The 72089-nt window shown below is 40.6% G+C and overlaps 2 protein-coding genes and 1 pseudogene across 2 annotated transcripts; 1 reads left to right on the top strand and 2 right to left on the bottom strand.

Annotated features, from left to right (window-relative positions):
• Positions 1-9531: 9531 nt before the first annotated feature.
• LOC121805891 lies at positions 9532-13103 on the bottom strand (annotated as a pseudogene).
• A 14519-nt stretch (positions 13104-27622) lies between these two features.
• On the top strand, positions 27623-28195 carry LOC121804113 (basic salivary proline-rich protein 4-like). Its single transcript, XM_042203653.1, has one exon. The coding sequence runs from the start codon at positions 27623-27625 to the stop codon at positions 28193-28195; it is 573 nt and encodes a 190-aa protein (XP_042059587.1).
• Positions 28196-43398: 15203 nt separating this feature from the next.
• On the bottom strand, positions 43399-46861 carry LOC121805393 (probable inactive receptor kinase At5g67200). The gene is made up of 2 exons (XM_042205226.1): positions 45114-46861; positions 43399-44247 (listed from the first exon to the last, which is right to left on the bottom strand). The coding sequence occupies exons 1-2, from the start codon at positions 46474-46476 to the stop codon at positions 43685-43687; spliced, it is 1926 nt and encodes a 641-aa protein (XP_042061160.1). The 5' UTR covers positions 46477-46861; the 3' UTR covers positions 43399-43684.
• Positions 46862-72089: the final 25228 nt, after the last annotated feature.

Raw genomic sequence — 72089 nt, forward strand, 5'->3', positions numbered from 1 at the left:
TAAAACCTTAAATAATACTACCTCCGTCCCAAGGTACGTAGTCGAGTCATTTTTTTAGCAAAAATTTTATCAATCTCTCATATTTTACTCTCTCTTCATCTTTCTTACATTATTCTCTCTCTTACTTTACTCTATCCACTTTAATCTTTAACATAACATTTTTTTAAAATCTCGTGCGCAAAAAAATGTCACAACTACCTTGAGATGATTGGAGTATATGTACTGTTATACTAATAGATACTCACAGTGCAAAGTCAAATAAATTAGGTATTGCATTTTTGGGATTGTTTAGATTAGTTTTGTGTATATATTTTTTTCTTTAATTTTTTGTTTTCTTATTTCTATTAAGGTTAACATTTAAATACTTACGTGAAAATGGATATTTCAGGATATTGAGTTGTTGGGTGGGTCGGGTTTGAGTGAGAGAGAAAATGGATAGTATCGAGGTTGCTTTGACCCGATGAGCTGAAGGTCGGCGTCAAAATTGTCTGTATCCATCAGTTTTCATAACCAACCGTTTGTATAATTAAGTTTTCAAAAAAAATACAATTATTTTGCTTAGATTTTTCTTTCTAACCTATAATCATTTCGTATTTATTTTTCGATCAACTTCAATTATGAATAATAAATATATGGTGACGCCAAATTTGAACGAGTGGTCGTTTGAAATGTTATTTCTGAAACCGAACAATTAGTCGTTTGTAACGAAATAAAAATTTTATTTTATTTTATTTTCTGTGACAGATAAAATTTACAAGTTGTATTAAGATATATTTAGTGATGCAAATCGAAGTTACGAAGAAAATTGAGCTGTGTTTTAATCTAATAATAATGCATTCATTTTTAATCTATTTTCTAATTTTTCCTGGTTAAGTAACTAGCTAGTAAATTATAATACCATTATTATTGGATGGAAAATAAAAACGCACTCATACAGTGAAACCTCGATCTATAGACGAGATGGAAATGCCTTATCATTGGTTTCATTTTGTCATCGTAAAATCAACTTTTTCAAAGTTAGCCTGATTTTAAATAAAACCAACTAATACTGATACAAAATTTCATACTATTATAATACTTTGTCTATCCCAATCTAGTTCAAGCGTTAATTTTGAACATAAGATTTAAAAATAATTATATTTAGTTAGTTAAATAGTTAGACAATAACTAAATAATTGAGTATGTAATAAATTAGCAGAGGGAATAAAATGCTAGTATATTTATCCATAAAAAATAGTCTTATTTTTCTATTTTGATTCATTTACTAAAATTAGTCTCTATCTATTCAAACTAGTAAATTTATCTCTTAGAGATATGATTCTCATTTTCTACTAACAATATTTTAAACACATTTTATCTTTATTTATTGTTTACTTTATTAAATTTCTATTAAAACTCATATCGTCTATTACTAAGATTATTTTTCATGGATGGATTGGAAATATTTGTTAATTGAAAAGATAGTAAATAATAAAATAGAGAAATTAAATACATTACATTAATCTTTGCTAATGATTTAATTATAATTGAACAAACCAATATTGTATACTCCGATTTAACTAGGGTGTGCTAAAGGGCCTAATCTTTTACATAAATATCAATAAACATAAAATAAATAAAATACTTCAACCTCTTTTGTAGCAGTAGAGTTAAATGTAGTAGTTGGTTGACGGTGCTTTTTAAAGTGGAGAAGTGAAAGTGCATCATAAGGCTTTTTTTATTGAGCTGTCATTGTTGGACAAATTGCTACCTTATCATCATTATATTAATTATTCTTTAATTAACAGGTTAGTGCGTTATTAAGCAACCAATCATGGAGTTTAATTAACCTATAGTAATCAATTAGTACTTGCCATAATGGTCTCGTAGGTTAAATTAAAGCTAGTGACAATGACACTTACTTTTATATAATCAAATTAATTTTTCATTTTTAAATTTGATGATGGGATATGGAGTAACTATTTTATTGGGTTAAAACTTAAAGTATATGACTTATAAGCGAGACCTTCTAAAACTTTATTTCGATATATATAATCTTATAAAAGGCTTCCTTCAGTTTACAAATAGTACTGTAATACATAGCAATTACTACTTCTATATTTGGTGTCCTCTAAAAATAAATTAGACTTATAAACGATATCTCATAAAACTTTAATCCAATGTGTGATCTTGTAAAAGGCCCCCTTCCGTTTGCAAATAATACCTAACAATTACTCCCTCCGTCCCGGCTAAGATGACACATTTCTTAATCGGCCCGAGCTTTTAAGAGTTGTTTGTTAATGTAGTTAATTGGAGAAATAAAGAGTATGTGTAGGTATTAAATAGAGAGAGAAATAGAGTTGAATATTTAATAGGAGAGAGGAAAAGTGACTAAGTGTATTAATTAGATAGAAAAATTATCAAAAATAGAAATGTGTCATTTTGCTTGGGACAAACTAAAAAGGAAAGTGTGTCATCTTAGTTGGGACAAAGAGAGTAGTATATTTGGTGTCTCTAAGTATATACTTCCTCTATTTTACTATAAATGAGATATTTCTTTAAAAAAAACTTCTATTTGATATTAATGATAACAATAACAGTTAACGACATAATATTTTTTTGCAAGTTTGAAGCATATATTCAAACGACAGCACGTGAAACTTAGTTTGCCATAATTTAGAGTTCTTCTTCATTGTATTTTAATTTTCTATGCAAATTTCATACTCCTTATTTAACGATTTAGTTTGAATGGGGACACGCTTAATTTCTTTTGATATATAATGATTTCTCGGATGGATTTTTTTGCTGACAAATCTAGTACTTTCATCTTAGGGGATCCAATTCACAATAATTTTTATATATAAGTAAAATTTTAATTGTTTAAATAATTCATATTTTCTAAAAATATATTACATAATTAATATTAAAGAAAATAGCTAAAATATATTTTTCGCATTCTAAAGTATTACCATTCGTATTAAGTTAAAACAGATCTTAATTATGTAAGACACTAAAGTTAAGCAAATATGATCATTTATCATATTTTTAGACCAAATATGAATCATATGATCATGTCTTGATAACTTACCAATTCATTAAGGTAACGTTAACATTAGTTAATTATGACTCTCTATCTTCATGAAGTAAAACTATAAATTCGACATCTGGTCAACAAAATGTCAATGTGCATTGGGTGGCCTTTCCAAAAATCTTAACCGATAAGGTAGAGTTCTTGGGTAAATTTATTACTCCATAAAACAAAGAGAATTAGAATTTTTTCCATCTTTTCATGGAAAAATAGAAAAGAGGGATTTAAAAGGAGAAAATTTCTTATTTATTATTTTATCGAAAATATCTAACCACCAAAGAGAATGCACCATGAAGTATTACTACTACCTTTTCTTTTCTTTTTTATTTCCCAAAAAAGCAAAAAAAAAACTCTTATGTTGTTAAAATATAATACCACCTCTTTCAAGCATGTATAATAACACGAGTTTTAATAAATATTAGGTAGATCATATTGTGAGTGAAGAACAATTATACTACATTTATCAAACTATTAAAAGTATAAAATATAGGAATAAACAATGTCTAAAAATATAATGTACACATTATTATTATGTGAAAACTGGTCAATTGAATACCAAATTTCAAGGGTTAATGTTATATGTGCATTTAGCACTGCCCAAAAATAAAATGATATACTAATATAAAAATGGAAAATTAATGAGATTAACGACCGTGATATTCTTGCTATTGTTTTTTTTAATTAGACAGCGATTATTGCAAATGTGGCTGATGCCTAGCTTGTTTCCCAACAAATTGAAGTCACCCCTTAATCACATTTGATTATTGATTAGATTAGTTACCTACTAAGAAATAGAGAGCTGAGTGGGACGGTTTGTCGCCTTATATTTCTAAGTTTAAGCTTCCAATTAAAGTTAATGATCTGGTTTCCACTAAGGGACTAACTACTATTAGCGTTTTATTTTTGAAATACTTCATGGTGACAAATTATCTTTAATTTTGCTTGATTAATATAGCTACAATTATAAAGTCACCTACCACTAAAAGAGGGTAACAAAGACCAAACAAGTGGAGCAATAAAAGAATGGGGCATTGTAATATCCCACTACTGATCTTACCTTTTGTTAATTCTTCACACTACTTTCTTCGAAAATTTTAGAACTCACTACTAAAAATATTACAACTGATCTTACCTTTTGTTAATTCTTCACACTACTTTCTTAGAAAATTTTAGAACTCACTACTAAAAAAAATGAGCTGTTCTCACACTTATAATATGACACTTCATAAAAGATGTCAATATATATATATTCAATCATCACACCAACATTTTATGATATTTATAATATCCATTATTGCTGCATTTTAAATAAATGTCAAAAGAGGATTTACTTAATGACATTTCCATTGCGTGTCTTATGATTATAATGCTAAATATTAAGCCTAAATTAAGATATAAATTTAAATAGAAAATGAAAATTGATATATTGACTAATAATATCCCGTATCCAATCTTTGTATGATTCTCAATTTGCACTTTAGTAATTTTTTCCCAATTGAAAGAATGGGCCCAAATTAAAAAAACATGGAACTCCTCCCTTCCATCAGTTTCGGCCCCTCCCCCAAATCACCCCTTACGTCCACAATTCACCACAAACCCTAGATTAGAGGCTTCTCCAATTCTGAGCCGTCGTCAACCGCCCATCGATCTCTTGCCTTCTCTGCTTCAACACAGGAAGGCAGCGACGCTCCTCTTCCTTTCGCGGCGGAGTCACGGATGGGGCTGAGGCTTCACTTCGGAGGTCGTGACCTCGCCGCCTCTTCATCTATTGCCGGTGCATCAGCCGCTTCGGGGATAGCTTACGGCGCCTGGTCGAAGTCGACCCGTGTCATTCCCCTTCGGCTAGACTCGGTACTGCCCAAGCCCGCCATCGTCCTGGCTCGCCGTCGCCTTCGTCGGGCAGAAGCTAAGTCTCTATCCTTTCCCTCTCGTCTTATTTATTCAAGCACAGGGAGGTAAATTTTTGGAGGATTTAAGTGAGTCTTTGTCGATTGTTTTGCTGAGTAGTTTAATTTGGTGATGTTATGCTCTGATTGTATATGTGACTTGAAGCTTAAGTTTCGTTCATTCACACATTTGGGTATAAGGCAGATTAGCTACCTTGTCTTGGGGAAAGGTCTGAATTTGCTTAATGCTCCATTTGAAATTAGAGGCAGCATGCTTGGTGATGTTGCTATCTGTGATGTTCTACTGTTAGCATCGTCTCTTAGCTATCTAGTGCCTTATGCTATATGATGCTAGTGTGATTTTGAGGATTTACCTCTTGTGACTGATGAGTGAGGCTGCTCATTACTCCTGCTCGATCCTTCGCACTCCCCAACCTTTGTCTTGTTGAAAGTATTTGTGTGGTGTGTGGGGGTGGAACCGAGAGGTTCAGCATGTGTATATATACACATTTCTTGTAACTGAAAGCTGCAAAACTGAGTGTTGGCTGGAAAAAAGACTCCACAGGCTGTGCAGCTGGCTGCGTTACTCTGCAGCTCTGCAGAGCATGTACTCTGAGTTTCTTTGGCTTCTTTCCCAACTGTTTTTGGCTTATTGTGGAATCTAGTACCGATCTCATTTATGAATTTTCGTCCCTTGTTGCAGGTGTGCTTAGGAGCAGGTATTGGGTGGCTGATTTTTGGACCATAGCAGGTCTGAATGGAGGTGGTACGGGCTACTCATTGATGGAGTGAAAGGCTGGCTGGAATTTGCTTCTTTAGCTCAAGCAATTTCTCCATTTTTCAAAAGGTGTTGTCTACCCTTTCCCCCTTTGGTGAGAGCTGCCAACTCCCTTCCTCTTATGCACATTTTCATCTAATTGGTCTGCATTCTGAGTAGGACCGAGAGGCTGGCTCCACGTGGTTCATCCCCTAATCTCCCAGCCCGTCGGACCCCTCCTGATCTGGGCCGAGACGGCTTGCGCTGAGGGCCGAGGAAGTTCTCTAGGAACTCTCGGTTGTAGTAGTTCACTTTGAACTCTCCTTTGTTCTTTTCTCTATTCTTTGTTTCAACACATGTATTATTAACTAGTTGTCGGATCTCGTTTCATGTATTATCATCGCCGAAGATTGTAATTTATTAGTCTGAAATTCTGGAAATTGTATTTGTACTCTTTTTCAAGAAATAAAAATACTCATTCATTCTTTAATAAAATTCTAGTATTTTATTTTATGATTCTCGAGAATCTAAGTCTCGGCTATTACAATAATATAAATTCTACAAAAATGTAGGTGAAAAAAATAAATAAAATAAAATGTAGGGTAAATTGTAATAATAAAAATTTATGGGGGTATTTTATAAATTTTCGTCCAAAAGTTAGTGTAGTTTAAGAAATTATATTGTGGCATTTTAAGAAATTATATTGTGGCATTTTCAAGTGACATTACACATTGTGTTTCATGGCACCTTTGGAGTGTAATAAAGAAGGATTTATCTTCACACTTTGCTTGTTATCACACTTTTTTCCTCACATATGCAATAAGTGCCATTACACCTAAAGTGTCAAGATAATAGTTTTCTAGTTGCATTTATACGTGTCACAATATGTGAATTTTCTAGTAGTGAATTTTTTCGTAAGTTGCCCAATCATTTGATCATACCTTTTATTAATTCTTCACACTACTCTTTTCGAAAATTTTTGAACTTTCTTTGTAAGTTGTCCAATCCATGCGTTGGTTTACATGTACAAAACTCTTGCTATTATAATAGAACAAAAAATTAGAAAGATAAATATTATAAAAACAATATAACAAAAGTAATAAGAAAACAACTATTATCTTCATCAAGTCGAGTTGAGGTATCCTATTTTCGCATAAATTGGTTTGGAGATGAGAAACGTGCAACACAATACTCCTAAAATGTAAACTAAAATACTAGAGAGCTAAAAGAGAGAAGAGAGAAATGCTTTGAGTTGTTGTATTTCTCATTTCTCAAACCCACCTATTTATAAGCTAAGAAACCACATGAAAGGTCTTGACATTAAACGGCCATAAATCAAATCATTAAGGGGATGGAGGTTATAAGAGAGAGTAAGAGCCAAATATTGCCCTAAACATATGACGATTTTATGATTTTGGTCCTAGACATTACGTTTTGAATTATTGCATCCCACACATTTGAACTCGGGCCGGATTCAGACCAAAATGGACAGAGCCATAAAAAATAGACGGTAAGCTGATTTTGACCCAACTAAAGTTCTAATTTTGACTATTAGCACCTTAATTATTTCGTTAATTTTTGTGAGATAAATGGTGAAATTAAAATACATAAAATTAATTGAAATAATTAAAATGAATTAAAACAAAAGAAGCACTGAATCGTCACTCTTATACTCTCACTCTCACTCGCACTTCGACGAACCCTACTTATTCCCCAACAGCGGACAACCGACGGCTAGCCGGCGAGCGACCGGCCTTGACAGCCGCATCCCGCCCTTTCAAGCCCCCCTTCTTCTCTACAACTGTAGAGGTTTAACAAAAATGCCCCCTGCGGCCCTGCCGATCTCTTTCCCAAACGCATAACGACTTGTGAAATTCTTACGAAATCCAAAATTCTTGTCCAAACCAACAACCTCACACTCACTGCCTTCAGGAATGGTAGCCTCATTGGGCTTCATGGAAGCATGCCGCCGAGCAAGCATGGCCTTGATGTGCTAGGGATAGTGGTGGAAATGGGCGCTTAAAAAATCGTAGAGGAGTTGAACTGACACTACTGGAATTCGCCGGCGAATTCTTGAACGTGACCGGCGCTGTAGAACGGAAACTTAGGCGCTTTACCGGTTGAGTAGTTTTCATTCTGCACGTCGCTTTCGCCAGGATTTACCAGTTTGAACAATTTTCAAGGAGAACTAAGATCAATTTGAGCACGAGAATTATTAATTTTGGATAAAAACTAGTAAGACATGCTCATTTAAGTTGATCAACACAACCCGAAAGTGGAAATAAAATATTTTTGCCAAAAAATCACAGCAGATAACACTAATTTAAGTTGAAGATAATTATGGTTCATCGCTGAAAAGAGGAAGAAGGAAGAAGATAAATGAGAAATAAAAGTTTTAATTTTGTGCGAGAAAACGCCTTTCGCGTTTCTGATAAGGAAGGAAGGTATGTTTTCTTTCTTTTTTTTTAGAATAATAATTTTTATTTTCCAAAATAATTAAAAAATGTAATCAAAATGCTTAAATGGGTCCAAATCGGCGGAATAGCCGTTGATAGTTTATTTTTCACAGCGCCGTCCATTTTGGACTGATTCCGGCTCGATTCCAAATGTGTGGGATGCAATAATTCAAAACGTAATGTCTAGGAACAAAATCGTAAAATCGTCATATATTTAGGACCACATTTGACCCTTACTCTATTAGTGGTGGAGAACCAAAAAGGCTTTCCATGATCTCACTCCACTAATCTTGGCCATTATTCACGTTAATGCCAATAATCCTCCATACTGAGTACTGCAAGCTCAAACCAACACAAGACACATATGCATGTATGCAGACTCTTTGATCAGTTCTCGAGAAACGATATTGCATTTGGAAAGGTAACTTGTGATTTTGATCCTTCCATAGTTAACACTATCAAACATAGCCGCGGGCTAGTGGATGCGATACCTTAAACTATAGCATAAATACACCTCTTTGGGCCATTTCGGCCATGGAACACCTCTTTGGAATTCAAAAGTGACTCTTGCACACAAAGCGGCCCCACTTCACATTTATATATGATTCTTTCATTAGTATCCTGCAATACTATATCTTCTAGAGCATTCTCTGATAAAGAAGATAGCAGCCACACAACCACTATTCTATCTTGCCTTTGCCAAGTTCTGAAGGCAGGATTCACCACCATGGACTCTCCATCTTGATCAACAATCATCTGTGGAGGTGGTTTTGTTTCACCTGTAGCCATACACAACAACATCTACTTGTTGCTGCCACATGAGAAAATTTCCATCAGTTAGTTTAATCGAGATAGGGGCCAACTGAGAGAAGATTGGTGGCAGTGTTGCCACCGGAATAGTTTCAATGGCTTCTGCCATTTTTGAGTAGTAAAGGAAAAAGAACAAAAAAAACAAGATCAAGAGCTAGTATCAGTGAGATCCTGCTCCGATACCATGAAAGAACGCTGCGGAAGCCATGAACACACACACACTAGAGATATATTTGGAGAGAGCTCTCAAATCCGTATTTTTTATTACGTCAAATGTAACCAGATGCAATACATATATACTCCATTCAAATGATCTAGAACATTGTACTAATCTACTTTAACAAACTCTGAACATTGTACTAATCTACTTTAACAAACTCTGCAAGGCATGTTTCCTCTTTAAACCGCACAACACCACGTCGCGCCAAGTACATATGTGGTCCTCCATCTTAGCTGGCTTGTCAGCGGTTTCAACACGTGCAAGGTTGATCATTGGCTCCTTTTGTACCGCACACTCCTTACTCTTCTTTGTCTTATTCTCACCTTCAGCTCTCGTGGAGTTCGTGGTTGTTCTGGCTTGCGCACAACACACTGCAGCTTGATCAGCTTGACGGTCCAGTGACTTGAGACAATATATTGCAGTTTGATCAGCTTGGCGGTCCAGTGACTTGAGATCACGGATCGCGGCTTGTTGATCAACTCGACAGGTGGCGGCTTGATCAATTTGGTTAGCAGCGGCTTGACCAACTTGGTTAGTAGCGGCTTGATCAAGCTGCGGCATGCAATGCGAGCGTCGGCATGCAGCGGCTTGATCAATTTGATCAGCAGTAGCTTGATCCAGCCTAGGCGTCTGATCATCTCTTCTAACAGTATTGACATTTTCTGTCGACGTTATTCATCATCTGTTGACACCAAATCTTATAATCTAACGATTCAAAATTATAATTTAGAGTTTATACAATATATAGAGTTTGTATTTAATTACATCTCTATACATGCGCGCGAGCGTGCATTTTTATTTTAAAAATAAATAAAGAGAAGAAAAAGAGTAAATATAGTCCTTTGAAGGTTGAGTAGAGTTAGCTTAAGTCCCTCTCAAAATAATAGCCATGTTCTCTCATTGCTTTTGGCCATGAGAACTGATTCAAAGGACACCTTGATGCCGACTATTCATCTCATTTTCCCATTACCACTTCTCTTTTCAACATTCTTTCCCTCTCTCATCACTACTTCATTTATATCCAAAATACATGCCTCAATTTGTATTCAATCTATTTATGGCCTACAATAATTCCAAATAAAAAACTTGGACAAACCGAGTAAAAACCGCTAACTCAACAAATTTGCCTCCATCATCATCATCATCATCATCATCATCATCATCATCATCATCATCATCATCATCATCATCATCACCATCATCATCATCATCATCATCCGCCTCTAAAGAGATGGATAATTAAGCCACAATAAACCCTCTTGATGTGTCCAAAAATATAGAGATTGATCCATTGACAAAGTAAAATAAAATATACTCCATAAAACATTTCAGTTCAGGAAGGTTTGATGAGTGGATGGATCCCGTTGGCGTGGAGTCGGTTGACTGCGTCTACGGGAATCCTGATGATACTGCAACAGTGGCAAACAACGGCATTTGCCACTGCTGTTCGTTATAGGCCATCTGCCTCTGCATGCCGGATTGCACCTGTTTTGCCTCACAATTGTAATTTAATTTTTCACAACAAACATACTTATATATAGTATATAGAACTGTGATCAGTACCAAACTATTCTTAAACCTTAAATGGCGAACAACATCATTATAAGATAACCTGAAATTTATTATAATGACAAACTTATAATGAACTCCATATTTTTAAATTATGCCAGATCATGTTATTGTTTTTAAATCTCTGAATTTCCTATAATGATTATCATTGTTTTTATCTATCTGAATTCCCTATAATGAACTACAAATAAAGTTGTAATGAACTCCGCATTATTGTATAATGATATGTGTGCGCGCGCTATACCTGATCTGGGCGTCTCCAAACATCAGTTTTGGAAGCTGAATTGCCCAAACTGAGATCAAGACTTGCGTCTGATGTAGACGTGTTGTGTGAGAGCTCTAACATAGTAAGTATTTCATAATTAGATCTATAGTAATTATGAAAATGTAGTGCCAATTAATTGTGGGGTTTAATAAGTCACCTGCAGCGTTAAGTTCATCATCATAAATGCTGGGTTCAAAATTGGTCACTGCTTCCTTTCCATTGCATTTGATAGCGGCTTTATCATAAGCCCTACAATTATTATTATTATTATTATTATTATTATTATTATTATTATTATTATTATCATATTATTGTTTTGGATGTTAAATTATCAATTATTATTGTGGCCAAGAAAGAATAATGTCTGTACCTTGCAGCTTCAATCTCAGTATCGAACAGACCCAAATAAACATATATGTTTCAATAAACAATTAAAATTAAAAAAAAAATGGATAATTTTGATGGCAATTATACTAATAGGAGTATTACTTTTTGCCCAAGAATTGGCCCATTCTGGCCTCCCATCTTCCACATTTGTGCAAAGTGACGCCTCTGTACTTAGAGCTACCCCGCGGGAAACCCGTGCTTTGTCGCCTGAGCACGTGCACGAATTCCTCCTTCGGCAGATTGCTCATCTGTTACAAGTAGACGATCTTGATCACTACATTTTCTCCAACAAAACCATATACTTAATTAATTAATTAATTACTTGTTTTAAGTCGTCTTCATAATCTTCAAGGCTGAAGTTTATGTCTGCCTCCACTCCTCTAAACTTGATGGCTGCCCTATCATATGCACTAAATTCAAATTGCATAAAATTAGTCATTCATATTTACATGAAATACTATGATTAATTAGGGCTTGTGGGAAGCTAACCAAGCAGCAGCATGGGCTGTGTCAAATCCACCTGTGTTAAAAAAACATTTGAGAAAAGTGCTAATTGACTAAATTATTATCTATTCCTTTAAGAAGGTAATATGTGATACTAACAAATACTAATTTAGAGTGGAGTGAAGGATGAAAAATAAGAAAAAATTAACGGTGTTAGTGTTATTTGACGGAATGTACTAATTTGAAACACTAATCAAACTTTTTGTATGATATATGCTAACTTTAAACCTTTTGTACTAATTTGTAACGTTGATGAAACGTTTTGTATGCATGGTGTAATTACCCCGCAAAATCAATATATTTTCACACTTATTAGCAATTGAAAACCAACCTAGATACACCTGCTTCCCACAATCCCTGATACAAAAGAAACACAAAATTAATTTAACGTGAAAAGATCAGAAATTAATTAAAAAAAGTGCGTTTCGTCTTGAGCACTGATTTTATAAAATTGATACTAATATAGAGAATATTTTTACAAAACAAGTGCTCTAAACGAAACGCATCTACTATAGTTAATACCATATGTGCGACTCCCAGCTCCGGGACCTCGGCCCGCGGCGGCTCTTCTTGATCGGCTGGGCCACGTCCACACTGGGGGGGCCCGATTCGCAGAATTTGACTCCGGCCCAGTGTGCCCCGGGAATTCCGCTGCCCCTCCGCTCTCCACCGGGAAGAACTGCCGCGTCACCGGCGTCGAGCATGGATCGTCGCCGCCGCCACCGTGATCCACCGAGAATCCAAAAATTCTGCTGCTCCTCTTCCTCCCGCCATCCTCCTCCATCACCACCGCTGGAGAGCTGTGGAGAAACCACATTTCTCAACTTGTAAAATAAAGAAAGGAAGGACCAAAAGAAGATAAATTAGCAAATACCAAAGGGGTATGTTGAAGCAAATTATTATTAGTAGTATTTCTTTTCCTTCACTTCTCGTCAGCACAGTCTCATCAATAGCAAGAGAGAGAGGGGGGGATTATTGGGGGATGCAAATTAAAGGGTTTGAGCATAGATTGGGAGCAGATGATTATAGATATTCTCTATAACAGTGACCAATGCTACAAAACTGAAAAATGCTTGGGTATGAGAGAGAGAAAGTTTGGAAGGAAAGTGGTTGGTTTCTGTTTTGGTGTTTGAATCAAGTGTGGAAGGGAGCAGCTCTTTTGCAGCTAATGTTCAATCAAGTCATCAGTAAATGAGAGAGATTTGATTTTTCTTTAACTCTTTCCATTTGTGTATGTCTGCCGCTTAGTCTTCTACTCCCTCCGTCCCGGGGTTACTCGCACATTTGCTTTTCGACACGGAGATTAAGGAATGAGTGTATGGCAAAGTCAACAATTGCGGCTGTAGGTGATAATTTTTACTAAAAATGGAAAGAGTGCAAATAACTTGGGAAGCCCAGAAAGGAAAATAGTGCAAGTAACACGGGACAGAGGGAGTATTATTTACCATTTCATCATTCTCTCTTAAGGGCATCCACAGTGGGGCGCCCTAAGGCGCGCCTTATGGCGCGCCACGTCATCAGTTTTATCCTCCTACCCCCACCTGCAATGGGGCGCCCTAAGGAGCGCCCTATGACTCAACCTATGCATTTTCTTTTATTTGAATATTTAAATAACTAAAAAAATTAGGAAAAAACTTCATTTCATATATAATAATTAATACATTACAATAGGAATTAAAAAAATTCGCAAACTCAGCGACGGCGGTTACGGGCTCACACTTCTTCAATTATGTCGTTCATGAGTTGAGCATGGTCTTGTTGGTTGCGCATTGAGGCCTGTCTAGATTGAACCTCATTGAAGCCCGGCGGTAATCCTCTAGCGGGGGGCTCGGTCTCCATGCTGGATGAGCTAGATGCACCGTCATCATCGTTCCACTCGGTAATGCTCCCACCTTCATGCTCGACTATCATGTTGTGCATGATTATACACGCATACATGATATCGGCGATGACTTCCTTGAACCAGAGACGAGCCGACCCTTTCACAATTGCCCACTGTGATCGGAGCACACCAAATGCCCGCTCGACATCCTTCCGCCCCGACTCCTGCTTTTGCGCAAATAAAACCCTCTTCTCACCCATTGTGCAGCTGATCGTCTTCAGAAAAACAGGCCACCGTGGGTATATGCCTTCGGCTAAGTAGTACCCCATGTGGTATCGACGCCTGTTGGCAGTGAACTCGATGGCCAGGCCGTTGTTGTTGCATTGCTCGGCAAAGAGGGTGGATGAGTTGAGGACGTTGGATGTCGTTGTTGGACCCGACTACGCCGAAGTACGCATACCAGATCCAGAGCCGATGGTCAGCAACGGCTTCGAGGATCAAAGTCGAGTGGCTGCCCTTGTATCCACTAGTGAATTGGCCTCTCCACTCCGTCAGACAATTCTTCCACTCCCAGTGCATACAGTTGATGCTCCCTAGCATCCCAGGAAAGCCGTGCCCCGTCTCGTGCATCTTCATCAGGCCCAGACAATCAGTGGCAGTCGGCTTGCGCAAATATGTGTCGCCGTAGGCCTCCACAACTCCCCTAAAAAATCTCTTCAGGCACTCCCGGCCTATTGTAACCCCTGCGTGGAGGTACTCGTCGAAAATATCCGCCGTGGTGCCGTAGGCCAACTGACGGAGTGCAACCGTGCACTTTTGCAACGGTGTAAGGCCGGGTCCGCCGACGCCGTCTTCCCGATACGTGAAGTATTCATCACGTGATGACAACTTCCGGACAATGCTGAGAAATAGGTAACGCGACATTCTAAACCGGCGGCGGAAAACAGTCGGTCCCCACCGTGGTTGATCGGCAAAATAGTCTTCAACCAGACGTTGGTGAGCTGCCGCGTGGTCGCGTCGGACAGACGTCTGACGTCGAATAGGCATGTGGATCTGCCCCGCCGCCGCCGCCTCCTCGTGCTACATTTCGACTAAGCATTCCGCCATGGCCTCTTCAACGGCTGCATCTAAGGCTTCCGAGGTCTCCGAGGTCGAACTACCCGACTCCGAGGAACTAGAACTCGTGGTGTCATCGTCGTGGTTCATTTTGGTATGTGAGAGAGGTAGAAATGTGAGAGATGAGCGAAATGAGAGAGGCGAGATGTTCGTATGAACAAGTGAATGAGAAACGAGGTTTAAATAGACAAAAAAATCAAAAACACGTGTCATCGTCCGCCGATCCCACAATGGGGCGCCCGATGGCGCGGAAAATAGGCCATCGTCCGCCGAGTCCACAATGGGGCGGACGATGGCGCGGACGATAGGCCATCGTCCGCGCTTCTTCCGCGGATGATGCATCGGGTGTGGGCGTAGGGCGCGGACGATGGCGGACACCCACAATGAAGGCATCGTCCGTGCCCGAGGACGATGGCCGCCATCGGGCGCCCCACAACCCTAAATCCGGTTCATCGTTTGGTTTCCTCATTTTAAAAATGTTTTTCATCCCCAAATATGTTATATCCACATTATCAAATCTCAAATTATACTACTAATTGCTTATATTTACTAATTTAAGATTGATCTACTCTATAGTTCCATTATCAGTGATTGATTTACTCTTGTTCCATTCTAGTGATTGATTTCTCTTTTTTAATTATATCAATGTAAGTGATTGATTTTAATCTTAATATACAAACAACATACTTTATTTTCTACTACCTCCGTATTCAAAAAATAGAAACATTTGAAACGGCACGTGTTTTAATGCACAATTAGTAAAGTAAGTGAGAAGAATTAGTAAAGTAAAATAGAAGAAAAGAAAAATGAGTAAAGCAAGAGAGATGAAGAAAAAAAGTAATGAAAGTAGAGTTAGTGGATTGTGGGGTCCATGTTCTAAAATAGAAAAATTCTAAAATTTCTATTTTTAAGGAACGACCCAAAATAAAAATAGTTGTTATTTTAAAAAACAGAAGGAGTATTACTTAATTTTCTGTTATACTTTACCCCTCTACTTAATCATATTCACTTAACTCAATACATAATACTCTCTCTACGCTATTAGCACACTTTGACCAAACACATAATTTAATAAATGGAAAGTGAGTTAAAAAAGTAAATTGAACATGTCTTGCTTATTTTAAAATAAAATGTAGGGGTGGCAAATCGTGCGTGTCGGGTCGTTATCGTGTCGACACGATAACGACACGAACACGATAACAACAAACACGAACACGACCCGTTAAGAAAACCTCAAACACGAACACGAACACGACACGAAACCCTCAGACACGAACACGACACGAACACGACACGAACCCATTAACGACATGAACCAATTCGGGTCAACACGACACGATAACAACACGTACACGAGATGACACGATAACGACTCGATAACAACACGACCTGATAACGGTTAAACCTATTAAAAATGAAAATAATAAGAATTAATAATATTAAAATATTATTTCTTAACGGATAACACGAACACGACACGGACACGACACGGACACGTATTGTTAACAGATAACACGAACCCGACACGAACACGACACAAACACGACACGAAATTTTCGTGTCCTTAACAGGTCGACCCGATAAGGACACGAACCCAATAAGCTCTGACCCAAACCCATTATTTTCGTGCCGGTTCGTGTCGTGTTATCGTGTCGTGTCAAAAATTCCTAATAAAATGTGAGTGAGAATGAGCTAGTGGATTGTGTGGTCCATCACTAAAAGTAGTAGTAAAAGGTAAGTGTGACAAATATTGACAGACGAATTTAAAAGGAAATTTGTGACAAGACTGGAGGACGGAGGGGAGTATTTTTTTAAAATTTCGTACCTAGAAAAAATAATATTTTTTTATACTGAAACGAAAGGAATACAACCTCCGTCCCAACTAAGTTGAATCGTATTTCTTTTTGGGATGTCCAACTGAGTTGAGTCATTCCCTTTTTTGACAAAAAACCAAAACATCCAATCACTCTACTTTATTCTCTCTTTATCTTTTCTATTTTTCACCATAATTTCTTAATTCACATACCTAAAAGTTTTTGCTTAACTTAATTGGAACGGAGGGAGTACATTTTATAACAATGTTTGTATTGTTTGGATGTCAACCAAATAAATTTTAAAACAACTAAAAACGTATAGGCTAGTATAGTTTATGATATGAGCTATAATTGTTCTTTTATAAATACGACCTTCGTTTTTAGTTTCTTTTTAAAGTCGCTCAAATTTTGCGAAACTATTTATTAGCATACAAATCTCTCTATAAACTTTTTAATCATTAGAGCATGCACAACGGTGGACGCCGGCCCCGCGTCCGTCCGCGCTACTGGCAAGGACGAGGCTCGCCGCCGCTGCGCTCGCGCCGCTGGCACGGCGCTGCTCGACGATTGGGCAACGGCTTGAATTTTTTTTATTTAAAATTCGTTATTTAATTTTTAAAAATGATAAAAAATAAAAAATAAAAAATTTCCAAATCACAAAAATATGGCCGTTTTTTTGCTCGTTTTTCTGAATTTTTTTTTATTTTTTTATTTTTTTCCCCAAAAATTATCTATAAATACACACATTCATCATCCATTTATCACTTCAAATCATCTCTCATTCATAATTCTTGTACAAACTATCAACACATTCATCCCTCACTCAAAACCTCAAATGGATTTCACCCATCTTATGGCGGAAGCAGAGCGCAAAGAACAAGAATACTACGAACAATATCGGGCCGCTTACGAAGCATATGTCGCGGCGAATACCCCCGCTCCTCCTCCTCAACGAATTAGATCAACTCGTCGCTACATCCATTGTGACCGGGAGGGAGCTCATGAAAGGCTCGTTGCTGAGTATTTTGCCGACCAGCCGCGGTTTCCGGCAGATTACTTCAGGCGCCGTTTTCGCATGTCAAAGCGCCTGTTCAAGCGAATTGTCAACATATTGTCCGCACGTATTGAATTCTTCCAAACAGGTCCAGATGCAGCTGGCCGGCAAAGTATCACACCGTTGCAGAAGTGTACGTGTGCCATCCGACAACTCACTACTGGGCAAACGACCGACCTCTTCGACGAGTATTTGCATGTCGGTGAGTCCACTGGAATCCTTTGTCTAAAGAATTTTTGCGAGGGCATTCGTTCAGCTTTCGGTGATGAATTCCTTCGGGTACCCACCACCGATGATTGCCAACGGTTGCATCGTCTTCACGAATTAGTCCATGACTTTCTCGGAATGCTTGGCAGCATTGACTGCATGCATTGGAGGTGGAAGAATTGCCCGACTACTTAGAGGGGGCAACACTTAAGCGGTCACAAAGGCGGCGACCCAACACTTATCCTTGAGGCGGTCGCCGACTACCGCCTATGGATTTGGCATGCATATTTCGGCGTTGTCGGATCCAACAACGACTTGAACGTGCTCTATTCGTCACCCCTCTTCAATGATGTGATGAATGGTGTAGCACCGGCGATCGACTTCACCGTCAACGGAACTACATACCACATGGGTTACTATCTCGCCGATGGTATCTACCCAAGGTGGTCGACTTTCGTGAAGACGCTCAGCAACCCGCACGACCCGAGATGGGTTCTTTTTGCGTAGCGTCAAGAGTCCACACGGAAAGACGTCAAAAGAGCCTTCGGGGTCCTTCAATCCCGATTCAACATTGTGAAGGCCCCGGCTCGGGTGTGGTACGTGAATAATATAGCCGACATCATGTTCACGTGTATTATCTTACACAACATGATTATAGCCGACGAAGGGCCGAGGGCGGCTAGCTTCTACGACGAGGATGAAGCCGGAAGCTTAACAGCGAGGTCTCCCCCATGCCGAGGTGAGCATACGACGGTTGGCCAGAGGATCGAGACAAGGCACACAATGCGCGATACCCGAACCCACACTCAGCTGCAAGAAGACCTAATCAAACACATGTGGGCGAAATTCGGCAATAAGTAGTGGTTTTTTTAAATTTAGGATTTTAATTATGTAATTTTTAATTTTTAGGATTCTAATTATGTCTTTTTAAATTTATTTGTAACTTGTAATGTTATTTCGGTTTTTTTAATGAATTTTCATATTATGGAAATGTTTTTGTTTAATTGAATTTTAAATTGAATAGTGCTCGTCCTTGCGGAAGAGCACAACTGTGGGTGTTGTGCTCTTGCCAGAGAGCAGGCAGGAATAGTGGCGTCGGGCCCACAACCGTGCTCGCTGGCAAAAGCACGATTATAGATGCTCTTATAGGATGCTATATTAGTAAATGACAACATAGAAAAAATCACACTAAATTCGAACCTAGGACTACGAATTCATATATCAAATGATGAATGTGTTTTAAATATTCACAGTTTAAGACTTAAATTATTTACAATTCAAATTTGAAAATTAATTTTAAATCAAATATAGTGTAAAGTTTTTCTTACTTAATAAAACTAACGACACTAGTGTGGTACAACACTGAATATGATCCGATTTGAGACGAGTCTTTAATGCTATGTACTGAAAGAAATAGTCTCACGGATTTATATTTCTTGATCATGTATATAGCGCTAGGCATACATGATTAATTATACCACTTTGACTTATCAATAGGTGTGATTTTTTTCAATCCAAAAAACCTTACATATTGGGCAGTGGTAATTACTAATACACTAAAGGATTCTATTTTTGTTATTGAATTGAATTGTGTGCTAAAGAATTGATTTGATATCGCAAGAGGTGTTTGAAATAAGACTTTATTATTCTGTAAAACTGATTAGTTGGAATTTATTTCATGAATAATAAATAATGTTTCATATTAGAAAACTCTCTGGATAAATGTATTGATTAAGTATTAGTTCATGTAGACTTTAATTATTTTCTCAAAATGAGTGTTCAAAAAAAATCTCTCTACTACTTAGGGACGGATGGAGTATTTCATGCACTTTATGTATAAATGCAAAATGGGATAATCCACCTAATCACCTAAATAGATTCACATTTGCAATTTATTAATTATGCAATTTCCGATATGAAAACTCCAATAATATCTGCAAAATTAGTCTGTACACTTTGTCGTTTACACATTTGCGGTGCCTAGACTTCAAAAATACTCTCAAATGTCTTCGACATTTGATATAGTATCATTAGAAGACTACTCTTCTCCCTATGTCCTGCTCCTGCCTAAGATTAACACATTTTACTAGTCGGCATGAGATTTTAGAAGTTGTCGGTCAATGTGTATCATTGGAAATAGAAAAATTAGGTGTAAGTATTAAATGAAGAGAAAAAAAGATTTGAATATTTTAATTGGAGAAGGAAAAAGTAGTTGGGTGTATTAATTAGATAAATAAAATTACTTTATTATTTCAAAAAATAGAAATATATCATCTTATTTAAGATAAATTAAAAAGAAAAATGTATCATTATAACTGTGACCGAAGAAGTACATTTTAGAACTTTATTGTCTCTAAAATGCCCCTTTTAGTCCATTTATTTACATGGAAAGAAGTTCAAAATTGTAAAATTCGTTCTATCAATATTAATTTAAAGTTCAGAGACATGTAATGATATATAGGAAGTATTTATTTTTATGGATAAATGAATAAAATTTAAAGATAATATTGTGGTAGATTCGAATATGAGACATTTAACTTTATACATTAACCACTTTATCATTAGGCCAATAAATACACTACGTATAGCGCAAATCTATAAATAGTATAGTAATATATTTTCTCACGTTAAGCAAATCCAAATTAAAAAGAATTATGATTCTCATATTTTTGTCCAAGCATTCCTACTAATGGAAATAGCACCAACACTCGACCGATGCTTACTAAACTATTATATAGTATTAGCAAATAGCAACACTAATTGACACTAATATCATTTTCATTCATTCATTTCCACCTCACTCATCGCTCAGATATTAAAAATTTCGTGTCACCCTTAACTAACTTCTTACTGTCTCATATACATAAATACATTTTACTATAGTTTAAAGTAGATTTAAAAACTATATAATTGATTTAATCATGTGTTACAAACTTGACGCTAAGGAAATATTTTAGTTAAAGATAACATTACACACTTGTTTTCAACCTTCGTTTCAGCTTTGTTTTCAACCTTCGTTTCACCCTGCTATTTTTTAACAATAACAAAATAGACAGCTTTATGCACTTTAAGTAGCTGGATTCCATATCCACTAAAACAATTAATGGAGTTTGCTATTGTTGAGGATATTCAAAACCAATTTTATCTATAGTTTTATGAAAATCATGGATCTACTAGTTGTGGATAAATTATGCTTATTCACATTGTAACCACTTATGCACCTCTCAACTCAAGAATCCGTGAGTTTTTCTTTTCCTATATAAAGTAAATTTTAATTTCATAATTAATAAACTTAAAAAAAATTCCAAATTTAATCCACTCCATTTCATTTTAATTTTAGTGCATGGGTTTGTTATTAAATTTGTAGTAAATGAATAAGTATGGACCATGAGAAACTCTTGGTCGTTCCCCTCATTAATTGTCACACTTTCACTTTTAATAGTACTATTTTTAATAATAGACCATACATTATATTGACTCATTTCTCCCTCATATTATATTATAAAATAATACTTCATCCGTTTCCTAAAAATAGAAACTCTTCATTTTAGAAAATGGACCTCACAATCTAGTAACACTTATTCCACTACGTTTTCTCTTCATCTCTACTCCCGCCATCCCAATAAGAATATGCAATTTGAGGGACACGAGGTTTAATGTACAATTGGTAAAGTAAGAAAGATGTAGAGAGAAAAAGTAGTTAAAGTATTGTGAGTGGAAAATGAACCACACCTCATTTTAGAGAAGAAAATTTCCAGAATTAAAAAGTCTATATTCTTGTTGGGCGGACTAAAAAGGAAAGAATATTTATATAATTATGGGATGGAGGGAGTATTACTTTACCTATTTGTTCTCTTCCTCTCTCTTGCTTTACCAATTGTGAATTAACTCCCGTGCCATGTCAAATGCATAGTATTTTTATGGGATGAAAATGTTGGAGTTTACATAACGGAAATTGCAAATTAAATAAATTTACAATAGAATCTATTTAGGTGATTATGTGGATCGATTCAATTCATGTTTAGAACACATAAGAACATGATAATTGCACATTTAATTCACATAATATAATTAAATTATGGAATTAAATCTTACATAATGATTCTCCATAGAATCGAAGTGGCTTGCTACGTCTCAACGTGAAGAATCTTGAATTGATTGTTAAACCACAGATCTTCTAACTTATGACTCAACTCTAATCTAACTTCTTTGTGGGAAGAACATGTTAGAAATATAGAGATCTTGAAGGAGAATACAAGAGAAACCAGTTGCACACTTAGAGCATCCACAACGGTGGTGGGAGTGAAGGCCGCCGTCTGTGCCAGCGGCGAGGACGAGGACCGCCGCCGCTGCACTCGCGCCGCTGGCACGGCGCTGCTCGATGCATCGAGCAGCGCCGTGCCAGCGAGCAGGCGACGTGGCGGCTTATGATTGGGCAACGGCATAGCCGTTGCCTTTGAATTATTATTTTTTATTTTAAAAATCATTTTTAAATTATATAAAATGATTAAAAAAAATTCCAAATCCCAAAAATATGGCCGTTTTTTCCCATTTTTTCTGAATTTTTTTGATTTTTTTTGATTTTTTTCTCCCAAAATCATCTATAAATACACACATTCATCATCCATTTATCACATCAATTCATCTCCCATTCATCTCTCATTCTTAATTCTCATACAAACTATCAACACATTCATCCCTCATTCAAAACCTCAAATGGATTTCACCCATATTATGGCGGAAGCGGAACGCGAAGAACAAGAATACTACGAACAACATCGTGCCGCTTACGAAGCATATGTCGCGGTGAATACCCCCGCTCCTCCTCCTCAACGAACCAGATCAAATCGGCGCTACATTCATCGTGACCGGGAGGGAGCCCACGAAAGGCTCGTTGCCGACTACTTTGCCGACCAGCCGCGGATTCCGGCAGATTACTTCAGGCGCCGTTTTCGCATGTCAAAGCGCTTGTTCATGCGAATTGTCAACACATTGTCCGCACGTGTTGAATTCTTCCAAACAGGTCCAGATGCAGCCGGCCGGCAAAGTATCACCCCGTTGCAGAAGTGTACGTGTGCCATCCGACAACTCGCTGCGAATACCCCCGCTCCTATGGACTTGGCATGCATATTTCGGCGTTGCTGGATCCAACAACGACTTGAATGTACTATATTCTTCACCACTCTTCACTGATGTGATGAATGGTGTAGCACCGGCGATCGACTTCACCATCAACGAAAATAGCTACCACATGGGTTACTACCTCGCTGATGGTATCTACCCAAGCTGGTCGACTTTCGTGAAGACGTTCAACAACCCGCACGACCCGAGACGGGTTCTTTTTGCGCAGCATCAAGAGTCCGTACGGAAAGATGTCGAAAGAGCTTTCGGGGTCCTTCAAGCCCGATTCAACATTGTGAAGTCCCCGGCTCGGCTATGGTACGTGAATAATATCGCCGACATCATGTTCACGTGTATTATCTTACACAACATGATTATAGCCGACGAAGGGCCGAGGGCGGCTAGCTTCTACGACGAGGACGAAGCCGAAAGCTCAACAGCGAGGTCTCCCCCACGCCGAGGCGAGCATACGACGGTCGGCCAAAGAATCGAGACAAGGCACACAATGCGCGATATCCGAATCCACAATCAACTACAAGAAGACCTAATCAAACACATGTGGGCGAAATTCGGCAACACGTAGTGGTTTTTTTAATTTTTAGTATTTTAATTATGTAATTTTTAATTTTTTAGGATTTTAATTATGTCGTTTTTATTTTATTTGTCATTTGTAATATTATTTAGGTTTTTTTAATGAATTTTAGTATTATTGAAAAGTTATTGTTTAATTGAATTTTAAATTAATTGTGCTCGTCCTTGCGGAAGAGCACAGTTGTGGGTGTTGTGCTCTTGCCAGAGAGCAGGCAGAAAAAGTGGGGCTGGGCACACAACCGTGCCGCTGGCAAGAGCACGGTTGTGGATGCTCTTAGTGCAAATTTCGAAAACTCTTATTAGTGAGGAGGCCGAAATTTGTGTAGTGTGGAGGCTTGATTTAGGGTTTTGTGTAATGTATATTCCTTGTCCACTCCTCCATCTCTTTATATAGAGTTTGTGATGGGCCAGGTTAGGGATCTATGGAGCTTGGACTGGGTCTCCCCTTTGGACCTTCTTTACTAATTAAATTATAAGCCATAATTTAATATAATGCCAAAGGAATATTTCTTGGACTACTATAGAAGAAATACTGACCGCCCATCCAATCCAGGATTACAAGCAATCTGGGTTACCTCTTTAATAAATTATTTTCCGTGTCAAAGACAGCCATATCTATCAATTAATTGTAGTCTGTTATGGACTTTAAATTAATTAATAGTTTGTACAGTTTGAGATGTATATTTGAAATATATACTTCCTATTATTATTCTTGAATAATAAATTTTTCTCGAATAACTTTTGGGGATATAGTCAAACCATGGAGGCACACGATTCAATGCAATAACAAAACTGACATCATACTAATTATTGCATTGAATCGTGTAGCTGCATGGTTTAATTGTATTAAAATTGATCATAATACTGAAAGTAATGTGTTTACTTGTGTATCTGAAATGTTACAAAAATATCATGGGGTATTATTTTGATTACTAAATTATTCTCCTATGAAATGCAACATAATTCGTTATACTACCAATTTTGAGCTTAGAGTACTACCTGTCTTTAACTAACGTTTATTAGTCTTAGTTAAAAATTCATAACTAAAAGTTTCGCGGTTGTATATTGTAGGCAATATGATTAGTTTGCGCTTTAGTTGTTGTTAATAATAATAAGAAAAAATCAACGAAAATTAACGTTTAAAATATTTATATATCTTTTATGTGGGATACGAGTAATTGATAATTATCTTAAATTGATAATGGACATTTATGTCAACAACCTACATTATTATGGATGTTAACACGAAGACATATGTATGTCAACTAAATGTAGTTGACATACGTATGTCTTTTGTTGACATAAATGTAGTTGACAAATGTATGTCAACTATATTTAATTGACATACATATACCTTTGTGTTGACATCCATAACATATGTTGTTGACATAGTTGTCCTAATAGGACCCTCTCGCACATAAAGTAATGATCTAGTCAATTACAATTTGATCCTCTCCTATATTTAGTTAGAGTAACCTTTAACGACTGAGCTAACTATATGTTACGCTAATTACTTAGATTCGGCACCAATTGATTAAATTTACCAAAGTCAAATATACATAATCCAACAAGATTATTCAATTCTACCCTCCGGCTTGCATTGTACAAATAAGTACTATTTTATTTCCTTATTTTAGGTTAATTATAAGTGGAAATAAGTGAAACCATTCTGATAAGGCCTATTCCATGCATCGATTTAGGGGTAAAATGTATGCTACTTGATCATTTTATCGCGCAAAGCGCGTGTTAATTGTGCAGGAATATTGCTTGACCAAGGGCAACAAGGCCAAACTGATCAAGCTGGCACAGAAGGCGAAAAATGCCAAAAACTGGGTGGGTTGATCAAGGAGGTGATCAAACAGTTAGCAGGGGGACCACTGCATTCTAGAAGGAAGACACGTGAGGCTGATGCGCTGGAAGGCGAATCCTCATTCTGTTATTGAAGAACCACGACATTCTAGAATAAGGACACATATCAATTGATGAGGCGCGCGCGATCCCAGCAAGGACGAATATTCGCTGCCAAAGTTGTTATCATAGCTGGAGGTTGTGTGAGGAACTTATAAATAGAGGATGCAGCGCCATAATATGGAGCTTTTATCTTCTTCGGCATCTTCTTCCTTTTTCCTCGCCTTTAGTTTAGTTTTTCCGCCTGTTCCTGGTTCCAAGTTTTTCCCCAATTCCAAAATAGCCTATTTAAAAAGTAGAAATGGTCAGTTAGAAGGAAAGCGACTGAAGGGAGCGCAACAGAGAAATCAATATGTGTTCGGCGCCATCTCAAGTTTCCAACCGAGGACCTCTTGGCTTATTTCGCCTTCTTACTTTCTTCTTTTCTGAACTTGTTAGCTTAGTTAAATTTCGTCTTGTTGTGTAGTTAAAGAATCAACATTGTTTTGTATTTCGCATTTTCGCAATATTGTTTGAGTTCTGAGTATAAAAATCAAAGTTGTTTGTTTTCGGAATTCCATGTCCACTGTTCTAGTTTAGTTTCGTTTTAAAGTCCATGATCGAGTGTTTGAATCTTCATTATGTTGAATGACAAAGTGGTTTGTAGTTTCATAGCATGATTAGGTAGTTAAGTCTTTATTTCAGTCTGCCGTTTACTTGGTCCGTTATTTGTTGTCAGCATGATGAGTCCCTTGATCAAGTAGTTAGTCTATTTTCTGCCTAGCATAATCCAGTAGTTTAAAACTCCCAATTTAAAGCGTGGCAGCAGCCGAACCCTGTTCACTAAACACACACTCAACGCACCAGCTTCCCTGTGGGATCGACCCCGTACCTGCCGCTTTACTGTTAAAGTAGTGCATGTTTGGGAGTTATAAATGTTTTTTCGTGAACAAGAGAGAACGCTTTGATCAAGTAGCAACGACATTTGGTAACCGGTCGGTTATCTTCCATATAACTTGATTCATCTGCGCGTATTCTCTCTTGCCTTCACCAAAATGGTGCCGTTGTTGGGGAAGCATGGTGTGATTACATGGATGTGTTTAGTGCATAGGTGTAAATAGTTTTATTTCCTTCTTTTCTAATTTGTTTTTTCTTTTCTTTTATGAGAAGGTACCACCGCGGAGGACACTGGAATCATCCTCTCATCTACAGAAACACAAACGCTCAGTGGCGAGTTCAGGAGGCCGGTGTAGTAACCACTCGTTACAGAGCTGCGTTAGAAGTAGTAGTCGCAGAACAACTGACCAGTGAGGAAGAGGGAGAACAGACCACGCCGCCTAAACCACCACTACTCGAGGAAGCAGAAAAGCAGATGGTCGTCGTAGACAACGATTGGGGAATTGGCTTCCTACACGCTCATAACGAGAAGGAGCCCACTCATGCCATCACAGCTACCCCAGGGATACGGACAATCGCAATCAAATCGGGGGTGCTCGCGGTGTTATCAAATTTCTATGGACTCTCGAAGTAATGCCCTTATGACTTTTTGGAGGAATTTTGCAGATATTGTGAAATTCAACCAGTACCAGCTGGATCCACGTCAGAAGATTACAAGCTCAAGGCGATACCCTTTGTTTTGAAAGGTAATGCAAGAATCTGGTTAAGAAGGCTGCCAGAAGGCTCGATTAGAACCTAGGCCGAGTTTCGCATGATCTTCCTGGACCGCTTCTTCCCAACATCAAAGACAAGTGCCTTGAAGAGAGAGGCGGGGCAGGAGTATGATGAGCCTCTGGGCCAGTATTGGGATAGATTTCAGGGGCTACTTCAAGCATGCCCTAACCACAAGATGGGATATCGGGAGGTCTATTCAACTTTCTTTGGCGGACTCACGGTGGACAGCAAAAACGATCTCAACTTAGCAGCCCAAGGGGATTTCTCAAAAACCCCATTCAGTCAAGTGAAGAGTATTCTGGAGAGGCTAATCGAAGCCAAGAGATCATACGAAACTTCCCCCGGCTAGTACAGACAGGGAGCAGTGCACGCAGCTGAGGCACGTAGTGACGAGAAACTGGAGGCTCGATTCGAGCAGATGGAGAAGAAGCTGCTAGAGGCAGTAGAGAAGTCCAGAGCGCCTTCACCATCTGCACCTAAGGAGAAGCCATATGTGCAACCACCCCCGGAGGAGCACCATTACTATTATTGCGAGTTTCCTCCTGAAGCGGAACCGCAAGCACAGATGAATGCCGTCGGCCATTGGAACCCAAATGGTAACTGGATCCAGGGAAAGCGGAGGGATGCTCCGTGCAGAGATCATCCAAATTTCAGGTGGAGTGATCAGAACCAAAGCCAACCGCCTCAACCGTCCACGCAACAAATACAACCCTCAGAGGGGCAGCCCAATTGGCCAGCTCGAAATCAAGAGAGACCACATAATGGAGGAAACATGATGCAAGGAGGTCAAGCGAACTGGTCCAGTGGAGGACAGCCTAACTGGTCAGGCAGACAACAGGAAGGTAACTGGGGATACAGACACCAAGGCCCCCAGTCGAGCAACCAGGGGAGACAACCGAACAACCAGGTGGTGAGCTATGTCCCGCCACATCAAAGAGGCAACCAACAGTACTCCCAAGGGAATCAACAGCACAATCAGCTACCGTACTAGTGAGAGCACTATGGGCCGTCCGACTACCCTCAGCCCAACCACGGTGGGGGACCATCAAATCAAAGATATAACCGGCACCCCAATGAAGGTCAAGGAGAAATGATGGTTCCGCATCATCCTAATGATGAGATGCGTGAGATTCAGGAGGCTAAGAAGGAGCAGAGGGCAGCGCTGGACATGGTTACATAGCAGTTATCTCAAGTTGCCATGTCGCTGGGAGAGCTGAGAGGCTCTAAGCCTGGGCGCGAGAACATTGGTGAAGTCTTCCTGAGGTCAGGGAAGGTATACCAGAGCCCCAGCCCACCTACGGTACCACCAGTATCTAAGCCTAGACCAAGCCATGAAGAAGAAGAAGAATCCAGTGGAGCTGATCAAGCTAAAGGAAGGGACAAAGGGAAAGCGAAAATGGGCGGCGAGACCTCAGGAGAGAGTCAAGGAGAAGAAGCTGAGAAGGTCAAGCCCTACCGATATCGTAGAATGATCACCAGGAAGAAAGACGCCACGATCGATATTGCCAGTCTATTTAAAGACATGGAAGTCAAAGTGCCACTCTTGACGGCATTAAAGATGCCCCTGTCAGCAAATTCATTAAGGACTACCTGCGGGCAAGGTAAATGAAGAAGGGAGAATTATTACAGAAGAAAATATCTCTGCAGTGATCCAGGGAAGCAACCTCCCATCAAAGAAGACCGACCCAGGGATGTTCACACTCCCAATTTCGATCGGAGATATTCAAGTGGAGCATGCAATGTGCGATTTAGGGGCATCCATCAATGTTATGCCGTATGCTATCTATAAAAAGCTGGGAGAGGCCAAGCTCGTCGATACTGATATCATGATACAGCTGGCCGACAGATCTTGCATTCACCCGGAGGGAATTCTGGAAGATGTAATCGTGAAGGTGAACAATTTTCTGTACCCAGCCGACTTCTTCGTTATCAAGATGACAGAGCCAGCAGCGAAGGAGTCCAGCGGAGTTCTGTTGGGAAGACCATTCCTGTTGCCGGTCAGCACTATAATCGACGTCCGTAATGAGACGATCAGTCTGGATTTCAACGGAGAGCAATTCACGTTCAACATTGACGAAGCACATTCCAATTACGTTACTGCATTGAATGTTACTAATATCACGTATGTTTGTAATAAATAAGTAGTAGAAATTAATGAAAAATGACATAGTTTTACGAAATAGACAGTTTGGGAAAACTTTGGTTGAAAGGCAAATATGAATATCTCACGCCATAGATTAATAAGAGTTGCAAATGCAGGCACAAATAGGCCATTCCATTTAAAGCCGTAGAAAATCATAATTTCCCAGTTAAAGAAATTAAATATTTAGCTACTTAGTACAATTCTTATGTCCAACCTCCTAAATAATTTGTGTCCAACCTCTTAATTAATTCACAAATTCACCAAATTAAACAATTTACGGAATTAAAATTTCGCCACAATTACGGAATAAAAATTCACAAATTTACCAAATTAAACAATTTACGAAATTAAAATTTCGCCACGATTACGGAATAAAAATTTCATTAAATAAAAAAAAGAAAGGTACATTTCAACAAAAAATCTAAAAAAAGTACACTTCAATAAATACAAATCCATCAACGACGACCCCTCCGCTGCCATACTTCTTCAATTATATCGTTCTGGAATCGAATATGAGCTTGTTTTTGGCGCATGTCGGCAAATGCACGGACTCGCTCGACCTCGTCATGGGGTATCCCCATACGTACATTGCCGGTGGCCACGCCGTGGCTTGGACCCGCAGCATCATCATTATCATTGGCCCAATCCGTCAGTGCTGGACCTTCATATTCGACAATCATGTTATGCATGATAATACATGCGTACATCATATCGGCGATGCTGTCAGCATACCACAACCGTGATGGACCCTTCACTGCCGTCCATCGAGCCTGCAGCACACCAAATGCCCACTCCACATCCTTGCACGCTGCCTCCTGACGACCCACAAAACATACCTTCTTTTCTTCTGTTGGGCATTTGATCGTCTTTAGAAAGACGGGCCACATAAGGTATATCCCATCAGCCAAATAATAGCCCATGTTGTGCTGGTTACCGTTGGCGACGAAATTGATGGCCGGACCGACGCCCATGCACTGATCGTTGAAAAGGGGCGACGACTGGAGGACGTTGATGTCGTTGCTCGACCCGGCTACTCCAAAATAGGCATGCCAAATCCACCGCTGGTAGTCAGCTACCGCTTCAAGGATCATCGTGGAATTCTTGCCCTTGAAACCCGTAGTGTACACCCCTTTCCAGGCAGCGGGGCAGTTCTTCCACTCCCAATGCATACAATCTATGTTTCCTAGCATCCCCGAAAACCCGTGCTGAGTCCCGTGCATATCCAGCAGAGCCTGACAATCTTCGGGGGTAGGCTTCCGAAGATACCTATCCCCGAATATCTCCCTAACGCCCTGACAAAAATACTTTCGGCATTCGTGGGCAGTCGTCTCGCCGATGTGAAGGTACTCATCGAACATGTCAGCCACGCCTCCGTATGCCAGCTGCCTAATTGCGGCAGTGCACTTCTGAATCGGAGTGTGGCCGGGTTTACCAGCCGCATCCTCCCGCACCCTGAAATACCCGTATGGACGCTCTAAAGCGCCCACGATACGCGGGAAGAGCGGACGATGCATCCTAAAATCGTGGCTCCGGAGCGAAGTAATCTTCGTACAACAGACGGTGTGCAGTGAGGTGGTCCCGGGGTACTATAGATCGACGATGGATGAGTCGAGGTACCGCCGGCGCCAAGGCTGTATCTCTCTCTCCGCTGCCTCTCGCACACGTGCATGAATTCGCCTCTTTATGTCATCATACCCCATACCACTACCAACCGCACCGCTATCGCCCGCACCAAAGCCACTACCACTACCACTATCAGCCATTCTGGATATATAAAAGAAACGTAGAGAGAGAGACATACTCGTTAATACAAGTGGTGCGAATGAAATGAAGTTCAACGAACCGTATTTATAGAAGTTTCATAAAAAATATATATAAAATAATCGGGACGTCTGCACGGACGTCCGTGGGGTCAACGCAATGGCGGACGTCCCGGGAACGTCGCGGAAGTCCGATGTCCGCAGCGGACGTCCGTATCCGCGTCACCGCTGCGCAATGGCGGACGTCCCGCGCGAAACTCCCGCACGCCGGGACGGGCTCCATTGTGGATGCTCTAATAAGAGGCCTGCAACAGAAGCCGGCCTCTCAATATCGGCCGGACGTCCGCCGGGACGGGCGCCATTGTGGATGCTCTAATAAGAAGCCTACAACATAAGGCGGCCTCTTAATACCATTTTAACCATTTTGGCCCAGACTATTCATCTCCCCGCATACCCTACGACTATTTTAATCTCACGCCGCCCCACACTCTCCTCTCTCTTTATACCCTTGCCATTGACACTCTTCTGCAAATCCGTCCACGCCACCGTCAAAAAACCCTCCCTTGCTATTGCCAATCTCTTCATATGCGCCGCCGCCAAGCCTCATAATTTATGATCTTCCGACAGCTTATTTCTATCATCGTTTTTTTTTACAGATTTTATTGGTTTTTTGACCGATTTTTTTGCAAACATTGGGCGATTTTTGCCTTTTTTGCTGCATTCGGCAGTGAACAATTTGGGACCATGGTTTTGTTGAGTCACTATGCAAATTTCGTAAGTTTTTTTTAATTGTGTTTGTGGTATTTTATATATATTGGACAATTTGAGGCAATTTATTTTGTTAAAATTTGATTTACAGGTCTTTTTAATCATTTCAGATTTTTAATAGAATGATGTTGATCTTGTTTATTTACAAGCAGAATTCATGGATTAGTAGAATTCATGTTGATTTGGGGTGTAGAAGTTAGTTTTTTAATTTGGAGTAATTTGTTTTAATTACTAATTCCAAATACATGAAATAAAAATAATTTAAAATTAATTAGTTTTAATTTAATTTTAATTAATTATGCATTTTAATTATTTTGAATATTTTTTGAAGAATAGATAAATGTAGTTAATCTTGTTTACCAAACATCATACAAAATTATGCAAGATATAATCTCGTAAACCAAAGATAAATCTAATTCAATATTAATTCTATCATAGACAAGGCCCATCCCATACTGTATCTGAATACTAATTAGTCTTAAGAACCGAACAGGTATTAAATAGATCGCTTTCGTTATCTGATTTATTTGAATTCTCCCTTGCGCTGCCAACCCCTTCAGATGTACTTAGACACCTCTGACGTAGTTGTTCATTTCAGAGATGTATCTGAACGACCCGATCAATGTGCACGCATTCTACGAAGCTTTCTCCGTATGTTCACTTGTCACATTGTTTTGTCTACGTGTCCAAAATAGATTAAATATTAATTATTTTCATATCTCTATATATCATGACATATTTTAATATATTATTTCTCACTCACCGGGAATCGGTTTAGAGAAAGTGAATATACCACAATCATCTACTCGATCAATTATAAATTATTTAATTTTTTTCAAAATTAAATATTCGGTCACTTGAACGATCCGTCAAATAGCATTGACCAGACTATGATTCCAACATTTAGTATTAACAAAGTCTACGAATACTTGTTCGATTCAATATATGAATATTTATTTTTAGACCTGTTTATTCGGCCGGTTCCGCTTCTAACTGGACCGGTTGACCGGTTAACCGGTTTCAATTTTTCATAAATCCTAGAATCGGAATCGGGACCGGAACCGGCCGTTTATGAACCGGTTGGTTCCGGTTCGGAACCGGAACCGATGTTTAATTTTAATCCAAATTTATTTATAATTTTAAATAATTCTATACTAATAAAATAATAATCCAATATCTGGATATATAACAAATAATACCTAAAAATTCAAATAAATACAAAACAACAATACAATAGTATTCATATATGGATAAGGGTTGTGCCAAGTGTAGTAGGTTCGGACTAGTTTATCTTGGCAATTCTTTTATAAAAAATGACGTCTAAAATTTAGCATTTTTTAAAGAGTAAAGGCCAAAATTGGTCCTAAACATATGACCATTTTACGATTTTGGTTATAAACATTATGTTTTGAATTATTGCATCCCAAACATTTAAATTCGGACCAAACTCAATCCAAAAATCGATAGAGCCGTTAACTAGTAACAGTCAACGACTTTTAATCTTATCGGCAAGGATTCGGTCCAATTCGAGCGACGCAGTGGGCACGAATGGCAGTTGGGGGTTGCGTATGTGTTTTCTAGGGCTCGATTTGAGTGGGGATTCTATGTCGTTGTTGAAGAGTAAGGTGATGTTGATGAGGAAGATGCCAATATTGAAGTCGTCGACGAGGTTCTCGAGCATGACGGAGGATGGTAGAGTAGCGGGTAATGTCTTTGCGGAAGGTCCAGGAGATCCCTTGAGGGGTGGGCTCGGGGGTGCTGGTGCGGAGGAGCTCGACGTCGGCGAGTCAGACAGCGGGGATGCAGCCATATTGCGTGCCGTTGGAGGCACCGGAGAATTGGAGGACGACATTGGAGCAGTTGCAATTGAGGGCTGAAGAGGAGTTAGCGGTGGTGAGGGGAGGTTATAGGTGATGCCGAAGCTGTGATTGAAGAAGGGGAGGCTGCAAGCGGGGTTCAGGCTGACTTCGATTACTTTCTGGAGGTGCCTTAATGAATGAGTCTTCATTTCATTTTATTTAGAATAAATATTTTGTCATGTTATTCAAAATAAATAATTTTATTTTTAATATAATTAAAAATTATCATCAAAATGATTAATTCAGTCAAAATCCGATTAAAAATAATATTTGACGGTTCCGTCCATTTTGGACTGATTGTGGCTCGAGTTGAAATGTATGAGATGCAATAATTCAAAACGTAATGTCTATGACCAAAATTGTAAAATGGTCATATATTTAGGACCAATTTTGGCCTTTACTCTTTTTAAAAGAGTTTTAAAATTGAATTTCATTTTCTTTTTTTTCCTAAATAAATATTCAATGGAACAGTTAATAAATCATTCACAAACAGGTTAAAATCGTATGTTAAATGAATTGTTACAAAAATTTATAATAAATTTAAATTTCTATCGTATGAAATGATATTGTATTTGTATAGTTCTTTTGAAAAATAAAAACAAATTTATCATGTTCCACTCATAGTAGTTAGTTCATAAAAAATGGATTCCGAAAATAATTGTAGATTCAAAGCATCACAGTTTAAATATTTTAAATACTTCAGAAAACAGAACTAGCAAATTTAACACTATTTAAATCTTAAAATCAAACAATGTTTCAAATTATTTTATTTCAATTTAATATTAATTCAATTAAGTTAGATTTATTAGTATATTAAATTATAAAATAAATAAAATTGAATTGTAATTCAAATCCCGGTTTAGAACCGGAACCGATTTTACCTAGAAATTGATGATAATAATAATTCCAAAAACGTGTACATTTCATAATTAGAATTCAAGAAAACTATATGTATAATAGAAAATAGAAAACAAAAAATTATTGAAAAGAAAAGAGAAAACAAAAACAGGAAACAGTCACAGACGTGGCAGGCCCCACTTCCTCATCTAAGTTAAGTTCGTGTTTCCAACTTATTTTGTTTCCGCTCGATTGGGGTTTGTTCTTTGGTTGGGTTTGCAATTTTGGTTAAACATTGTCTTGATGTTTGATGTGTAATTTTAGAGATTAAACATTATATGCAAGATCAATCAAGTTTAATTAATTAACTCTAATATTTTAACGAATCTGCAAGAATACAGAGCCGATTGTTGTACTTCAAGTGCCGATCCACAGGGAGGCGTAGGCTATTTAATTCAAGATTGAAAAGATAGAAATCAATAAAAAGATGAAAAAACACAAAACGATAAGCAAAAAAAAAACAAAATTTAGACAATCGGATAAGAAGAAAGTATTGTTCCTATATGTCTCGGGCATACGAATTGGGATACTTCGATGGATTACTACGATCAAGACTATGCTTAAGAGGATTAAGTTTGATTTACGCTCCCTATCTGCTGAACACTTCAAGGGAATTGTATACCTAGGGTAGGCTGAACACGTCTCCAAGGTTTTACTCACTAACCTATCGCCCCTGCTAACTCGCGCAACAAGCTTTAGATTAGCTTCTACAACTGTCAAACACGATAATTAGATCATATTAACTTAATGCCCACGCGGAAGCGCATCAGACATCAAATTCACTGATTAAACCATCAATCCACTCGAGACTATCTCTCTGAACAAGTATCAACTCTCGAGTTCCTTGCACATGAGTAACGGCCAAAATCTATGCTAAAGAGGCAATAGAATAAAGGCTACAAAGTTCTACCTATCTAGACGTCTCAAGTTTAGTAGAATAATTAAACCATTTATGAACAAGAATCACACATAAATTAAACCGTAAAAAAAATCATCAAAGTATCCATAATTCACCCTACAACATATTCGGAGCAACGAAGAAAATCTAGCCAAACATACTAAAATGAATTACACCAAAAGAACCGTGAACCGTGAACTCCATGGTGTTCTCCAACTCTAGATGATGGCTGATCTCCCCCCGAGATGGAGTTTGGACCGTTCCTTCCTCTTCTCTCCTCTTGCCTCTTTTTCTCTATTTTCTTCCAATCTGTCCCCCTTTTCCCTCTGATTTTCGTCCCCTTTAAACTGCCAAGTCCCCCCAGCAACTGCCGAGAAAACTGCCTATTTTGCATTTGAGGTTGAAAACGCCCGACCGGGCGAAATGGAGATGAAAAGCGCCCGACCGGGCGAAGTTTCTGGAGACCTCGCGGATTTCACCCGACCGGGCGAAAGGCTTCTGGGCTATCGCGGTGAAACGCCCGACCGGGCGTTCCGAGCCATGAAAATCGCCCGACCGAGCGATAAATCTGTCCTCTCGCTGCCTTCCGGAAATCACCCGGCCGGGTGGCCAATTTTTATAGCTTCCTGCGTAGATTTTCACCATCCGAGCTTCCTTCTTTGTTTCACCATTTATTCCTCTTCCTACACCACAAAACATCCTTTTGCAAGCATCAAACGATATAAATCATGTAAAGTTAGGGTAATAAGAATGTACAATTTGATTCACATCAATGTTCTAAGCGTGGATGTAGAATTCGGAAAGAGGAGACAGTGATTACCTTATGTTGGTGATTGAAGGTGAAATCTCTGTCTTCTTTTGCTGCCATGAACTTTCTTTGTTAACAAATTGGAATATTTGATGAATTGGGCTAAAATTGGTCAAAAAGAAAAGAGATTTGATGCTCAAAATATTACTGTTTGATGAATTGAAAGGAAACGAAAGTTGGGCTCAAAATATTATTTGATGAATTGGGCTCGGCTCAAATTGGTAAAAAGAAAATTAGGATGGCCCAACTCTTATAATTAATTGGTCATTGGACTTTAGTTAAATTACTTGGGTCGGCCCAAGTATGCAGTTTAATTTATTTCACTCAGATCCATTATTCACATAGGCAAATTATTATTTTTCACCTCATAGTAATTTGGTGTTATTTCAAGTAACTAAACTAAAATTATATTTATGCGAATGAATATTTGTTGTAATATGTAATACGTTTTGATTTACATTTAAATACATGAGAAGCAAAATGAGTTTGAGTCTTCTGCACGGTAGACTAGTTGTGTGCGGCTTTCACAATAGGTAATTGATGCGAATCCGAGTAGCGTTTAACCATTTTAGTGGGAAAAACGAAGAAGAAGGCACGGCAAGCAACCAATCCGAAATTGGGGTATGATTCAAACTGTTCATTTCCTGTCAAGATGATGTCCTAATGCGCTCGCTTCTAAGAGCTTCACGTGGGTACCTGGTACTGCCCAATCGGAGCTCGAATAAAGAAGTTATGGCCGTTTGACAAAGGCTGCGCAGGGCAGTACGAACTCGACGACCTGCCCGTTTTGTTAGGCGATTTCAGCAGCATTTCCAGCGAGTCGCCGGCTTCGCACACCGACAAACTCAGTGACTCGTCAGAACGGGAACATGCGCCGATGAGTTTTTAATATTTTTAAATGCCTTTTTATATTCCAACTTTAGTTTGAGTGACCTTTTATCTCCCAATTCTCCACATCTACAAATATGATCTTTTGTACTCTTTTCGTCCCATAATAGATGGCACACTTGGGAATTGACACGAGATTTAAGAGATGTTGGTTTGTGTGTTAAGTGGAGAGAGAAAATAGTATATTTATATTAATGTGATAGAGAGCTTTTTTCAAAAAAGGAAATGTAACATCTTTTGTGGGACAAACTAAAAAGGAAAGTGTGACATTTATTATGAGACGGAGGGAGTATTATTTGTACAAATTAGATTAGAATAGAATTCGGATGCCTATTTCTCCAGGTCGAATAGAATTCTCATGAATGCTCTTTCCCTGGGTCAGGGGGCTCTTGGAGCCTATTTCATCTGGTCGGGTACAACTCTTTGTCCTATCGACAATTCTCACTCGGACAGGTAGCTTTAAACTACAATTTTGCCTGTCTGGGTCCATTTCTCCAGTGTCTCGCTAATCAACCTTCTAGGACTCTTTTGGACATAATTTTTCCCCTTGTCCTTGGTCCAAACTTAATTTTTTTCCTCTCATTTTCTTCGGGCTTTAGCTTTTAACCCTGAAAATGCATCAATATTACTATATTAAATTTTTTCCTTAAAAGTGCATAAAATCTATACAAACAAAACTATGATTTGCAATGTTTTAAAAACCGGACCGGCAAGCGAACCGGCGACGTTACTGGTTCACGGTTCAACCGGTCCAACCGGTCGAACCACCGGTGTAACCCTTTTACTGTTGCAAATATATATAGAAATATATTAAATTTAGTAAATGATTTACAATTAATAATATATCACAAAACATTAAACCTTATATATAATTAGTGATGTATAAATAAAAATAATATTAAAATTTAGTAAATATATTCAGATATATATATTTAATATTAGTTAGTCTAGATAAAAAATGTAATATTTCATGTATTAAAATAGATAATGTTTATATTAATTTAAGAAAATTTATTTCGTAAAATAATATATAATTAAATACGAATTAAGTACTTATTAATTAGTTTAGATAAGATTATTCATTAATGTCAATAGCTAGGGTATATAAATTATGTAATATTAAAAATTTATTTATAGTAAATAATGAATCTTATATGGTACTAATAGTAATATAGGTGGTAAGTAGAGCATCATTAAAATATAAAGGATGATAATTATATATATTATAATTAATAATTATATTAAAGAATAATAAAATTAAAATGAATTATTAGTTTTTGTAGATAAAATTAATGGTTAATGTATAAAAATATTTAATGTTCAAATTGTTCAATGAGTCCATGTGGTGGAGTGGTAGAGGTCTTCTTAACTAGAAGAGAGGTCATGAGTTCAACCTCTACCAACAACAAATTTTAAAAAATTTTGAAAAAAATAGAAAACCGGTTTCCGGTTCACGGTCCAACAGATCCGACCGGCCGGTTCCACCGGTTCACGGCGGTTCAATGTAGTGGTGGTTTAAAGGGGTGAACCGGACTGGACTACCTACCGGTTCGCGGTCCGACCGGTCGAACCGGCCGGTCCGGTCCAGTTTTTAAAACATTGATGATTTGAATTACATTACCATCCTCCTACCCCTCTCTTTGCCGTGTACTGAAGATGATGAGTTGGAATATGCTCCCGTCTAATAAAAAAGGGAACAAACTTTGTTTCATTTCCATGTTTATGGATTGGACGCCCCCAATCCGTCGGATTATATGGTCCACAATTTCTCGTGACGAAGGAAGGGTTTCTCTGTTAATAGCAGACTTTCCTGCGGATACTCCTAAACCAGATTCATAGGACTCACCCTGTCTATGTCTATTACATAGATCCTCTGTAACGAAGAAAGGATGTCCATTTGACTATTAAAGGGCGCGTTTAGCAACAGGGCCCTTAACATCTTCAGCTTAGCTCAATCGGTAGGCCCTTACTCTATTCCCTACTAAAGAAAAGGAATAGTAGGGCCAGTTAGCTCATTAACAACAAGAACTCAAGGGCTACTAATTCGGTAGTCTGAGAAGCTCAGCTACAGGGATACCCCTAAATTTATATATTTCACTTGGAGTATTAGATATTCCTTCCATCCTAGGGTAGATGTCACACTTAGAATGATACATGATTTTAGGAGATACTCCATTCGCCACACTATTAGTGAAACATATCTTTTGTGCACGAAATTTAAGAAAATGATGTTTCGATAGTTAAATGGAGAGATAATAAAGTAATATAGAGAATAAAGTAAGATAAGTAAAAAGAAAATAAAGTATGAGAGAAAATAAAATTTGAGAAAAAAATTGTGTTATATTTTGTGAAAAAAGAAATGACTAATTTTAGTGGAGACATCCCAAAAGGAATACATGTCGTTTATAGTGGACACAATGAAATATTCTTTAATGAAGATAAAAAATACATTTGAATAATAGAATGTAAGAGCATCCGCAATGGGGGACTTCCGCGCGGATGTTAGACCGGCGTTCGCGACGTCCGCGTGGGACGTCTGCCATTTGCAACTGTTCAACGGATACGGACGTCCGATACGGACACCGCATGTCCGCACCTTTTTGCTGACGTCCGTTGGGACGTCAGCCATTGCGTTGACTCCCACGGACGTCGGCGCGGGATTCCTGATTTTTGCATTAATTTTTTTTTTAAAAAATTCTATAAATACGTCTCTTTGCACTTCATTTCAATCGCACCACTTGTTTTAACAAGTTTCTCTCTCTCTAACACACTTTTCTTTCGAAAAACATGGAGCACCACGATAGCGATTCCCCCGCTTCGAGCGACTCACCGTCGCCTTTTTTTCCCGTTGGCGGGACTGCGCCGATTTCTGCCGCGATGCCCCAACTGCCGGGGATGATGCCCCAACCTCAAATGCCGGCGGGGATGATGCCCGGGTACTACAACATGTACCAGCAGTGGTATGAGATGATGTGCCAAATGTCCCAGATGCCCGGGGAGAGTTCCAGAATGCCGGGAATGATGCCTGGAATGTCATATATGATGCCTGGAATGCAGGGGATGATGCCCCAGATGCCCGGTATGATGATGCCGGCGATGATGCAGGGGTCGGCGACGGGTGCAGGGGGGAGTAGGCAGGGGGTCCCCCAATCACCGGTGGACAACGTCTACCGGCCCTACATGGATTTACTGTCGCCGGACAACCCAGTGAGTACTCCTGTCGAGACCCAATTCACTGGCCTCGACACGTTCTCGCTGGAGGAGTTGAGGCTGTCTCTGATCCGGGATTTTCCCACCGACGCTCCGACGCCCACGAGGAGAAGGGGAAGGGAAAAGGAAGGGGAAAGGGAGGGGACGGGACACTACATCATCTGCGGCGATGTACGATGGTGGGTCGGGGGCCGCTGAGGTGCTGGAGGGGTCCAGCGGGAACAAGAGGACCATCTGGAGCATGGAGGAGTATATTGCGCTGGCGAAGGCGTGGATCAGTGTAGTTGAGGATCCATACGTCGGAGCGAACCAGCACATCGACAGGATGTGGTGACGCATTAGCCAAAGCTACCTCCAGTTCAAACCGGTTGGGGGAAAGCCTCACAACGGCGAACAATGCCGTAAACAGTGGGAGCGGCTGAGGAGGCAGCTCAGCCGCTTTGCCGGCCTTTACACGAACTGTCTCCGCATGGCGTCCAGCGGCATGTCCGTCGAGGACGTGAAGCTTGCCGCGCACCAGCAGTACATCGATCCATCAAAGGGGTTCGGGGAATTCAAGTATTGGGATGTCTATCTCGTGGTGCAGGATTCGGCCAAGTTCACTGCGGGTGTTGAATCTGGCTGGCCAAAGCGAACGAGGATCAGCGCCTCTGGGGAGTATAGTAGTAGTGCTGGTTCCTACGAGCTCTCCCCGCCGAGGCAGAGTTCCCCACACCCACATCGTCGAACCGCCGCCGTCATCCGGTTGGGCAAAAGGCCGCGGCGGGGTCTTCGGGGGGAAGCGGCAGCGGATCCGCCGAGGCCCAATCGGCAGCACCAACCCAAAACGATCCCGAGAACCCCTCATTCGCCCGCATCGCGGCACATGAAACCTTGTTACGTGCGATGGTTGAATGACGCCAAGCGACCGACCCCCATTACAAGCGGAAGCTTAAACCCCTCCTCAACAGTATGCGTCGCGATTTGGGGTTCGACAAGATGTCGGATAGCGACGGCGAGGGGGGTGGCGGCGGCTGCGGGGACGACGAGGGTACCGGCGGTGGGGAATCCGAGGAGTGAGAAGGCGGTTTTTTTTATATTTATGTAATTTTTTTATGTATTTTTTTTAATTAAGTATGTTTTTTTATAAATAAAGTGTTCTCATTTTCTCCATATTTGTGTGGAAATTTTACTTTCGTAAATTGCTTAATTCCGTAAATTGTTAAATTGGTGAATTTGTGAATTTTTTAATATGGAAGTCCATATGACGTGGCAGAAGGTGTTTTTGGGATGTCCGCAGGGATGTCCGCCGGGACATCCGCGCCACTGCGGATGCCCTAAAAGAGAAAAATATAATTGGAATTGGAATAATAATAAAGAGAGAAAAAAAACATTATTACATGTATTAATTGAGATTTACTCCCTCCGTTCCGGTTAAGATAATACATTTCTTAGTCGTCACGTTATTTTGGGAATTGTTAGTTGATGTGTTTACTCGGAGAGAAGAAAGTAAATATATGTATTAAATAGACGGCAAATGATAGTTGAATATTTTAATTAGATAGCGAAAAAAGTAGTTGGATGTATTAATTAAATAGAGGAAATTACCAAAATAAAAATGTACTCCTTCCGCTCCACAGTAGTGGAGACATTTTGTTATTTTGGTACGTGTCATAGTGGTGGACTCATTTTCTCTTTTAGTAAAGTCAACACATTTTTCTCATTTATTTTACTTTTTCTTACATTATTCTATCTTCATCTCTTTACCTTTTTCATTTTCTATTTTATTCTTCTCTTACTTTACTCACTCAACACAAATTTTTTAAATCACGTGCTTAAATAAAACGCCTCAACTAGCACAGAACAGGAACAGAGGAAGAAGTATCATTTTATTTGATAAAAACTAGAGTAAAGGCCAAAATTGGTCCTGAACATATAGCCATTTTACGATTTTGGTCCTAAACATTATCTTTTGGATTTTTTGGTCCTGCACATATGGACATTTGATCATTTTGGTCCTCCGTCAATATTTCCGTTAAAAACTAACGGTCAACATTATCTTTTGGATTTTTTGGTCCTGCACATATGGACATTTGATCATTTTGGTCCTGCACATATGGAATTTTGATCATTTTGGTCCTCCGTCAACATTTTCGTTAAAAACTAACGGTCAACGGCCGATTTTTGACTAAAACAATGGGTTGGGTCGGGTCGTGTTTGGGTCGGGTTTGGGTTATACGTTAAGAAAAAAATAATATTTTCTTAAAATCTAAGCATAATATTTTCGTTAAAATCTAAGCATAATATTCTTAAAAAATTAATTAATATTTTTTAATTAATAAAATTAAAGTATAGTATTTTTTAATTAATTTTTTCATGAATTTGAAGAAAATATTATGCTTAGATTTTATTAAAAATAATTTTTTAATTATTTAATTTTATTATATAGATTTAATATTAATATACTTTAATTTTATTATTTTGATTAAAAAATGATTATTTTAATTTGGTAATTTTTTATTTTATTGTGTAATATCATGTTTAAATTGTATAATAACATCATGTTTTAGTCGTTATAATATTTTTAATCAACAAAAATAACTAAAAATTAAAGTTTTATAATTTTTTAATTAATAAAAAATAATTATTTTTTTTCTTAACGTGTAACCCAAACCCGACCCAAACACGACCCGACCCAACCCATTGTTTTAGTCAAAAATCGGCCGTTGACCCTTAGTTTTTAACGAAAATGTTGACGGAGGACCAAAATGATCAAAATTCCATATGTGCAGGACCAAAATGATCAAATATCCATATGTGCAGGACCAAAAAATCCAAAAGATAATGTTGACCGTTAGTTTTTAACGAAAATGTTGACGGGGGACCAAAATGATCAAATTTCCATATGTGCAGGACCAAAATGATCAAATGTCCATATGTGCAGGACCAAAAAATCCAAAAGATAATGTTTAGGACCAAAATCGTAAAATAGCCAAAATTATGTCCACTAAATTTAACCCCATTGACAAATGCTAAAGCTAATTATCTTGTATAGCCACAATTTCCAAAGCTGGGTTCTTTGCAAATTTATCTCGTCGGAACCTATGCTTCAAAACATAGCCACTTCAATCTTACAAAGCATCGCATCACATCACATCTTTTTTACTCCAAAACCCATACCGACCCGTATACAGCATCCGGGTCGGACCCTTGTTGCAGTTCGCCTCATCTCGATTCTTGATCTGCACCCAAAACTCCATTTCACAAAAGTCACAAGCAGCCATGATCCAAATCTCTCGAGCTATCATCCATGATCTCCTTTATGTTCGTGATCATCTTCAACACCTGCCACATCGTCGGCCGTTGCTCTGGCGACGTCAGGCTGCAGATGCTGGCCACCTCGACCAGCATCAGCAGCCGCATGTCATCCTCCCTGTCGTCGTCCCTCATTGCACGGACCCAGTCGGCCTGATCTGGGGGCGCGAGCAAGGGGTGCTGGGACGGGGGCTTGCCCGAGAGGAGCTCCACCAGCAGGATGCCGAAGGCATAGACGTCGGACTTGGCAGTGGCTCTGCGTGCGGACTTCCTGATCTCGGGAGCTTTGTAACCGGCGAAGTCGGGATCATCTTCCACCGAGGTGTCTGCAAGCATGGCCAGGCAGTAGTCGGTGACGCAGGCCTCGAAGTCAGACCCCAGAAGGACGTTTGAGGATTTGAGGTTCCCGTGGACGAATTTCGACGCTTGATGGATGTAGGCGAGGCCCTGAGCCACGTCTTCAGCGATTTTCAGGCATGACGTCCAGTGAAGAGGCTTTGCCATCGTTGATCTTGAACCTGAAAGTTACAGTGTTTTGACGAAGCATTACACAAACAACTTTATAAGCATTTTGGTAATCTATAGCTTCAAAAGTAACTTCAGTCAAGAACAAAATTGCACGGATATGCATATCATTGTGAAAAAAGCAAACAAATGAGTAACCCAGATTATGATGAGAGAAAGAGTAGTAAAGCAATAATTAAAATTTGATTTCCATGTCACTCATTACTTCCTTGTTTAGAAACATCATGATTTCCATGTCACTCATTACTTCCTTATAAATTCATCTCCAACCATTTACATCAAACTCAAACCCATTCTTGAATATATATCACATCATGTCTTACAAAATTTTTGCAATAACACCAAATATGTTCCATAGAAAACCTGAAAATGAGTTTGGGTTTGGTGTATGGTTGGAGAAGTTTTCTACACTAAAAATGAGTTTTGGTGTATAGTTAGAGATGATCTAAATTATACTCCCTCCGTTCCATGGTAGTTGAGTTAATTATCCATTTTGGGACGTTCTATGGTAGTTGAGTCATTTCCATTTTGGCAAAATATAACACATTTTACCGATATTACCTTATTCTCACTCTTTATTCTTTCTATTTTCCCCTTCTCCTACTTTATTTATTTAATACACTATACATTTTTTTTAATTTTCAAGTAAAAAAGAAATGACTCTACTATTCACAAAGTAACACGTAAAGGAGAGAGTAGATAGACTTGTTCTACTTGGAGTGCAATCCCAATCCAAAGCCAATCATGGGGCAATAATTTAAGAATAACACAAAAAGTAAACAAAATGTAGATGGCAGCTGGCATTAATTATGTAGTATTAGCAAAACCCAAATATAAAACGTAAGAATTAAAAGCATACCATGAATGAGATTGAAGAGGCTTCCATTGGGATGATAGTCAAATATGATCAATCTCTCCTGCTTAGCCTGAAAATAGGCTCTGAGTGGAACCAGATTTGGATGCCTAAGCACACCAACACACTCCAAATGCTGCTCGAATGCTTCTCCGCTCGTTATCGCCGTTTTGCACGCATCCAATCTCTTCACCGACACCACCACCTGATTCGCCATCACCGCTTTATACGTCGTGCCAATAGTGCCCCTCCCCAGCAGCTCCGCCGACGCTCGCATCAGCTGCTCCAGCGTGTACAGCTCCTCCTCGCCCGAACAGAATGTGAGATTGCCGCTTTTCATCATTCTCGGAGGTTGTTTTCCCTTTTTCAATTCCGAGTCTTCGGAATTCGTCTGGAGCAAGATGACTGAGGTAGGTTTGCCGTCTTCTTCGCCGAGATTGCTTTCAATTTTCGATTGAATTTCTTCTCCTCTCTCCTCGTTTTCCTCTCTCCTTTTCCTGATTAACGCGACGAGGCTTAGAACAGCGGCGAGGACTAGCAGAGCGCCGGTGACTAGCCCTAGGATTAGGCCTACGATTTTGTGCTGGCGTTTCTCGGCGGGAGGGGAAATGTCGGTGATTCCTGGCTGCGATTGGGCGTTTTGCAGGAGCGGCGAGGACGGAGGCGTGGCGTCGGAGGGGGAATTGAAGAAAGGATAGTCGCGGCAGGGTTTATTGATGATTTCGCCGCATAGATCTCGATTGTACGCGAATGAGGAGATCCTGAACCTTTTCAGCGTCGGTGTGACCGGAATCGGACCGGTGAGGTTGTTGTTTGAGACATTGAAGAGCTCCAGAGTCGACTGGTTCAACGGAGGAATCTCGCCGGAGAATCGGTTGGAGTCGAGGCGGAGGTACCCAAGCCGGTCTAAAACGGATAGGTTTTGCGGCAGAGATCCGGTGAAATTGTTGCGAGACAAATCGAGGATGAGGAGACGGTGAAGGAACAGAATCGAAAGCGGAAATTCGCCGGAGAAGCGGTTGTGGTCGAGAAATAGGGTTTTGAGGTTTAGGAGGGAGGAGAAGTCGGGGATTGGGCCGGAGAGGGAGTTGTTTCGGAGGCTGAGGACGCGGAGCTGGTCGAGGCCGGCGAGGGAGGCGGCGGAGACGGTGCCGCGGAGGGCGAGGCTGTTGACGGCGTAGCGCACGACGCGGCCCTGGGCGCACTTAACGCCGCGCCAGTGGCAGAAGTCGAAGCGCTCGTTGGTGGTGTAGAGGAGCTTGCCGTCGAGGTCGGCATAGGACTTGAAGGCCAGCAGGGAGGCGGCGTCGGGAGGGAGGGTGCCGGCGGCGGCGGAGGTGAGGAAGAAAAAGAGTGTGAAAAGAAGCATTGTGTTTTGAATTTGAGTGAAGGAAGGTTTAAAAAGGAGAAGAGGTTAATTTGGGAGGAGAAGGAGGAGGCATTGGGCGGAAAAGGGGTGGTGGGAAATGGAAATGGAAATGGAAATGGAAATGGAAATGGAGAGCAGCTGGCGGAGACAGGCCAAAGTGGGTCAAAAAATGTCACGTGAAAGTAGAAAGGTGTTGAAAAATGTAGTGGTTAATTACAGTACTTTTTTTGCTGTTGGTGATGTCTCCACTGGAGTTTTTAGCTGCACTAGTAAAGGTAAAAGTATCCACAATAGTCATTAGTTGTCCATTATAAGGCGGACACGCCCAATAGCCCGCCCCAGTTTTTATTCATAGCCTCAATTTTATTGTCCATAGCCTCAAAATTTTGTGTCCGCCACTATGGTGGACACCTCCAATAGCCCCAAATTTTATAATCAACTTTCATTTTATAATATTTCAAGTAATTAAGAACAAATTTATCGGGCTCTTAGTGGATTAGAAGAAGCCGACTATACGAATTAAAAATAAAATAAAAATAAAATACAAATTAAAATTAAAATTAGAATTACACACTAAATTAAAATTAAAATCACACACTACATTGAATCTAGTACAAATCACTACCAAGTTTACACAACGCCACTACCTCCCCTACGTGCCCACACTTCTTCAATCAAATCGGCCTGCAGTGTGTTATGTGATGTGGTCCTGCGCATATCAGCGAAGCGTTGGATCAAATATTCATTGCTCCGTGGTACACCCATCTGGATCGGCGAGGAGGCGACACCGTGACTTGTACTTGCACCCTCTTCCGGCGCCCATCGCTCCGCCGCAAATCCTTCATCTTCTATTATCATATTATGCAATATGATACAGGCTAACATAATATTCGCGACATCATCTTCGTGCCAAACTCGTGCCGGACACCGTATAATAGCCCACCGCGATTGGAGGACACCAAAAGCCCGCTCAACGTCCTTCCTAGCACTCTCTTGTTTGCGCGCAAAATATTGTTTCTTCAGAGCATTCCAGTTGTCTCTCCACAAATTGTTCATTTCCGACCCCAAATTGTAGTGAGAGAAATTTGTATAGATGTTGTGTTTGAATGGTGTGAAAACAATGAATGGAGTGGGGTGTATTTATAGGTGAATTGAAATCTAAAAAAAAAAAAAAATCGCATGCAAGCGCCGCGGCTTCATCTTCGTGCCACTATAGGCGCCGCGCCTATAGGCGCGACTATAGCCCCCTCGCCGCGTCCTCGCCCCGCACGCGGCGATTCCGCGTCCGCCGTCCCTCCCCTCACCCGCCGCGTCCACCCCCGCGGCGGACACCCTTCCCACTATAAGCTGCCCCGCTTCCGCCCTGCCATCGCCCCGCTCGCGGCTATAGCCGCGTCCACGTTATAGTGGACGCTCTTATAGACTCCTTCTGCAACATCATCATCCACAATAGTCGTGGGTCAACAGCCATAGAGTCCTACCATATCATCATGACTAATTCCTCCTGTCACATTATTAGGACAAACAACTGGACAAGCAATAGGTTAGCCACAATAAACAAAATTATAAAAAATAAATAATTAACAATCACACAAAATATAGAATTAAATTTACGACATAGATATGAGAAAATTCAATAATAATATTTAAATTAAAAAAAAGTACAATAATTAAAAAAAATATAACGACGTGCAGTCCTCCGCGCCCACAACTCTTCAATTAAATCCTTTTGGAGTCGAATATGAGCATTCACTTGGCGCATGTCGGCATGTGCCTTGAGGAGGCCGACTTCATCGTGAGGTACCCCCCTTCGTACGTTGGGGGAGGCCACGCCTTGGCTTGGGCCGGCTTCATTAGCATCGTCATTGGCCGAACTAGTCAGTTGTACACCTTCAACTTCGACAATCATGTTGTGCAGGATAATACAAGCGTACATTATATCAGCAATGCAGTCGACATGCCACAAACGCGGCTCCTCCGCAAAGTAGTCTTCATATAGCCGCTGATGTGCAGCTACGTGATCCCGATCAATCACTGCTCGTCGGTGGACAACGGGTGGAGGTTGAGGTACCGCCAGCTGCAAGACCCTTTGTATCAACCGGTTTATCTCGCGGGACGTATAGGCCTCCAACTCTTCGTTCATTTGCCGTTCGTACTCCTCAGCATCCCCACCACTACTACCACCCGCGTTACTCATTTCACGTTGTTGCTCTTGTACAGAAATTAAGATGGAGAGAAAACTCGTTAAAACAAGTGGTGCGAATGAAAATGACGTGCAAATCGTGTATATATCGTGTTTCGAAAAAAAAATTGAGCTGGTCGATCGCTTACCGATCGGGAGCCCGCAATGGCGGCCAGCCGACCGGCGAGCGGATTGGCCAGCGCCTGAAAATCGGCGTCAGGTCGCCGATTTTTTCACCGAAATGGCGCTCGCCGGTTCCAATGGTTCGGCGAGCGGACCGGCCAACACCGGGAATCGGCTAGCCTGTTCGCTCGCCGCCATTGGAGATGCTCTAAGATATTCAATTATAAAACTGTCTTACTACATTTTTCCTACCGCCATTAATGGTCATAATTTAACCCGACATACTTGTAAAAAGTACTCCCTTTATCCGACTATAAGGGCATCCACAACCCCGACTCGGATTCAGGCTCCAAGTCCCCTCCACGCCATATTTCTCCTAAATTTCAGTTCCATGCCACAACTCTTCTAACCCTGCAGGCTTCATCCAGGCCACAACTATTAAATTGCACTATTCACAATTTACAACCTATTTTACGAGTGAAATAAAAAACGCCGAACAATTTTAAAACGGAAAAGTTGTTCTTCATTCAGAAATTGAAAATTACAACATAAAAATTTAAAAATACAAAAAAAAAACTTTAAAACATAACTTCAATGCTGGAAACGTTGGAGCGTGTCCAAATTTCTTCAATTAGATCCGCTTGGAAGCGAGTGTGTGCTTCTTCTTGGCTCTTCGCAGCTGAATAGGCTATGACATTGCGCATGTCGGGGGAGGAAAACCCTGCACGGGCGGGTCGGTGAAAACGTGGTTACTGGCGGTGTTGGAACTTGCATCGTCGCTCCACAAAACATTTTCTCCCTTGTCCTCAACGATCAAGTTATGCATTATGATACATGCATACATGATGTCCGCGATTAGTGGACGGTGCCAACCACGGGCCGCTCCCTTCACCATAGCCCACCGTGATTGGAGGACTCCAAATGCACGCTCCACATCTTTCCGAGTCGCCTCTTGCTTTTGGGCGAACAATGATCTATTCGGCGTTATCGGACATGTGATAGTCTTCACGAACACGGGCCATCGAAGGTAGATCCCATCTGCCAGATAGTACCCATATTGTAGCGGCGATGGCCTGTCGTGAACTCTACGTTCGGCGCTTGCCCGACACACAGGTCATTGAAAAATGGAGACTCGTTCAACACATTGAGGTCGTTGTTCGACCGAGCGACACCAAAGTAGGCATGCCAGATCCTCAATCGTTGGTCGGCAACGGCCTCCAACACGATCGTCGGATGTGTGCCCTTGTGCCGGTAGTGTATTGTCCTCTCCAAGCCGTTGGACAATTCATCCATTGCCAGTGCATACAGTCGATGCTGCCCAGCATCCCTGGGAAGCCGCGGGCACGCTCGTGCATGTTCACCGACCTGCGAACATCGTCGGTCGTTGGCTTTCTCAAGTATGTATTCTTGAATGCTTCGATCACTATCCGACAGAATATAGCTAGGCACTCGCGTCCAGTTTGCTCGCTCACATGGAGATACTCATCGAACATATCTGTAGTAGTTCTGTAAGCGAGTTGGCGTATGGCGGATGTACATTTCTGCAAAGTCGATATACTTTGCCGCCCAACAACATCGGTGGTTTGCATGAAATACGAGTCACGAGCTACAACTGCGTTGACGATGCGTAGGAATAAAGGCCTCCGCATCCGGAACCGACGACGAAACATCTGATCACTCCATCGAGGATCTCTAGACAAAATAATTTGTGAAAAGCCGCAAACCAGCTTGTTCACGATCTTGGTGGATATACATCCGAGTTCGTGGTACGTGAACGTGTTGTTCATTCCACGCTTGAACAACAGCTTGGTAGCGTTCCACCTCGTTGTTGATTTCTTCTTGGATTGCGGGCATCGTCTCCTTTAACATTCTGGCCATTTGAGCTTCGATTGCTCTTTGACCACCACAGCGAGGAGGTATTTTTTACCAATATATTTGCGAGTGATATAGTGTGTGAGAGAGAGAAATGAAGTTGAATAGATATGAAAATGGAATGGTATTTTGATAAGGCTCATTTCATGCATCGGTTTAGGGGTAAAATGTACGCTACTTGATCGGTTTATCGCGCAAAGCAAGTGTTAAATGTGCAGGAATGCCGCTTGACCAAGACAACAAGGCCAAACTGATCAAGCAAGTACAATAGGCGAAAAGAGGCCAGAAATCGGGGGAGTTGATCAAGGGGAGTAACCAAGCAGGCAAGGAGGGGACCACAGGCTTCCAGAAGAAGGACACGCGAGGCAATGAGCTGGATGGTGCACACCATTCTGTTAGCAAGGACGACGTTCTAGAAGGGGACACGTGCTGATATATGAGACGCAAGGACGGAGCTGAGTCATGAATCTGTTACTGAAAAGCGTCGTCATTCTAGAAGGAGAGCACGTAGCAATCGATGAGTCGCTCACACTCAGCGTGAGTGAATATTCCCTGCCAAGATCGTTATCCAGATGGAGGTCGTGCCTATAAATAGAGGATGTGCCACCACATTAAAGGAATCCGATCCTTTACTTTCCGTCTTTAGTTTAGTTTAGCTTAGCTCTCTAGTTTAGTTCAGTTCTCTAGATAGCTTAGATAAAGTAATGCTTAGTTAGAAAGGGCGATCGAAGGAGCGCTGCAGAATACTTGATATCTGTCGGCGTATTCTTAAGTTTCCCACCGAGGATCTCCTCGGTTTTGCTTGGTTTCATATTTTCCGAAGTGTTAGCTTAGTTTATATTTCACGCTGTACTGTTTTAAGTTTAGTTTTACAAAAAGTTGCTTTCGTTTTCTTCATCGTGTTTACTGTTCTAAGTAGTTAATTTTCATTCCTATCAGAAATGCACTTGACCCAGTAGTTAAAATTTCCTTGATCAATTTAGTAAGTTAAATTATGTCTAGAGTAAAATCAGTAGTTAAAAACTCCCAAAGTTAAAGCGTGGCAGCAACCAACCCTCTGTTCACTACTCACACACTTGATACACTAGCTTCTCTGTGGGATCGACCCCGAACTTGCCGCTTTACTGTTAAAGTAGTGCAAAATTGAGATTTTATAAATTACTTTGGTAGGAAACGAGTGAGAGCGAGATTGCATTGATTAAGTGGCAACGACATTTGTTAACTGATCCAACTGGTTCGGTTATCTTCCATATAACTTGATCCACACTCTATTCGTGCCTATTCTCGAGGCCCGCCAAAATGGCGCCGTTGCCGGGGAAGCATGGTGTTATTTTATGTTTGTGTGTAGCGCATAGGTGTATATAATTTTGTTTCATTCTTTTCTCATTTGTTTTTTTTCTTCTTCTGTGGATGAGAAGGTACCACCGCGGCCGCCACTGGAATCACCCTCTTATATACAGAGGCACTAACGCTCATTGGAGAGTCCTGGAAGCCGGCGTCGTTACCACTCGTTACAGAGCCGCACTAGCAGCAGCAGCAGCCGTTGACCAACTGACCAGCGAAGAAGAAGGAGAGTAGAACGCGCAACCTAAACCACCACCACTTGAATGAGCAGAAGCAGAGATGGCCCTCGTCCCCGACGACTCAGGAATTGGCTCTCTGCACGCTCATGATGAGAAGGAGCCCACACATGCCATTGTCGTTACTCTTGGGATGCGGACCATCGCGATCAAGTCAGGAGTACTGGCCGTTTTGTCCCATTTTTACGGCCTTACAAAAAAGAGTGTCTGTACGCCTTCTTAGAGGAATTTTGCCGATATTGTGATATCCAGCCTGTACCGGCTAGATCTACGTCTCAGGACTATAGGCTGAAAGCTATCCCCTTCATCTTGAAGGGTGATGCTGGAGTATGGCTGTCGAGACTGCCAGAAGGGTCCATCAAAACATGGGCCGAGTTTCGAATGATCTTCCTAGATCGTTTCTTCCCCGCGTCAAAGACAAGTTCCCTCAAGACAGGAGTACGATGAGCCCCTCGGCCAGTATTGGGATAGATTCCAAGGGCTGCTTCAAGCATGCCCCAACCACAAGCTTGGGGAGCGGGAGATCTATTCGATCTTCTATGGTGGACTGACAGTCGATAGCAAGAATGATCTAAACCTCGCAGCCCAAGGGGATTTCTCAAAGACCCCATTCAGCCAAGCCAAAAACATCCTGGAGAGGCTAATCGAGGCTAAGAGGTCGTACGAGACATCCTGTGGCCAGTACAGAAGGAGTGCGGTGCACGCAGCTGAGGTGCGCAATGACGAAAAATTGGAGGCTCAATTTGAGCAGATGGAGAAGAAGCTGCTTGAGGCAGTAGAAAAATCCAAAGCACCTCCACCGCCTGCACCCAAAGAACAGCAGTATGTGCTGCCGCCACCACCGCTGGAAGAGCATCACTATTACTATTACGAGTTCCCCCCTGAGGTAGAGCCGCTGCCCCAAGTAAATGTCGTTGGCCACTGGAACGCAAATGGCAACAGGATCCAGGGAAAGCAAAGAGACGCCCCATGGAGAGATCACCCAAACTTTCGATGGACTAACCAGAACCAAAGCCAGCCACCACAACCCTCAACACAACAGATGCAACCTTCTGAAGGGTAGCCCAACTGGCCTGCTCGGATCCAGGATAGACCAAACACTGTAGGGAACAGAATGCAGGGAAGTCAGACAGGATGGTCAAATGGACCTCAAGGAAACTGGTCCAGTGGAGGACAGCCCAACTGGCAAGCCAATAATAGGAAGGAAATTGAGGGTACCAACACCAAGGCCCTCAGCCAAGCAGCCAGGGAAGACAGCCAAATAATCAAGTGGTAAATTATGTCCCACCGAACCAAAGAGGAAACTAGTATTTCCAAGGGAACCAACAGAATCATTTCCCCCAGAACCAGCCAGAACAGTATGGACCTTTCGGCTACTATCAACAAGGCCATGGAGGAGGTCATTTTAATCAGAGGTATAACAAACAGCAAAATGAAGGTCCAGGAGATATGATGATCCCACATCAGCCCCATGATGCAATAGAAGAAATACAAGAAGCCCAGAGAGAACAGAGGGCTGCACTAGATATGCTTACAAAGCAGTTATCTCAGGTCGCCATGTCACTGGGCGAGCTGAGGGGAAATGAAGGAAAAATTCCTGCTACAGTGCAGCCACCACCTGGGCGAGAGAATGTCAATACATTATCTATAAAATCAGAAAAAGTTTATCAAAGCCCATCTGCGAGTTCTCCAGCACCCACAGACGAACCCAATCATGAAGAAGGCCCTGAGTCCAGTGCCTTTGAACAAGTCACTGAGAAAGAAAGGATGGTCGAAGCAGAAAATGTAGCCGTGGTGATCCAACCTAGTGATCTTCCACCAAAGAAGACTGACCCAGGGGTGTTCACACTCCCAATTTCCATCAGAGACGTTCAAATGGAGCACGCAATGTGCGACCTAGGGGCTTCCATCAATATTATGCCGTATTCTATATACGAGAAGATGGGAGAAGCTAAGCTTGTTAAAATCGGTATGATGATACAGCTAGCAGACGGGTCTTGGATTCACCCAGAGGGAATTCTGGAAGATGAAATCGTCAAGGTCAATAAATTCAGGTACCCCGCCGACTTCTTCGTCATGAAGATCACAGAGCAAGGAGCGGAGGAGTCTACCGGAGTCCTTTGGGAAGGCCATTCCAATCTACAGGCAGCACATTTATCGACGTCCGCCATGGGACGATGAATCTGGGTTTTAATGGAGAACAGCTTATATTCGACATTGATAAAGCTATGAGAAAGCCACAGGACAGTGAGAGCATACAATCGGTAGATACTATCAGAGTTTGGGAGCAAAAGTATCTAGGAAATGAACTCTTCAAAAAACCGACCACTGACTCCATTGAAGAAGAACAACTTAAGAAGGAAGCAACTGAATGGTTCGATGCAACGATGACTGGGGAAATGGATGATCAAGCCATCGAAAGGGAAATTATGGATTTCTGTAAGTCGCCACGACCAGCTGAGCTAAAAGAGATAACTCAGCCGGCAAGGATCGAAAAACCACCTGACCAAGCCGCCCCATTGAGAAGAATGTTGAAGGAAAGTCCTGCGCCTACAAGGAAACTATTATCTTTACCTGCATCGCCAGTTACCCTCAAGAGCCTGTCCAACCAAACGTATCAAGAACCAGTCAAACCAAATCTGCAAGGACAAAGAGGACAATTGATGGAAGAACTGAGGCTGGGTCAAGTGGAAAAAAACAGACATGATAAAGATTAACCCAGATCTGTGCATGTATCCCGCCAGGTTAGAAGAAGGAGTGACACCTCACCTTGATCGATGACAATGCAGACTCGACCCCGCTTTGAGAGAGGAAGAGCTCATAGTGGGGCAGAAAGAGCTACTCTTCCAGTGTCAACTCAAACTGATACCCAGGAGGCGAAATTCAAAATGGGCGGACCCTCGTACCATCATGACAATGCACACACAAGAGGCAAACATACTCCCAGGAGACCCCCCCCAATTCGTTCTCCTTCGTGGTCAAGAGTCATCGGGTTGAGCCCTACAGGGACAAGACCGGCTGGCACAGTGGAAGAAATTCCACTGATCCTGTCTACTCTTATCCAGTGAGCAGGTAAAAGGAGTGATCGGGTACTCATGGGTAGTCTGCTTGATCAAAGCGACAAATTCTTGATCTATTAAACTGATCAAGTGACATCCTAGGGGAACTCGGTCAAATCCTTTGTAGTTAGTGTAAATAATTTTTCGTGTGTTAGTCTTTAATTCTTAGAAATTAAAAGTCGGTTATATTTGAGTTGTCATCTGGAATCAATTGTCCACTTGATCAGTACAATTCGAATTTAATTGGTGGTACAGTACTTTCGTTGATCAGGGCAGGTGATGAAAGGACGTGCGCAATGACTGAAAGGGTGTCAGAAAGCGCCAACTGCCGCATTGGACAGAACGTCCTGGAGAGAGGAAGGAAGCGTATCAGAGAAGGCTGGCACTCTGAAAATGCGCGTTTGTACGTGTAGAGTCGCAAGGATCTGAACAGCCACAGGGATCTCAACAGTCGAGAATGCTAACAGCCGCGATATCATTATAAAAGGAAGATTTCAGATCCGTATACTACTTTCACCCAAGCCGCCACAGTACATTCCTTTTGCTCTCATCTAAATTCTCCCAAGATCAAAACCTTTGCCCAAGTTATCATCCTCTTCACTAAGACCTACCGCCATTACCAGTGACAATGCTACTTGAACAAATCCCGACTTCATCCTCCCCCTCCAGTTCCGGCGCCTACAATGATGACCGGGAAACTTCCTCTCAACCCTAAATAGAAAACCCTAATCCTCCACCACAAACCACCGCCGCCGCTCCACCTCCCGAGGAGGATGAAGAGGCCCTACGGCGCCTGACCAGAATCCTCCGGAGTATACCCTCCGAGATGAATATCGCGACGGTTTACGCCACCGTAAAAGCCCGACTTGGTATATCCCTGTCAAAGGACAAAGCCACAACTCCACCTCCCATAATCCTCCGCGACACCCCCCATCTACCTCCCAAACACAAGCCCCCCTTTGCACCGCTGAACCTACACCCGCCGTCCCCCTGGTGCAGTGCCGTGGGGGCGATTCTGAGAAAGAAGGGGCGCAACCGGCGGCCACTCCAGCCACTGAAACAGAATTTGTGCCGCAGCCACATGCAGAGGGCACGGCTGCTCCCAACGCTCTGACACCACCAAGTGGCGGAGGCTCCAACTCCCCTACTCTTCTGGGGCCGACACAACCGATCGAGGTTGTGAACATTGACGACGACTCTACGGTGGACTTTCTGCCTCCCCCCAGCGAAATACTACAAAAAAGGGGGGCAGAATGGACCTTCATTCCTCAGGCAGAGGATGACTCGGTCCCGGAGACGGAGGAGGAGCCGCTGCGCCGCCGGACGCACAGAAGAGAAATCAACACGCTGATGGAGGAGGTAGAGGCCAGGGTGGCCAACATGCAGAGGACGGAGGAGGAGCAGGTGGAGAGGCCCCGTGCAGTGCAGAGACTTTTGGATGAGCCGTTGGAGCCGGAAAACCAAGGAGTCGTTGGGGCGATAAACCAAGAGGCCGGAGAGGCCCTGGCAGTTGAGGACAGCCGTCAGAGGGCTGAAAGGAAGAGGAAAGGGAAGGAGACTGTTTTGCCTTCTCCAAAAAGGATGCGCCCCGCACCCCGGGGCATTGAGATTTCTGATGCAGACCAACCTGCCCCTCCACAAGAAGGAGAAGAGGGCAGTGATACAGAGGGGAGAGAGCTCCGGTGGGCCCGAAAATCCCACAGGCAACAAGGAAGGCCTGCACCACCCCCCACTATCGACTATTCCAGAAAAACTGTGGTGTTGACCACGGACCTCTTCAAACAGATGCTGGAATTTGAAGACCCCAAATGGGCTGAGGAGGTCCATCAGAGGGTGACGCCCACGAAGAGGCTGAAGGCCGGTAAGAAACTCCACCAGCCAGCCCTAGAGACTATCCGGGTTGAGGAGAGATTCACCCAGTATATTACTGGGATTGGTTTCGACTGGCTGTTGGAGATCGAGGATACCCTCGTGCCCGAGGACCTGGCCAAAGTTTTTTCACGTCTTTCCGGTTTACCGGAAGCCCAAACTTGGAGGCCAGGAGCGTCTCCTTCCGGGTGTTCAGGCGTGAGCAGAGGATGAGCCTGAACGAATATTATGTGAGGATGGGACTCTATACAAAGGCCCAGGTCGCTAGTGGAGAGTTGTTCGGGTGCGACATTGGCCTTCCTCAGAAGAAGCCGGAGTTTGATCAGCAGGCCGTCTGGCAGGCCATGTGCAACGGACGTGCCCCCGACTTTAAGGCCTCTGAGTCCAGAGGAACTCATATTGCTGATCCTGCCCTCCGCCTTGCCCAGGTCTACCTTGCCTGCAATCTCCTTGGCCAAGCCAATACACTGGCGATCATGACTCTGGCCGAGCTCTACTTTATGTGGAGCATGAAGGAACAGAGGAGGGTGCACCTCGGCTACTGGCTGGCTTACTCGATAAATCAAATTGCCACTCATCCTGCCCGCCACCTCAACGTCTGCCACATGCTTGGAGCATACTTAAGGAGGAATTGGACCCTGGTGTTCCACAGGGACGTGGGGCGTCCTAGCCATTGCCCTAAGCCCAAATTATTTAACCTGAAATTCTTTGTAAGAATACAGGTACTTGAACGGGTATCCGGCAGGAAGCTTCGCTTCTACGTAAAAGCTAGGCAGCAGAGGCAGACGGAGCAGCAGGAGACCAGGCAAGCCCTGAGAGGCAGCAGAGAAGGATAGAGATGGTCCCCACGACAGAGCCATAGGAGGCTGCACGGACTAACAATGAATGGAGGCTCCGCATGGAGCAAATGATTACGCACATGGTGGAGAACTCACATGCCCAACTGGTTGCTCAAGCTAGGATTCTGGAGGCGATCCGCCAACAGACCCTTGCCAGCCAACCGAAACCTCCCTCTACAAGCTCTCCTCCGTCTCGTCGGCCATCATCCTCCCGACCACCTTCAGCATCTCCCGGTCAACCCCCCAGAAGGCTTTAAGTACAACCCCCTGATCTCTACTCATTTCAAGTTTCAAAACAATTTATGTTTATTTGTTTTTGGTATGTATAACTGATATTCTGCTCCACCTCACACTTAGCCCTGTGTTGGGTCTAAGTGTGAGAAGTTATACATGTTCGTTTTGCTATGTTTTGCCTACATGTTTTATTTGTTGTTCTTTTGTTTTGATAGGCATGTTTGATTGTTGACACTGTCTCACACTTAGCCCAGTGTATGGTCTAAGTGTGAGAAGTTTTCCTTGATTTCTGTTGTGCCGTTGACTGTACCTAACCCTTTTTTCACTGCATCCAGTCCCTCGAGGACGAGTTCATATGCAGTGGGAGGGGGAGGGTTAGTTCCAGAAAATAAAAGTCATACATGTCAAAAATATTTGAAAATACAAAATATCAGATAGTAATAAATAGGCAATATGCATGAAATCGGATAAGTGAAAGATTTGATTACTTTGGGAAGAGTTAGAAAATGAAATTAGTATGTTTACATGTAGAAACTTGATTGCAAAAAAACTTGATCAGTTTGAACAACGTAAGTATGATGGAAATGCTCAACTTTTAAACTTACTGTGAAGCCCCTCTATATGTGAGTTATAAGCTAAAGTAGAACACTTTCTACTACTTTGACAAAAGAAAAATATTTTTACGAGAGGCTGAATTTTAATATTTAGATGAAAATTGCACAAGTAGTAAGGACTAAAGGCATTAGGACTTAACCCTTCGAGCCTTTTCTTCTTTCGCTCCATGAACCCGCCTCGTCAAGAAAGGCACCCCCTAGTTAGCTAAGTTGAGCCCATACACTTTTACCCTTTCTTTGATAACCAAGACCCACATCCATATACTTTTTATAAATACGTGAGGAAAAGGGGTCAGAGAGATGAGTCATTTCAAAGTAAGAGGTAGTACGATAGAAAGTAAAAATAAAAGGGTAGCCGGGTTGAGCGAGTTAGTCAATCAGGTTGATCAAGTCAGAAATCAAGTAAAAAAAAATATTGTTATCGAGAAAAGTTTGAGAAAAAGAGGGCAGGAAAAGTTGTAACCTGACCCGATAAGTCGGAAGTTAGAAAAAATAAGCCAAAAGTTATAGGTTAGAAGTCGCCACTTGACCAAGTAAGATATCTAGTGGCGAAATAAATAGTTCAAATCTTTGATTTCTTGACTCACGTGTTTTTCTTTTTACAGTTTATATTTTTAAACTTAGAACCCCTAGGACCCTACCTTGATACTCCACTACCCTTAAGCCTCATTACACCCGAAACAAAGACCTTAAGGAACTATCTTGTGCAATCCGATTCGAGGTATTAAATTTGTGGCAATACCGAGTGAACAGTCCTAACATCTCTGGTGAGAAATGAGTGACTGAGTGAATCCAACAGTGGTTTTTAAATTGAGCAATCTTGACGAACTGACACCTTGATCAAGTAAAGCAAAAAGGAAGAAACAAAATATGCTTGCAAATGGATTGACCTCGACCTTGGGTATGATTGTTGGAAATTTTTTCGATCTAATGCATCTATGTAAATATGAGTTTTTATTTCGAGTCTTGTTTTATTTTTCGTTTTCTTTTAATTTCTTGAAATGAGTAAACCATGCCTGAAATTTGCCTTATCTTTTTCTTTTCTTTTTCTTTATACTTGGGGACAAGTATTTTTAAGTGTGAGCAATTTGATAAGGCTCATTTCATGCATCGGTTTAGGGGTAAAATGTACGCTACTTGATCGGTTTATCGCGCAAAGCAAGTGTTAAATGTGCAGGAATGCCGCTTGACCAAGGCAAGAAGGCCAAACTGATCAAGCAAGTACAATAGGCGAAAAGAGGCCAGAAATCGGGGGAGTTGATCAAGGGGAGTAACCAAGCAGGCAAGGAGGGGACCACAGGCTTCCAGAAGAAGGACACGCGAGGCAATGAGCTGGATGGTGCACACCATTCTGTTAGCAAGGACGACGTTCTAGAAGGGGACACGTGCTGATATATGAGACGTAAGGACGGAGCTGAGTCATGAATCTGTTACTGAAAAGCGTCGTCATTCTAGAAGGAGAGCACGTAGCAATCGATGAGTCGCTCACACTCAGCGTGAGCGAATATTCCCTGCCAAGATCGTTATCCAGATGGAGGTCGTGCCTATAAATAGAGGATGTGCCACCACATTAAAGGAATCCGATCCTTTACTTTCCGTCTTTAGTTTAGTTTAGCTTAGCTCTCTACTTTAGTTCAGTTCTCTAGATAGCTTAGATAAAGTAATGCTTAGTTAGAAAGGGCGATCAAAGGAGCGCTGCAGAATCCTTGATATCTGTCGGTGTATTCTTAAGTTTCCCACCGAGGATCTCCTCGGTTTTGCTTGGTTTCGTATTTTCTGAAGTGTTAGCTTAGTTTATATTTCACGCTGTACTGTTCTGAGTTTAGTTTTACCAAAAGTTGCTTTCGTTTTCATCAACGTGTTTACTTTTCTAAGTAGTTAATTTTCATTCCTTTCAGAAATGCACCTGACGCAGTAGTTAAAATTTCCTTGATCAAGTAAGTAAGTTAAATTCTGTCTAGAGTAAAATCAGTAGTTAAAAACTCTCAAAGTTAAAGCGTGGCAGCAGCCAACCCTCTGTTCACTACTCACACACTTGATACACTAGCTTCTGTGTGGGATCGACCCTGAACTTGCCGCTTCACTGTTAAAGTAGTGCAAAATTGGGAGTTTATAAATTACTTTGGTAGGAAACGAGTGAGAGCGAGATTGCATTGATCAAGTGGCAACGACATTTGTTAATTGATCCAACTGGTTCGGTTATCTTCCATATAACTTGATCCGTACTCTATTCGCGCCCATTCTCGAGGCCCACCATATTTATAGATAAATTTTCAAATTTTATTAAAAAACAAGTTTTGGGGCTTGCGGTCCGGCCCGAAGGACCTCCAACGCCGGGCTAGGACTCGTCGGGGCATGACCTGTGCTCCTCCAACGCTAGGTCGGGACGGACCTGGGCGCGGCCCCGGGACGCAACTGCTTCACATGCTCCCTTCAACGCGTGAAGCCGCGGGCCGGGACCAGGTGAGGTCCGGTCCGCAGTGTTAGACATGCTCAAAGTGAGGTGTTTCTTTTTGGCCTTTGTTTTGCGAATATGATAGTAGTAATAAATAGTTAAAGTTGAAAAAAAAGTAAAGTAAAAGAGAGAATAATATATAAGAGAGTCGTATATACATTATTCTTTTACTTTACTTTCTCTTTATTTTATCTATTTATTATCATTTTTGCAAAACAACGTCTGAAGTGAAACGCCTCACTTGTAATGGGACGGAGGGAATATATTTTCTCCGTCTCTTGAAATTTATCATGTGTTGATTCAGCTGAGGTTTTAAAAAATATAATGAAAAGTAAGGTGAAAAAGTTAATGGAATGTGTGTCTTACTTATATATGTACTATTAGTTTAATGATAAAATGAGAATGAGTTATTGGAATGCGGACCCACTATAAAAAAATGATAAAAGTGAAACATGACAAATTTTATGGGATAGATGAAAATGAAAATAAGTGACAAATTTTCAGGGACGAGTAGACTAATAAAATGCGGCGTGAAAAAGTTAGTGAAATGTAGGTCCAACTTTTATATACTCCTTCTGTCCCATTAAAAATGAAATGTTTTCCTTTTCGGGTTATCCCTTTAAAAATAAAACTTTTCTAAAATGAAAACGACATTATCTCTACTTTTTCTTCCCTCTAACTTTACCATCTCTCTTTATTAACTCATAAAACAACATTACATAAAATCTCGTGCCAAAAACCAAATGTATTACTCCTCCTTTCCACAAAAAATAGTCTCTTTTGAGGACGGCCTGAGTTTCAATGAAAAATTGATTAAGTAAGTCAGAAGGAGAAAAAATAGATACAATGTAAAAAATAAGAGAGACTAGTCATTTCCATTATTTTTACTTTATTACTCTCCCTCTGTCCCACATTACTTAAGGCATTTCTTTTCAAAACTTGATTTTAGAAAGTTGTGTGGAGTTGACCCACACAACTCCTCAATTTAGATCCAAAATATTTAACCACAATTCAACTCCGATCAACTCGATCTCAACTCCAAATCAACAATCAATTGCGAAAAGTATCCAAATCAGTAAAAAAACAACAATCAAACATCAGATTCAGATAAAAACATAAACCGAGATTTGCATAACATCAGAAAATAGATTGTTTCTTCGCCCTTCCAAAACAATGAAGTTCACGACTTAAAAACAACGGAAATGTAAATAGATTGTTTCTTTGCCCTTCGTGAGGACGGTGTTGCACTATTGAACGAAATTAAACCACCCAAAAGCCCCCAGATTATCAACCCATTATGCTAAATGCACAGAGAATTGTGAAGTGAAGAGAAATAAGCTAAGAGCGAAAAACTAAAGATGGAGCTGCCTCTCTTCATGATAGTTGTCTCTATTTATTGTTTTGGCTCGGACTTCCAGGGTGACTTTTCTTGCTGATTTGTCATTTTTTCCCTTCCTAAAATATTCTTCAAAACTGTTCCCGCCAATGCTTCCGTGATCCTCAGATATGCTCGGATATTGCACTGTTTTAAGGTCTTTATTTGGTCTGTTTTTAAAGTAAAAAACACAATTCATGTCCATATTTTGCATATTTTGCCTATTTCGGTATTTTGACGTGTTTTGTGAGAAATGTGCATATTTGAGCCTAAAAAGACAACAAAAAGTCGAAGCTGGAAATCTTGAGTTTTCGAGACGCCCAACGGTCCACTGCAACACATATAGCGGCCGCTGGGGCCCAATGACGGCTGAGCCAGTAGCAGTTCGCTCCGGAGAAAGTTGTACTGAAACGAAGAACACGCCCAACGACCGCTGGGGTGTGCGCACTGACCGCTCCAAATGATCCAGCGACCTCTGGATGAAGTGTAGCAACCGCTATCCAGGAGGGAGAGGCTACGGATCAACATGCAGCGACCGCTGGCCAAGGTGCAGAGGCTACAAGATTTACCTACGTTCTCTCCAAGATTTACCTAACTTAGCCATCTTTTACCTTAACTGTTGCTGCTCGATTTTTCCTCTATAAATAACCCCTCAAACCACTTCATTAAGGATCTTCTTTTCGCCATATAATTCCAGAGCATAAATTTGAAAGTTCTTCATTGTGCAAGAGGTTAAAGAAGGAATCAAGAGAAGATCAAGGCTACAAGGATTCCACCTTTGAGTTTTATTACTTTAGTTCTTATGTTCACTTTGTTTTCTCTTCATTCTATGTTTTTGGCTTATTCAATTATGTGTAACTATATTCATAGGATTTTAGGGATGTGTTACTAACGACTTTGGTTATACAATTTCGCTTTCTATTTAATTATCCGTTTTGTTTTTACTTCGTTTCTTCCCTAAGTTGTTCCATAATACTTCGCGTTTGAGTGACACATTCGGTGATGATTTAATATAACTTGCTACATAATCGTGAGAGGAGGCTCGGCCAGACGCCTTCCACCGCTCCCACTCAATTCGACAACCCTTCCTTGATCGCGCGTGGTGCGATCCATCTCGGCGCGAGCACCGACGGATCGCACGTCTCGTAAGATCGAAAAATTCAAGTTTTTTTATTCGATAGTTCTTGAGTTCAACATGCGTAAAATATAAACAAAAATACCAAGAACATGCTTCGCAATCAAATAACACATGCATACATGAATTTTGCAAAATTTAAATCTAAATAATCAGAGCAAAAAACTGGCTCTGATACCAATTGATGGTGTTGCCAGCGAAAGCGTGCGTACAATTGATCACATAATAATTATGATATATTTAGCAGATTATTTAGACAAATTCTATTCGCGTAATTCTCACATGTATCATATTCATAACTTGAATTTAATCATGCTTTAGCGTAATTGAAACATAAAACATGCTTACTATGGAATTAGCCAATTTACTTCGTTGATTCTCCAAAGAATCGGAGATAGCTAGCGCCTTCTCCACTTGAAGATCTTGAGTACTAAACCACAGATCTTCTGACTGGTTCCCGAACTGTAAACTGATATCAGGGTGGGCTGATCTCACCAGAATACTAGGACTCAAATAAAGAAGATGAAAACTGCTCATGGAGGGAGTTGAAAAATCGTCCCTCTTGTGCAAGGAGAGGGGGACAAAAATTTTGGAGAAAATAAAGTGTATTTTATGTTTCCTTTATTCTCCTATTTATATTAAGTTACATATTGGGCCCAATCAGGGATCTATGGAAGAATTTGGATATTGCCTCCCCCAATTAGCTTCTTACTAATTAAATTGAACCCACAATTTAATATAAGCTTATATTGGAATATTACGAGCAGCCACTACAGAAGTAATATTGCACTGCCCATCCAAATCCGAAATTACAAGTATTCCGGGTTTCCATTTGTTTGTCGTTCATTTCCCGTGCTTAAGATAGAAACGTCATTTAATTAATTAATGTCTACTATGAACTTAATTAATTAACATATTATAAACTCCAAGAGTGGACTTAGCAAGAAACACTTATTTATTATTCATAGAGTAATCAAACTCCAACTAGCTAAGTTCCGAATAATAAAACTTTGTTTCGAGCTCCTCTTGTGGACGTTATCACACGAGACTCACCTCGCGCATGATTCAATATAATAGAAACCATAGCACCGCTAGATATTAATCACCACTACCCAATATACTAGGATTATTGGGTTGCGAAAAACCCACACCATTTGGTAAGTTAAAGTAGTGCATAATCAATATCGTATGCTCAACGCTAACGTACATTGATTAAGAAATTAAATATCAAGACCTCATCTTTCAGTAGATAGCATAAAGACTCGTCTTGCCGCAAGATCCAATTCAGTGCTATACCACACCAATGTCATCTTATTTCAGTAAGGCTTAGAAATATGCGGACTGACATTGCAACCTTTCACGATAGGTAGTCTAGGCCTATCTAGGTTGTGAAATTCTAATTTTTCTTTGTTCAGAACTGACCGTGTTACCTTAAAGTGAACGACGCCCACAACCGGTCTACTAAAACAAAGACTTAGACTTTGTTACGTTGCTCATACATTTAAATATGCTATAAACATTCATTAAATGTAAAACATAATAACATTATGACAAAAATAATCAGTTGCATCCATTGAAAATAAAATATAGAGTTTTACTGTATTCAATCACTCGAAAGGTGATTTCTAGTATACAAACTCTAACAAGATCCACTTAGTAGACACTACAATTAGCTTCCCTTAAAACGACATTGTTAATTTAGAGTGAGAACTTTTCAAGGGTCTTAGGAGCTTTTTGGGGTTACAGATCTAGGAATGACAACCCTAGTGTTAGTAATCTATGCTTGTGCCGCATGGGCAAAACTTATGTGGCTCGTTCTATCAAAGTATAAACTGTGCTAGGTTATTGTAGTTGGAAATTGTATAACCATAACTGTGAACGCACATCCCTGGAATTCTCTTATCTTTCATATTTTACCTCTTCAATTATTTGCAATTAGTTGTTTTATTGCTTTCAAGTTGTTCTTAGTTTTCAAAATCTCCAAAACTTTCGATTTTCCAAATAGTGAACGAAGCTTAGTAGAAGGTAGACAGTCTGTGATTCTTTTCCCCGTGATCGATATCCGGTACTGACTTTTAGCTATACTATTCCTACTCTGTATACTTGCATGTATTTATAGTGCTAATAAAAAGTGTATCAAGTTTTTGGCGCCGTTGCCGGGGATTGCATTTACTTTTGTGATTGATATCTTCAAACGGACAAATTTGCTAATTTGGATTTTACTGCTTTCTTTTTTATTTTTATTTTATTTTTGTTTTATTGGATCTCTTCACAGGAATAGACAGTCCATACGGTTACCCGATTCAGACACTGATGCAGAACCGTCGCCAGCGGTCGCTACACCACTTCGCAGCGGTCCGCTGCCCGAGAGTCAGCCTCCAGATCCGCAGTTTCCCAGCGCTGCCACCATCCCATATCCCCAGCGATTGAAGAGCAAAAAGCTGGATGCCAAGTTTGCCAAGTTCTTAGAAGTCATGAGCAAGGTCCACATCAACATACCACTAGTGGAGGCATTGAAACAAATGCCCAATTATGCCAAGTTTTTAAAGGCTGTGGTGGCTAAAAAGAGAAAGTGAGGGAAGTATTAGACAATGGGCCTAACAGATAATTGCGGTGCTATAATTCAGAACGGATTGCCTACCAAACACAAAGATCCAGGGAGTTTTACTTTATCTTGTGTTTTGGGAAATAATGTAGAAGGTAAGGCATTGTACGATCTTGGAGCAAGTATTAATTTAATGCTTCTATCTTTCTACAGGAAGCTCAACATTGACAATATCCGCCCCACTTCGATCACCTTGCAAATGGCAGACAGAAGCACAACAACACCAAGAGGGATTGTAGAAGATGTTTTGGTTAGAGTAGGAGAATTCATTTTTCCCGCTGACTTTGTTGTTTTGGACATGCAAGAGGACAAGTAGGTGCCTTTGATACTTGGAAGACCCTTTTTAGCCACCGGGGGAGCCAAGATAGATGTACAGAAGGGGGATCTGACATTGCAGATGCGTAACGAGAGTTTCACCTTCAACATCTATGATGCTTTGAAATTCCATGGGAAAGAAGGAGCAGAAGGCTATCAAGAATGTAGTATCATCCAAGTGGTCACGGATGTGGAAGTCACATATCATCAAACTCAGGACCCTTTAAAATCTTGTCTCATAAATTCTCTCACTCCTGCTACTGATTCATCTACTTGTGATGCTAATGTGTGTGCTATGATTGCAGAACTCGAGGTTCTTCCCGAAAGAAACCCTCAGAAGGAGAACACATTCTTGCCGTTGCGCACCCCAGAAGAAGAAAAAGAGAGGAATAAAGCATTGGGAAGACCACGAGGACCACCTAAGGTAGAATTGAAGCCACTCCCGGAACACCTTAGGTACGCATTTCTAGGACAAGATAACACTTACCCTGTTTTCGTGTCCGCTGCCTTGAGTGAAAAAGAATGTGAAAAGTTCTTGTGTGTACTAAACAAGTATAGGTCTGCTATAGGATGGTCTATTGGTGACTTGAAGGGGATTAGCCCAACCACATGCATGCATAGGATTTTACTTGAGGAAGGGCATAAACCTCGTGTGCAAAACCAACGTAGACTCATATCATGCAAGATGTAGTGAGAAAAGAAGTAATCAAGTTGCTAGATGAAGGGATTGTTTTATGCCATATCGGATGGTGAATGGGTGAGTCCTACAAAAGTGGTAGCCAAGAAAGGGGGATGACTGTAGTACCCGGGAAGGATGGTGAGATGATTGCCACGAGAGTAGCCACGGGTAGGAGAGTTTGCATTGATTATAGGATGTTAAACGCAACCATTAGGAAAGATCACTTCCCTTTGACTTTTATTGATCAAATACTTGATAGATTAGAGGGATATGATTACTATTGTTTCTTAGATGGTTATTTTGGCTATAATCAAATTGCAATTACTCCCCAGGATCAACATAAGTCTGCCTTTACTTGCCCTTATGGGATATATGTTTATAGGAAGATGTCTTTTGACTTATGTAATGCTCCTGCTACTTTCCAAAGATGCATGATGGCCATTTTTCATGATTTGATTGAGAATGTGATGGAGGTTTTCATGGATGACTTTTCTGTTTTTGGGAAGTCTTATGATTATTTTTCTGACAATTTGGCTAAGGTTTTGCAGAGATGTGTAGAAACTAACCTTGTTCTTAATTGGGAGAAATGTCACTTCATGGTGAAAGAAGGTATAGTTCTAGGTCACAAAGTGTCTTTTGCAGGGATAGAAGTTGATAGAGCCAAGATTGCAGCCATTGAGAGACTGCCGCCCATCTAACGAGAAGCCCGTGAGAAGCTTCTTGGGGCATGCAAGGTTCTACAGAAGATTTATCAAGGATTTCTCAAAAATCTCTAAGCCTCTTTGTAAATTACTGATGCACTTTTTATTAGCACTATAAATACCTGCAATTATACAGAGTAAGAATAGTATAGCTAAAGGTCAGTACCAGATATCGATTATGGGGAAAACAATCACAAATTGGCTACCTCCTACTAAAACTCAATTACTATTTGGAAAATCGAAAGATTTTGAGAATTTTGAAAACAAAGAACAATTTGAAAGCAATAAACAACTAGATGCAAATAAATCACTGAGATAAAAGTATAGAGATAAGGGAATTCCAAGGATGTGCGTTCTCAGTTATGGTTATACAAGTTCCAACTACAATACCCTAGCACAGTTCTTACTTTGATAGGACGAGTCACCTAGTTTATACTCATGCGATACAAATGTTGATTACTAACATTAGCGTTGTCAATCCTAAATATGTAACTCCTAAAAGCTCCTAAGACCCTTGAAAAGTCCTCATTCTGCGGTCCGCCAAGCGTCGGGCAGACTCCATTCTGTGGCCCAGCTGTGGATTGCTGCGGGGTGTGCGGCGGTTCACCGGGCGCCGGACAGTCCCCAGATTTTACTCTGGAGTTGTTCCCTTCGTCCTTCTTTTGCTTTGCCACCCACTTCTTGTTTATGTCTGCCACTCATGCTACTGCCTTTGCCTTGTCTTCTTTAAGTTTCTTGTGGACTTGTTCCGTTTAGGTTTGAATGTTCGTGACGGTAGTGGTAATTGTACTTATTCCTTGCTCGAGGTTGTTCAATCTCGCCTCAACGACTGCAATCTTGGTGTCATTGATCTTTCTATCTTGCACGAGCACTTCCAAAATTTTCATGATGCCTTGGTCATACTTCTCCTCCTTTTTGATGCACTTCCAAACTACTCCACCTTTGCTCACATTAAATCCTGCAGGGGGTTGCAAGAAATTATTATTAGAGTATGAAAGGTAAGGATGAGGACGGTTCCCATTATAATTATTGAAATTACCGCCCCCTGGTTAGGGCGATAATTGTTGTTATATGGTCTATTGGGACCGTCTCCTTGCACGTAGTTGACATCTTCCATAGAAGGGGTAGGAGTGTCGGGTTTGGTGACTGCGATGACGGAGGTCGGTGGAGCCGGATCATCTTTTCTCGATGTGTCCATTTGGATAACCCGCACTTTGAGCTCGGCCAACTCCTTTGCAAATGAGCTCTCCTCGATCTCCTCTATGGCTGCTACTCTCCTCTAGTTGTGCCTCTCTTTCGACCACCCCCTGCTGTAGGTGGCGAACTCTTCAATAACCGCCATGGCATCCGGTCCGGTCTTCCGCAAGAATCCTCCATTTGCGCCTGAATCCAACTTAGCACCAATGTTTTCATTAAATCCATTGTACAAGATTCCTACCTGATGATCCACGGAGAACCCGTGGTTGGGTCACTTGCGGAGGAGGGCTTTGAAATGAGCAAACGCCTCGTAGAGGGGCTCGTCGTGTCCTTGCATGAATTGGAAGATCTTGAGCTTTAAGATCGTTCCCCACGGATAGTACTTGTCGAGGAAGGCAGCCACTATGTCTTTCCATGTGGAGACTCGTTCTGTGGGTATACACTCAAACCACTCTTTAGCAGAATCAATTAATGAAAAGGGAAAGAGTCTTACCCTTATGGCGTTGTCGTCGACACCATTTAATTTCAGTGTTGGCGATTTCCACGAACTTCGAGAGATGGTGGTTGGCGTCTTCTGTGGCCCTACCTGCAAAAGGAGACTGCTCAACCCTTTGTATAAGGGTCATTCTTAGCTCAAAATAGTTACCCTCAACACGAGGGAAAAATAATCATATTCCTGTGATTAAATATGTGCATCAATGGTACTATCTCCTTGTCCTTCTTTCCTGCACCTCGCAGGCATCATTTTCCGCTTCTCTCTCATCCATCAACATATTGACCATTGCTTGAAGCCTCTCTAGCTCTGCTCTATCTGCCATTGATCCTTTCTCACTTCTTACTTTCCTTCGGGTCCTTTCAAGTTCGGGATCGAGCGGTTCTAGGCTTTCCTTCCCAGAACGCGTTCGCATACATAACCTGAAAGAAACAAAAACAAAAACAAATTAACTAAAATTAAAAACAGAAAGCAATTAAAATCTAAAGTAGTAAAATTTTCCGTTTGAAGATATCAATCACAAACTTGATGCACTTTTTATTAGCACTATAAATACCTGCATGTATACAGAATAGGAATAATATAGTTAAAGGTCAGTACCTGTATCGACCACGGGGAAAACAATCACAAATTGGCTACCTCCTACAAAAACTTAATTACTATTTGAAAAACCGAAAGATTTTGAGAATTTTGAAAACAAAGAACAATTTGAAAGCAATAAATAACTATATGCAAATAAATCATGGAGATAAAAGTATAGAGATAAGGGAATTCCAGGGATGTGCGTTCACAGTTATGGTTATACAAGTTCCAATTACAACCCTAGCACAGTTCTTACTTTGATAGGACGAGTCACCTAGTTTATGCTCATGCGATACAAACGTTGATTACTAACATTAGGGTTGTCAATCCTAAATATTTAACTCCTAAAAGCTCCTAAGACCCTTGAAAAGTCCTCACTCTCAATTAACAGTGTCGTTTTAAAGGAAGTTAATTGTAGTATCTACTAAGTGGATCTAACTTGACAACCTCCTCTCACGATTATGTAGCAAGTTATAATAAATCATCCAAGATTGTGTCACTCAATCATGAAGCATCATTATTTACTTAGAAAAGAAACAAAGTAAAAAAAAAGGATATTGAATAGAAAATGAATTGTATAACCAAAGTCGTTACTAACACATCCCTAGAATCCTATGAATTTAGTTACACATGATGTAATAATCTAAAGGCATAGATTGAAGGGAAAACAATTGGAACATAAAACTAATGCAAATAAAACCCAAAGGTTGAATTCTAGTAGCTTTGATGCTCTTGAATCCTTCTTCAACTCCTTGCACAATGAAGCACTCTAACTTTTAATCTCTAGAAAATATGTTGCAAAAAGAGGATCTTCGATTATGAAGCTAGAGGGAGTATTTATAGGGGAGAAATCGCCTCTCATCAAATAAGGAAAATTGTTGCAAAATATGGTAAATCTTGGAGAGAAATTAGAGCAAATCTGCTCGCTGCTCTTTTGTTGCGGACCGCCGCACCTTGGCCTGCGGTCGCCATGTATTGATCCGAGGCTTCTGACTCTTGGGTGGCGGTCGCCACGCATCTCCCGGTGGTCGTCGGGTGTGTCTCATTCCATGCACAGATTTCCCGAAACGGACCGCTACAGAAGTGGCGGTCGCCGACAGTGTTGCGGCAGTCGCTAGACGCTACCTGAAACTCCAGATTTCCTACTTCGCGTTTTGACTCCCATTTTTAGGTTCAAATATGCACATTTCTCACAAAACAAGTCAAAATACCAAAATGTATAAAATATGCAAACAATAGACATGTAATGCAACTTTGACATAAAAAACGGACCAAATAATGGCCTTAAAACCATGCAAAATCCGAGCGTATCAATTACTTGAAAAAGATGTGAAATTTAATTTTACTTCTAACTGCTTGCAGGCTTTTGAAGATTTGAAGAAGGCTTTAGTGAGTGCTCCCATTCTCATCACCCCCGATTGGAGCCAACCATTTGAAATTATGTGTGATGCATGCGACATTGCCGTTGGTTTCGCATTGGGGCAGAAGAGAGATAAAATTTTTAGAGTCATTTATTATGCTAGTAGAACTTTAGATTCTACACAAACTAATTATACGACCATAGAAAGGGAGATGCTTGCTATAGTTTAATCTTTTGATAAATTTCGAGCTTATCTTGTTGGGACTAAGTTCATTGTTTACACTGACCATGCAGCTATTAGGCACTTGTTTGCAAACAAGGACGCGAAACCAAGACTCATTCGG

Source organism: Salvia splendens, chromosome 5 (genome assembly GCF_004379255.2).
Source record: "Salvia splendens isolate huo1 chromosome 5, SspV2, whole genome shotgun sequence".
NCBI classification, from domain to species: domain Eukaryota; kingdom Viridiplantae; phylum Streptophyta; class Magnoliopsida; order Lamiales; family Lamiaceae; genus Salvia; species Salvia splendens.

What these genes read in the sequence shown, in the direction of transcription:
- LOC121804113 (XM_042203653.1), top strand. Translation starts at nt 27,623, where the DNA reads ATGGAGAAGAAGCTGCTAGAGGCAGTAGAGAAGTCCAGAGCGCCTTCA.
- LOC121805393 (XM_042205226.1), bottom strand. Translation starts at nt 46,476, where the DNA reads ATGCTTCTTTTCACACTCTTTTTCTTCCTCACCTCCGCCGCCGCCGGC. An exon ending in CCTCTTCAATCTCATTCATG is followed by an intron (nt 44,248 to 45,113) that starts GTATGCTTTTAA and finishes TGTAACTTTCAG; the next exon opens with GTTCAAGATCAACGATGGCA.